The sequence below is a fragment of the Vulpes lagopus genome, chromosome 6 (assembly GCF_018345385.1).
Source record: "Vulpes lagopus strain Blue_001 chromosome 6, ASM1834538v1, whole genome shotgun sequence".
Taxonomy (NCBI): Eukaryota; Metazoa; Chordata; class Mammalia; order Carnivora; family Canidae; genus Vulpes; species Vulpes lagopus.
The window spans coordinates 29,294,438-29,358,447 of NC_054829.1; the positions used below are offsets into that span (position 1 = coordinate 29,294,438).

Sequence of the window (64,010 nt, forward strand, 5' to 3'; positions counted from 1 at the left end):
TCCTGATCGTAGGGGAAAGGCTCCCAGTGCTTCCCCATTGAGAATGATATTTGCCATGGGCTTTTCATAGATGGCTTTTAAGATGTTGAGGAATGTTCCCTCTATCCCTACACTCTGAAGAGTTTTGATCAAGAATGGATGCTGTATTGTGTCAAATGCTTTCTCTGCATCTAATGAGAGTATCATATGGTTCTTGGTTTTTCTCTTGCTGATATGATGAATCACATTGATGGTTTTACGAGTGTTGAACCAGCCTTGTGTCCCGGGGATAAATCCTACTTGGTCATGGTGAATAATTTTCTTAATGTATTTTTGGATCCTATTGGCTAGTATCTTGTTGAGAATTTTTGCATCCATGTTCATCAGGGATATTGGTCTATAATTCTTCTTTTTGGTGGGGTCTTTGTCTGGTTTTGGAATTAAGGTGATGCTGGCCTCATAGAACGAATTTGGAAGTACTCCATCTCTTTCTATCTTTCCGAACAGCTTTAGTAGAATAGGTATGTTTCTTCTTTAAACGTTTGATAGAATTCCCCTGGGAAGCCATCTGGACCTGGACTTTTGTGTCTTGGGAGGTTTTTGATGACTGCTTCAATTTCCTCCCTGGTTATTGGCCTGTTCCGGTTTTCTATTTCTTTCTGTTCCAGTTTTGGTAGTTTGTGGCATTCCAGGAATGCGTCCATTTCTTCTAGATTGCCTAATTTATTGGCATATAGCTGTTCATAATATGGTTTTTTTTTTCATAATATGTTTTTAAAATCGTTTGTATTTCCTTGGTGTTGGTAGTGATCTCTCCTTTCTCATTCATGATTTTATTAATTTGAGTCTTCTCTCTCTTCTTTTTAATAAGGCTGGCTAATGGTTTATCTATCTTATTAATTCTTTCAAAGAACCAACTCCTGGTTTTGTTGATCTGTTCCACAGCTCTTCTGGTCTCGATTTCGTTGAGTTCTGCTCAAATATTTATTAACTCTCTTCTTCTGCTGGGTGTAGGATCTATTTGCTGTTTTTTTTTTTTAATTTTTTTATTTATTTATTTATGATAGTCACACAGAGAGAGAGAGAGGCAGAGACACAGGTGGAGGGAGAAGCAGGCTCCATGCACCGGGAGCCCGATGTGGGATTCGATCCCGGGTCTCCAGGATCGCGCCCTGGACCAACGGCAGGCGCCAAACCGCTGCGCCACCCAGGGATCCCTATTTGCTGTTTTTTTTCTCCCTCCTTTAGGTGTAAGGTTAGCTTTTGTATTTGAGTTCTTTCCAGTTTTTGAATGGATGCTTGTATTGCGATGTATTTCCCCCTCAGGACTGCTTTTGCTGCATCCCAAAGATTTTGAACGGTTGTATCTTCATTCTCATTAGTTTCCATGAATCTTTTTAATTCTTCCTTAATTTCCTGGTTCACCCTTTCATCTTTTAGCAGGATGGTCCTTAACCTCCATGTGTTTGAGGTCCTTCCAAACTTCTTGTTGTGATTTAGTTCTAATTTCAAGGCATTATGGTCTGAAAATATGCAGGGGACGATCCCAATCTTTTGGTATCAATTCAGACCCGAATCGTGACCCAGTATGTGGTCTATTCTGGAGAAAGTTCCATGTGCACTTGAGAAGAATGTGTATTCAGTTGAGTTTGGATGTTGCTGCCAGGCCGCTCGCTCTCTTTAAATCTCAGGCCAAATTCGTGGATTTTCAGGATGATTTGAAGGTTATCTAGGTAATTTGGTGGGGACAGGTGACTTGGGGGACAGGGACAGATTAGGAAAGTTTTCTGTAGATATCTGTGAAATCCATCTGGTCCAGTGTATCATTTAAAGCTCTTGTTTCTTTGGAGATGTTGTGTTTAGAAGACCTATCAAGTGTAGAAAGCCCTAGATTGAAGTCACCAAGTGTAAGCGTATTATTATCTAACTATGTCTTGACTTTGGTTATTAATTGATTGATGTATTTGGCAGCTCCCACATTCGGGGCATATATATGGAGGATTGTTAAGTCCTCTTGTTGGATAGATCCTTTAAGTATGATATAGTGTCCCTCTTCATCTCTCACTACAGTCTTTGGGGTAAATTTTAGTTTATCTGATATAAGGATGGCTACCCCTGATTTCTTTTGAGGACCATTTGAATGGTAAATGGTTCTCCAACCTTTTATTTTCAGGCTGTAGGTGTCCTTCTGTCTAAAATGAGTCTCTTGTATGCAGCAAATAGATGGGTCCTGCTTTTTTATCCAGTCTGAAACCCTGCGCCTTTTGATGGGGTCCTTAAACCTGTTCACTTTCAGAGTTACTATTGAAAGATAGGAGTTTAGTGTCATCATGATATCTATTCAGTCCCTGTTTTTTGTGGATTGTTCCACTGGACTTCTTCTTAAAGGGGAATTTTAAGAGTCCCCCTTAAAATTTCTTGCAGAGCTGGTTTGGAGGTCACATATTCTTTCAGTTCCTGCCTGTCTTGGAAGCTCTTTATCTTTCCTTCCATTCTGAATGAGAGCCTTGCTGGATAAAGTAGTCTTGGTTGCATGTTCTTCTCATTTAGGACCCTGAATATATCCTGCCAGCCCTTTCTGGCCTGCCAGGTCTCTGTGGAGAGGTCTGCTGTTACCCTAATACTCCTCTCCATAAAAGTCAGGGATTTCTTGTCTCTTGCTGCTTTAAGGATCTTCTCTTTATCTTTGGAATTTGCAAGCTTCACTATTAAATGTCGAAGTGTTGAACGGTATTTATTTATTTTAGGGGGGATCTCTCTATTTCCTGGATCTGAATTCCTGTTTCCCCTTCCCAGATTAGGAAAGTTTTCAGCTATGATTTGTTCAAATACATATTCTGGACCTCTGTCCTTTTCAGTGCCCTCGGGAACCTCAATTAAACGTAGGTTTTTCTTCCTCAAGCTGTCATTTATTTCCCTTAATCTATCCTCATGGTCTTTTAATTGTTTGTCTCTTTTTTCCTCGGTTTCCCTCTTTGCCATCAAGTTGTCTTCTATGTCACTCACTCGTTCTTCCACCTCGTTAATCCTCATCGTTAGGACTTCTAGTTTGGATTGCATCTCATTCAATTGATTTTTAATTTCTGCCTGATTAGATCTAAATTCTGCAGTCATGAAGTCTCTTGAGTCCTTTATGCTTTTTTTCTAGAGCCACCAGTAGCTTTATAATAGTGCTTCTGAATTGGTTTTCTGACATTGAATTGTAATCCAAATTTTGTAAGTCTGTAGGAGAGAGGACTTTTTCTGATTCTTTCTTTTGAGGTGAGGTTTTCCTTCTAGTCATTTTGCTCAGTGCAGAGTGGCCAAAAACAAGTTGTATTGGGAAAAGGAGAAAAAGAGAGGAGAGAAAGAAGGAAAGAAAAGAGAAAAGGAAAAAAGGAAGAAAAAAAGAAAAAAGAGAGAAGAAAAAGGGAAGGAAAAAAAGGGCGGGGGAAGCAAACAGAAATCAAAAAGCAAAAAAACCAATACAAAACAAAACAACACGGGGGAGTATCTTCTGATTCTGTATACTTTGAGTCCCTTGACTTCCCCTGGAACTTGTCCGTCTAGTTGGTCTTCTGGGGGAGTAGCCGGTTGTGCTGATTTTCAGGTGTTAGCACTTGGGGGAGCTGCTCTGCCCCCTGCCTGGTGCAGGGCTCAGTGGGGGTTGTTTACCCCGTGAGGCCCCAGGAGGAACAACCCCAGTGGCAGCGGCCAGCTCTAGAGCCCTGGATTCAGCCCCCGCAGGAACTACAGAGCTCTTGGTCTGCAGGGGCCTTGAGGCTCCGGGGCGGGGCCGCTGATCTGCTCAGCTCGGGGCAGGAGCGTCCTTGCTGTCCTGGGCCCTCCTGGCCTCTGCCTGTCCCAGGGGGTGGCCGGATCCTGGGCTGTGTCCCGGCGGCGCCCAGTGCTCCGGGGCCTGCGCTGTTGGATTCGCGCTCCTGGCCGCGCAGCCCCCTCCGCGGAGCCTCCGCCCGAGCCCCTCCGAGCTACTCCCGGGTCCAGCCATGCGCGCTGCAGCCCTTTAGGGAGTTCGGCCGCGTGGTGTGGCGCACTCTCCCCCGGGGCGCAGGTGCCCTGTTAGTGCCCCCGGGAGCCTGAGGTCATCCCCGCCCCTCCTGGGATCCTGCTCCAACTCCCTGCTAGCGCCTTTCCCTCCAGGAAGGTTGGAGCAGCTCCTCCTTCTCAGGGCCGGGGCTCTCCTGCCCTGGGACACTCGCCCCGGCCTTAGCCCAGCTCCTCGCGGGGCCCCTCCCCCTTGGAGGCCTTTTGTTTCTTTATTTCTTCCCCTTGATAGAAGCACTTCTCACTGTAGCATTCCAGCTGTTCTCTCTTTAAATCTCAGGCCGAATTCGTAGATTTTCAGGATGATTTGAAGGTTATCTAGGTAATTTGGTGGGGACAGGTGACTTGGGGACCCTACTCTTTTGCCATCTTGCCCCTCCCTCACTTCTTTCATTTCTGATTTTATTTATTTTAGTCTTCTTTTCTTTCTTAATGAGTCTAGCTAAAGGTTTATCAGCTTCATTTATTTTCAAAAAAGTAACTTTTGTTTCATTATTTCTTTTATATTTTTTTAAGTTTCTCTTTCATTTATTTCCACTCTAATCTGTATTACTTTCATCCTTTTACTAACTCTGGGCTGTTTTTGTTATTCTAGTTATTTTAGGTGTAAAGTTAGATTGTCTATTTGAGATCTCTTATTTTTCTTGAGGTAGACTTATTTCACTATAAACTTTCATTTTAACTGCTTTTGCTGTGTCTCAAAGATTTTGAACCATTGTGTTTCCATTTTCATTTGACTCAAAGTATTATTAAAATTTCCTCTTTGATTTCATCCTTTACCCATTGGTTGTTTAGTCTCCACATGTTTGGGTTTTTTCTAGTTTTTTTGCTTGTAATTGATTCCTACTTTCGTATCATGGTCAGAAAAAATGCTTAATATGTCTTCTTAAATTTACTGAGATTTTTTTGTGTGTGTCCTAACATATGATCTATCCTGTAAAATGTACCATGCGCACTTTAAAAGAATGTGTACTCTGTTTTCGGATGCAATGTTCTGTATATATTTGTTAAATCCATCTGTTCTAACGTTTCATTCAATGCCACTCTTTCCTCATTGATTTTCTAACTGGATAATCTATCCATTGATGTAAGTGGGGTGCCCAAGTCCCCTATCATTATTTTATTACTGTCAATTTCTCCCTTTATATCTGTTCATTTTACTTTATATATTTAGGTGCTGCTATGTTGCATGCATTTGGATATTTACAATTATATCCTCTTGTTGGATTGATTCTTTTATCATTATGTAATGTCCTTCTTTGTCTATTATAGTCTTTGTTTTAAAGTCTATTTTGTCTGATCTAAGTATTGCTACCCCAGCTTTTTGTTTGCTTCCATTCACATGGATTATTCATTTCTATTCCCTCACTTTCATTCTGTATGTGACTTTGGGTCTGAAGTCAATCCCTTGTAGGCAGCAAAAGATGAGTCTCGATATTTTTCAATCCATTCAGTTACCCTATGTCTTCTGATTGGAGCATTTAGAACACCTAAATTTTAAAGGATTGCCATTTTGTTAATTACTTTCCAGTTTTGTTTTTGTTTTTTTTTTTTTTGTAGTTTTCCTCCCTTCCTTTCTTCTGTTACTCTCTTTCCTTGTGGTTGATGAACTTTTTAAAAAATTTTTTAATTGGAGTTCAATTTGCCAACATATAGCATAACACCCAGTACTCATCCCGCTAAGTGTCCCTCTCAGTGCCCATCTCTCAGTCACTCCAACCCCCTGCCCCTCCCCTTCCACTACCCCTTGTTCATTTCCTAGAGTTAGGTGTCTCATGTTTTGTCACCTTCACTGATATTTTCACTCATTTTTCTCTCCTTTCCCTTTATTCTCTTTCACTAATTTTTATATTCCCCAAATGAATGAGACCATATAATGTTTGTCCTTTTCCGATGGACTTATTTCACTCAGCATAATACCCTTCAGGTCCATCCATGTCAAAGCAAATGGTGGGTATTTGTCATTTCTAATGGAGTGAGATTCCATTGTATACATAGACCACATCTTCTTTTGATTGATGAACTTCTTTAGTGTTATGTTTGGATTCCTTTTTCTTTATTTTTTGTGAATCTATTATAGGTTTGTGGATAACATCCTAAGTATATAGCAATCCATATTAAGTTGATGGTCACTTAAGTTTGAACACATCCTAAAAGCACTACATTTACTTATTTCTTCAGTGTTTGACCTATATGATACCAAATTTTGCATCTTTTTATTTTGGAATCCCTTTACTGATTTTTTAGATACAATTGATTTTATTACTTTTTTCCTTTAACCTTCATACTAGCTTTATAAGTGACTGATCTGCTACCTTTACTATATGTTTGATTTTTTTTTTAAAGATTTTACTTATTTATTTGACAGAAAGAGAGCACAAGTGGGGGAGTGGCAGGCAGATGGGGAGAGAGAAGCAGGCTTCTTGCCAAGCAGAGAGACCTCTAGAACAGCATCAAGCAGAATAACATTTGCATTATAGAGGTTCCAGAAAGAGAGAGAGCATGAGGCAGAAAACGTCTTTGAAATAATGACTGAAACTTTGTCTAACCTAAGGAAGGAAAGAAACATCTAGGTCTGGGAATGCCATAGAGTCCCAGATTAGAAGAAGCCAAAATAAGCCCCATCAACACATTATAATTAAGATGTCAAAAGTTATATATAAAGAGAGAATGTTAAAAAGCAGCAAAAGCAAAATAAATTGTTACATACAAGAGAAACCATATAAGGTCATCAGCAAACTTCTTAGAAGAACCTTTGCAAGCCAGAGAGGGTGGCATGGCATATTCAAACTTCTTAAAGGAAAAATTACCAATGAAGTATATTCTACTTGTCAAAGTATATTTAGATTTGAAGGAGAGATAAAGAGTATTCCAGATAAGCAAAAGCTAAATGATTTCATTATAACTACATTAGCCTTAAAAGAAATATTACAGAAATTAAAAATTATTTAAGCTGAAGTGATATAACACTAATTAGTAGGAAAACATGAAAGTAAAAATCACGCTAGAAACTAAAAGGTAAATACATAGTAAAGGTAGTGAGTTAATCACTCATAATGATGCTAAGAAGGCTAAAAGACAAAGATAAGATTACAATAATCAATTAAGGGATATACAAAATAAAAAGGAGTAAAAAGTTACATGAAAAACAAAACACTTAGAGGAGAAGTCAAAATGTAGAGTTTTGAAATATGTTCTAATTTGAGTTTCTATCAACTTAAAATAGACTATTATCTATTGTTACCTCATGGTAACCAAGCAAAACTTTATAGTAAGAAAATTAGAAAGGAATCTAGACATAACATAAAGAAAGTCATCAAACCACAGGGAAGAGAGAGAAGAAAAAGAGACCAGAGTTAAACTAAAAACAATTAACAATATGTCAATACATATATACCTATCAATAATTACTTTCAATATAAGAAGACTAAATTCTCAAATTAAGAATCATAGAGTGGCTGTAAAGCCATCTATATTCTGACTGTAAAAGGCTCACTTCAGAAGTAAGGACACACACAGACTGAAAGTATAGGGATGGAAAAATATATTCCATGAAAATGGAAAAGAAAAGAAAGTTGGTATACCTATACTCAGACAAAATAGACTTTAAACACTGTAACAAAAGACAAAGAGGGACACTAAATAATGATAAAGTGATCAATCCAGCAAGAAGATATAACATTTATAAATATATATACAGCCAACATAGGAACACCAAAATATATAAAGAAGATATTAACAGACTTAAGTGGATAAATTGACAGAAATGCAATAATAGTGGGTGATTTTATCACTGCACTTACATCAATAGGTAGATCAGACACAGAATCAGTATGGAAACACTGATCTTCAATGACATAACAGGCCAGCTATGTACAGAAATTACATCCAAATGTAACAAGATACACATTCTGCTCAAGTGCACGTTGAACATTTTTCAGGATAAAACACATATTAGGCCAAAAGCCAAGTCTCAATAAATTCAAGAGGACTGAAATCATATAAAACATTTTTCCTGACCACAGTGGTATGAAACAGGAAATCAATTAGAAAAAGATAAAAATCATAATCATCTCAACAGATGCAGACAAAACATTTGACAAAATTCAATATCCACATTTATGATAAAAACTCCAATAAGCTGGATATAGAGGGAACATACCTCCACATAATAAAGGCTATATATGACAGACCCACAGCTAGTATCATACTCAGCAGTGAAAAACTGAAATCTTTTCCTTTAAGACCAGGAGCAAGAAAAGGATGCCTACTATCCCCACTTTTATTCAACATAGTTTAGAAATCCTAGCCACAGCAGTTAAGTAAGAAAAAGAAATAAAAGGCACACAAATTGGTAAGGGAGAAGTAAAATTCACTATTTTCAGATGACATACCACATATAGACAATCCTAAAGAATCCACTGTAAAGCTACTCAGCCACTAAATGAGCTCAATAAATTTGCAGGATACAAAATCATTATGGAAAAATCTGTTGCATTTTTATACACTAATCATCAAGTACCAGAAAGAGAGATCAAGAAAACAATCTCATTTATAATTGCATCAAAAAAAGAGAATACCAGAGAGAGAGAATGCCTAGGAATAAATTTAACTGAGGAGATGAAAGATCTGTATTCCTTTTTTTAAAGGATTTTATTTATTTATTTATTCATAAGATTCATAAGATACACAGGGAGAGAGAGAGAGATACAGAGAAGCAGAGACACAGGCAGAGGGAGAAGCAGGCTCCATACAGGGAGCCCAACATGGGACTCGATCCTGGGTCTCCAGGATCATGCTCTGGCTGAAGGCGGCGCTAAACCGCTGAGCCACCCAGGCTGCCCAAAGATGTATTCTTAAAACTATAAAATACTGATGAAAAAAACTGAAGAAGAAAGAAAGAAATAGAAAGTTATTGTGTGCCAGTGGATTAGAAGAATCAATAGTATTAAAAAGTCCATACTACCCAAAGCAATCTACAGATTCAATGCAATCCCTATAAAAATTTTAATGATGTTTTTCACATAACTTGAACAAACAATATCAAATTTCTGTGGAATCACAAAAGACCTCAAATAGCCAAAACAATCTTGAGAGAGATAGACAAAACCAAAGGAATCACTCCCACAAATTTCAACCCATTTACAAAGTTATAGTAATTAAAATAGTGTGGTATTGGCATAAAAATAGACACATAGATCAATGGAACACAATAGAGCCCAGAAGTAAACACACACATATATGGTGTTAATGTATGACAAAGGAGATAAGAATGTGCAATAGAGAAAGGACAATGGCTTCAATAAATGGTGTTGGGAAAACTGGATAGCTACATTCAAAAGCATGAAATTGGGCCACTATCTTACACTGTATATAAAAATCAACTCAAAAAAGGGGTACCTGGGTGGCTTAAGCGTTAATCATCCCACTCCTGATTTCAGCTCAGGTCATGATCTCAGGGTCATGAGACCGAGTCCTGTATTGGGTTCCAGGCTCAGCAGGGTGTCTGCTTGAAATTGTCTTTCTTCCTCTCCCTCTGCCCTTCCCTGCCTCATGGGCATGCATTCTCTCTCTCTCTCTAAAAAATAAATAAATAAATAAAATTTTAAAAGAAAAAGATTCCCTCTCTCCCTCTACTCCTCCGCCTCTCCCTGCTCAAGTTCTCTCTCTCTTAAAAAAATCAACTCAAAATAGACTTGAATGTAAGACCTGAAATCATAAACTGCTAGAAAAAGACATAAGTGGTAAGTTCTTTGACATTGGTCTTAGCAATTTTTTTTTATGTCTGTGGCTCCAATGGCAAGGGAAACAAAAGCAAAATTAAACATATGGAATATTTCTAATTAAACAGCTTCTGCACAGGAAAGAAGACCATCAACAAAATGAAAAAACAAACTACAGACTGGAAGGAAATATTTGCAAATATCTAATAAGGGGTTAAAATCCAAAATATAAACAGAACTCATATAATCTATTAACAAACAAAATAAACAATCATTAAAAATAGCCAAAGGGGGATCCCTGGGTGGCACAGCGGTTTGGCGCCTGCCTTTGGCCCAGGGCGCGATCCTGGAGACCCAGGATCGAATCCCACGTCGGGCTCTCGGTGCATGGAGCCTGCTCCTCCCTCTGCCTGTGTCTCTGCCTCTCTCTCTCTCTCTCTGTGACTATCATAAATAATAAAATAAAAATAAAATAAAATAAAATGGTGGAAATTTCCGTTTTAAAAAAAATAAATAAATAAATAAAATAAAAATAGCCAAAGGATGTGAATAGACATTTTTTAAAGACATGCAGGTGGCCTACAAGCACATGAAAAAATGCTCAACATTAATAATATCAGGAAAATTCATATCAAAACCACACTGAGATACACCTTACACCTGTAATAATGGCTATTATGAAAAAGATGAAAAACACGTGTTGACAAGGATGCGGAACTCTTGCATGCTGTACATGGAAACATAAATTAATACAGCTATTATGGAAAGCAGTATGGAGGTTCCTCAAAAATTAAAAATATTGGCACATCTGGGTGGCTCAGTCAGTTTACAGATTGAATCTTAGTTTCAGCTTGGGTCATGATCTGAGGATTTGAGCCTCACATCAGGCTCTGCAGTCAGCATGGAGTCTTCCGGAGATTCTCTTCCACTCCCTCTCCCTCCACTCGATTGAGCTTTCTCTCTCTTTCAAATAAAGAAATAGATAAATAGATAAAATCGTTTTAATAAATTAAAAACAGAGCAATCATATAACCAGAAATTCCACTTCTGGGTGTTTTAATCCAAAGAAAACAAAAACATACTTTGAAAAGATATGTGCACCCTTATGTTTGTTGCAGGATTATTTACAATAACCAAGATACAAAAACAACCTCAAAGTCCACCCATGGATGGAATGGATAAGGAAGATGTGGCACGTATATAAAATGGAATACTACTCAGCGATAAAAAACAATGAAATTTTGCAAAAGTATGGATAGACCTTGAGGCTGAGTAAGTCAGATGAGACAATTCTTCATGATTTCACTTACAAGTTGAATCTCAAAAACAAAACAAACAAACAAACAAAACAAAACAAAACACAGACTCCTAGATGCAGAGAAAAGATTAGTCCTTGCAAAAGGGGAGGGGTTGGGGGTAAGGCAAAATGAGTGAAGAGGATTAACAGCTACAAAGAAACATTATAAATAAATCACGGGGATGTAATGTACAACATGGGCAATATAGTCAATAATATTGAAATAAATTTGTACAGTGATAGATGCTAACAAGGCTTATTGTGGTGACAATACTGCAATGTATATTACGTTAAGTCACTATGTTGTATGCCTGAAACAAATAAAATGTTGTATGTTAATTATTCTTCAATGAAAAATATTAACTTTTTTTGAGGTATACATAGCATACAATAATATACCTAGATTTTAAGGTAGAGATTGATGACTTTTGATGTGTAAACACTATGAATTTAACTTCTTTTAGTCACTGTACCAAAATACCATAGACTGGCTGGCTTCTTTCTCACTGTTGTGGAAACAGGAAGGTCAAGATCAAGTCACCAGCTTGGCAGATTTATTTTCTAGTGAGAGCCGCTTCTTGCTTCAGAGATGGTACCTCTGGCTGAAAACCCACATGCAGGAGAGGCAAGAGATCTCTCTATGGCACCTTTTGTCAAGATAATAATCCCATTACTGAGGGCTCCACCCTCATGACACGATCACCTTGCACAGGCTCCACCTCCTGATACTACCAACCTGGGGCTTGGCATTTCAACCTCTGAATTTTGCAGGGCCACGAACATTCACTCCACAGCACACCCTCATCAATATACATAAATTTCCTGTCACTTTTCCTTCGGAAAGTTCCCTCCATTCCTCCACTGCCACATCGGGAAACTACAGATTTAAATTCTAGTCTCATAAACTAAGCCCATTCTAGACTATACCAGATTTCATCCAAATTAAAACCTACATTGGGTTCGTTTGGTCTAACTCGTTCTGTCATCACAATACCTTGGAGATAAATCCTTGTTCCTACATGATCAGAAGTTAGTTCTGATTTAGAAGGGATTATCTCACTGTGATTAAGCCAGTTTTGTTTACTCACTCATCTGTTAAATTCCGGCTGTTTATTCCCAGGTTGTGAAAGAAATTCATGAATTATACTGAACATTCATACACTAAGTATGCACGGGTAATTCCCTAGGGCAGGATCGCTGGATTGCAGGGCAGTATAACTTTATAAGAAACTTCTATTATACATGCTAACTTTTCTGCTCATGACCTCCATTTACAATTTCTTTCCATCAATCATCGCCAAGTGCACTCAAGTGTTGTAAAGTGTGAGCGAATCTAATTCTCTCCTCAGCATTATTTGAAGAAACTCCCACTGTCCTCTCCAACCTCCGTGTTAATTATGTGTCGATCGCTTATGCCATTTAGTTTGAGAAGAGAAGTCCTTCCCTCACTGAACTTCCACCAAGTGCACTGATTCTTCCCGTGTGCCTTCTCCAAGAGACCGTGGGACCTTTTGGCCCAGGGACACACACTACTATTCCCAGTGCCTCCCATCTTTTCTCTTCTCTAGGTCCCCTGTGCTCAGACACCCAGCTCACTGAGCACAGCCTCCCCTACTGAGCACATCATTATTATGTAACAGCTTCTCTGCCTCCCCCCCACCCCCCCCCACTCCCCCACCCCCCCCTGAGGAGACCTAGTCCCCAGTCCCTCTCTGCTCTCCTCAGGACTCCACCGCTAGAAAAGTTGCTGTTTCAGGGATCATCTTGCCTACCTCCCGCCTGATTACATCTTCTGTGGTCACAGGCTCCTTCACTTATGGGGCCTGCCTGGGCCCAGGCCCACTTGACAGGTAATCTCTGGCTGCCTCTGCTCTGGCTACTCCTGTCCCCAGGCTGCTGCTCCCGTGCCCTCCCAGGATGGCGCTTCACTTCCTCTGAAGTCGTGATCCCCAGGAAGGTGTCCCACAGGGTGGGTGGAATGGAGAGACAAGGCCACCTCTCCTATAAGATTCACTTCAGGGGGCAAAGACATGTGGTTCACATGAAAGTTAAGAAGAACCTGCTGCCCAGACATTTTCCTGTGATCACTGATAACGATCAGGGTGCCATGCAGGAGGACTACCCTTTTGTCCCCCGAGACTGCTACTACTACAGCTACCTGGAAGGGGTCCCTGGGTCCATGGGCACGCTGGACACCTGCAATGGGGGTCTGCGTGGCATGCTGCAGGTCGATGACTTCACGTATGAAATAAAACCGCTGGAGGCTTCTTCCACATTTGAGCACGTGGTTTCCCTGCTTGTGACAGAAGGAAGATCATCAGAGGCTCAAAAGTGTAAGATTGGAGAGCAAGATACAGATCAAGCATATGAGGAGGCAATACTTGCTGGAACTCCTAGAGCAGGCCCTGTGTACTTGTGGTGGCCACATAAGAAATACTTTAAAATCCATTACACATCTGCGAACTCATTAACTCTGATAAACAGAAATTTCACACGTATAGTAGAGAATGTAGTGATTTTGAACAACATATTACATACCATCTTTACACAAACTCTCCTGGATATCAACATACGTGTTTTGTGCATATGGGATGGAATGGATAGATTGTATTTTAATGAATATGGAAGTATTGAAAGACTCATGACTGATTTTGGTTTGTGGAAATACTGGGGTTTGTATAATGATATTCCTCATGACACTTCAGTGCTTCTTACAGGACAAAAACTGTGTGGGGCCTTATACTATGGCCAACACAATGGAGCATGCAACCCTAACTGGGGCGTGGCATATGTATATATAGCAAGATACCACTTATTTTTGGCTGCGACTATTGCAGCACATGCCCTATGTCATACTCTGGGAGTCATTCATGATAAACCTGGTTGTCATTGCTTTCGAAGAGAGTACTGTGTCATGGATCCTCAGCCTGATTTATTGGATATAATGAGCAACTGTACTTACGACCAACTGCAACACAAGTTCAATAGTTGGGATCCTTGTTTGAGCGTACCAAATGTACCATACACCAATTATCCTTACGTAGCTGCTCGTTGTGGTGACCTGGTCGTGGACAGGAGGGAAGAATGTGACTGTGGCTCCTTAAAACAGTGCTCTAAGAATAAGTGTTGCACCACCACTTGTGCCCTCTCCCTTGGCAGTGACTGCAATGGAGGTTCCTGCTGTGTTAACTGCAAATATGCTCAACCTGGACTGCTTTGCAGAGACATACTCGGAGTTTGTGATCTCCCAGAATACTGTGATGGGAGATCGCATAATTGCCCTAATGACGTTTACACCCAGGATGGAACCCCATGTTCAACGTTAGCTGTCTGTGTGAGAGGAAACTGTACTGATCGTGATATGCAGTGTCAATCCCTTTTTGGCTATGGAATAAAAGATGCTGCACCAGCATGCTATGAAAAACTGAACGTATTAGGTGATCGATTTGGGAACTGTGGGGTGAGGGTGGTACGAGGAGGAGGAAAACCTGTTAGATGTGAAGAAGATGATGTTCTTTGTGGAATGCTGCACTGTCGTGATGTTCAAGAAATTCCTGGTGGAGGTGACCACGTTACGTTTCGTCATATAATAGTACATGATGTTCAGAAAGAGTCATGCTTTGGATATGATGCACACCATGGAACAGAATTGCCACAAATGGGGCTAGTTGTGGATGGGGCAAACTGTGGCCCAGGAAAATACTGTTTGAATCAGAATTGTACTTTTTATCAAGACATGGGTTTTGACTGTGATGTCAGTACATGCAATTTCAGAGGGGTGTGTAACAGCAAGAAACACTGTCACTGTATGAGAGGTTGGAAACCCCCAACCTGTGAAGAGAAAGGAGCAGGTGGTAGTATAGATAGTGGCCCTCCACCTGACAGAGAATATGGTTTTCGAACCAGAATAATTTTTAGTATACACCAAACAATACTTCTACTGATATTTCGCTTAAGCCTTTTTCTGATTTCAGGCATCACTGGTGCCTCTCATCACTTAGAAGATATAAAAGAGGAGGATGAAGAACAAAAATGACCTAGACTCAAGTGAATACTAACTTGATGTGCCAGATGAAGAAAATCATATTGGTAGGACCAGGAAAAATGATCAAGAATCACTCTGATAATTACATAGTCCTTTAGCCACTCTTAGGTTGCCATCTTAAAATAAAACGAGTTGGCCATTTAACATGAGGTCGTCTCTTTTAATATATGTAACATTTGTTTTCTAGCCATACTCTTACTATTCCTACAGGGGATAGTAGAAGACTCTTCGATTCATTAGCAAGAGACCAGTAGTACTCTTGTTAAGAAGTGGAATCTAGTGTTTCAAAAAGTTTGGGTAGCAAACCTTGTTTGCATGGGTATGCACCAGCTTTAACAAGTTTTTGGACCATTTCCCAATTGGCCATATACTAGATTTCTGTTATTTGTTCATTCTACTGCTCCTGTTAAACAAATGGCACTTAAAGTGACAGTTGGAAGATATGGTAGGATGGTAAGAACTTTTCTGTCAAGGCACGTGGGTGCCAACAGATCTACCTACCGCCTGCCAAGTACGGGCTCTTGGACAAAGCCTCAGGCCGTGAGTTTCAAGGTCCATGTTACATTGGGAGATGCAATGCACTTTGCCAGGATTTTGTGGTGATCAGAGGAAAGCACCCAAGAAGGGCCTGGAACACGTTAGGCACTTAATAGATGCCATTATTCTCGCTATTCTCATTATTCCTCTTGGGCTATGCTAAACCTGAGGTATTCCAGCAGAATGAGTTTTGCATTGTATCTTTATCACTTTTCTTTGTTGGAGTCCGTTTATTGATTTGAGAGAGACAGTGAAGTGAAATAGAAAGAGAGAGAGAGAGAGAGAGAGACAGAGAGCACATGCACGAGTAGGGAGGGAGAGGGGCAGAGTGAGAGGGAAAGAAGCAGACTCACCTGCTGAGCAGGGAGTCTGACCCAGGGCTCCATCCCAGGATTCTGGAATCATGACCTGAGCTGAAGGCAGACACTTAACTGACTGAGCCCCCCATGTGCCCCCATTGCGTCTTGATTATAAAACCATCACAGGAGGAACTGTCCATCCCTGACTGATACATCACGGCTTAAGGCCCCTGGCTGTTGGAGCCGTAGGAACTCACATTTCATACCTTAGGAATTGCCTGAGCACAGGCTGTCTGTAAAGTACGAGGCAGAACTGACCGTCTGATACGTGTACGGACAAAACATTTACACAAAAGGGAACAGGAAGAGATCGCTTCAGAAATCGTGCAAGAGAAGAAGAGGGTCCCATAAGGGACATGTGGTACATTAGTGCTATGGAAATGCCTCAGGCCTCAGATCCAAGTTCTTGCTGAAAGTATGGAGTCCAGGTGAGAACAGCACGAAAGGGTCGAGGAAGGACACAGCAAGAGAGAATCAACAGGAGTGCCACTCTGAGCCATTGTGATCCGTCCGTGTTTTCTAGAGCTCTCTTACCTTCTCGTCCAGGTGGCTTACGTGGTAGAGTGGCCTGGATCTTCATCCACGACAGGTCTGAGCCCCTGTTGACTATGTCCTTGTCAAACATGTGTTTCTGCATTGGCACTTGGCACCAGGATCTACTGTCCGCCAATGAATAAATCACGGGAATAAAAGGCACAGCCTAGGGAATACAGTCAATGATGTTGCAACAGCATTGTGACAGATGGTAGCTTCATTTGTGGCGAGCAGAGCAGGACTTACTGGAAGAAATCGAATCAACTGTATTGTACACCTGAAAGTAATGTAACACTGTGTGTCAGCTATCTCAAATAAAGAAACATTTTAAACCACAGTAAGATGCCAGACACAGCCACTGGGGTGGCAAAAACAAATGTTAAGACTGACAATACCAAGGGCCAAGGAGGATATGAAGCAACCATAGTTCTCCTCTATTGCCGGGGGAGGGGGGGTCGGATGCAAAACTATAGAGGTCATTGGAAAACGGTTTGTCTGTTTCCTACCAAGGTCAGCACACACTGGACTACACACTCAGCGATCCTCCTTCTAAATGGCACGGAGAACATGGGTCCGTACAAAGAACTGCAGGCAGATGCTCACAACAGCTTTGTTCACAATAGCCCCAAAGTGAAAACAACCCAAATGTCCATCAGCGGCGAATGAATCAACCAAGAGTGGTATAGCCACACGATGGACTGCTTCTTGGCAATAAAGAGGAACCAGTTACTGACTCACGCAACAACATGGGGGTGGATCTCAAAATCGTGCTGAGTGAACAAAGTCAGATCCAGTAGACTGACTGCAGGACTGTGTGGCTCTATTTCCTATGACATCGGGGGAAAGGCAAAACTGTGGGGACAGAGAGCAGATTGGTGGTCGTCAGGGACTGGAGGGAGGGGGCTGACTGCAAAGGGGCACAGGGAAGGTCTTGGGGGCCAAGGGTAGGTGTTCCACATCTTGACTGGGGTAGCGACGTCATGACCCCGTACATTTGGCGGATTATACTCTATACCAGTTATACCTCAAGAAATCTCCCTTTAAAAATAACAACTACAACGAAGAGTCTTCCACCTGCAGTGTGACGATGAGAGCTGTTACTCCACATGCCAAGCACCCTGTGGGCATGTTGTTCTAACTGCCAAAGACACCAAGGCCAGTCATATACCTGGAGACTCGGGGAAGCGACCCCGGGCTTGGGCTGCAGACCACTGAACCCACTGTGGGCTGTGTATCAGCTAGGACTCCACTTATTGCCTGACATGGTACCTTTGTGCAGTGCCCCACCCCCACAAGGCTGAAGAAGCTGTTCATTCACTCTGCTCTTCCTTTCCTGGTAAGAGGGAATATTTCTAGCTGGGAAGTTCTGTCTCGGTGCTCAACAATGCTGGGCTGGGCATGGGATGATGCAGGCAAAATGAAGGCCTCCCTCTCTTCTGGTACGATTGACTGTTCTGGGTGATTTTGTTCCACCGTGTTGCTAAAACGCTCTAAGTGAACTCTAGACATCTGCCAGAGCTGTTTTTGTCTGTGGGTAGCAGTTTAACTGTTGCTCTTTGTGGGGGCATGGGAAGGCTGGGTTTGCTGGAGCCAATTCTTCTCCAGCTCTGAACTTGCCAACGTTTTAGAGCTTCAGACCCCCTTCAAACTATCGCAGACAATGAATGACACCCAGGACCCTGTCCAGGGTGATCCATTGCCATGGGAGTAAGGTCAAGGGCTGGGAGGGGCCGCTCTGGGGCTTACTCAGCCTCTCAAGAAACCCTAGGTTTTGGGAAACGTGATCTAAAGACGACGGTGAAAAAATCAATCCATCCACCCATCCACCCATCCACCCATCCACCCCATCCACCCATCCACCCATCCACCCATCCACCCATCCATCCATCCATCCATCCATTCATCCAATCACTGTGTCCCACGTATGGTGACAGATGGTAGCTGCACTTGTCAGAGAGGCATAGCTGTGGTGATGTTTACACTGGCCCACTCACTGTTGTGGACCAGAAACTATGTCACATGGATGTCAACTATACTCCAGGACAATAATATCGAGTCACTGAAGCCCAGCCTTGCAGAGTACCTCCTGGGGGGCTCACAGTGTCACAGGCTGGAGAGGGGGATCCTCAAGTACCGGGGTCTGGGCAGGTGCAGCTCTCCGGGCCACTGGGCTCTCGAGGCTGGTTCAGTCACCTGCCAGAGCCGGGGAGGGGGTCGGGGAGCCCTTGCTCTGGACAGAGCTGAAGGGGGTAGCCTAGACATTGCCCCCAAATCCTGTGTAGGTGTGTGAGTTCTGCCGCTGCTGGCTATGAGTTTTAGCAGGTCTCTGGGCCCCCTGGGCCTGACTCCTCACCACCTGGTCACTGTGAGGATAATGGAGTAAGGTGAGTTCACAAAGCGCCTGCCCCCTGGGCGCCTCAGTAAGGGTAGCTGCCACAAAGAAGGTGATGGTGATGGGGTACCATCTCCGTAGAACGGTCCAGGCCCACTGCTCCCCCAACCTGCCCCACCCTGCCCAGATAAGAGGGTGTGGCTGTGTCAGCATTGTTGACCCAAGAGGACGGTGACCAAGATAGGGCGCCCAGGCTCTGCCAAGCATCCCTGAAGTGCGCGCGGGCGCGCGCGTGTGTGGGCGGGGTATTCCTGCCACCTCTGAGAAGCCCTACCTGTCCCTTGCAGGATTCAGCCCACTCTCCCGCTCACTTCGTTACCACTGCACTGGGGGTTCCCGGCACGCCGGCCTCTGTGCCCTCGACCTGGGGGCTGTCCCCACCCTGCACTGCAGCTTCTTCTCAACCCCGAGTCTTGCTGAAATGTCCTCTCCTCAGGAGATCCTCCCTGACACCTGGCATCTTCTGTTGGCTGCTTTTCTCATTTGTCCTCTGTCCCCTCCACTGGACTGAGTTCTGTAGGAATCTCACCCACCCATCCTGCTCCCTGCTGCAACCCCAGCCCCAAGCCCGAGCCAATTTGCTCTCCACCCAGTGGAGCACCAGTCACCCGACTGCAGTCGTCTTCACATTCCCCCAAGACCCTGTCACAGCCCTCGGGCACCCTTTCCCTCACCTCGGCCCCATCCCCATGGGGGTAGCCATGCCTATTAACTCTGCATCAGGCAAGCCCAGAACTGTGTGTGGTCCTGCTGAAGGGGACTGTCTTGATGAGGGCTAGCCATATCTGTGGGCCTGAAACTCCACCATTAGCACTCATCCCTCTGGCTTGTCCCAAACGGTCACTGGGTATCTGCCTATCTGGGCTGGGACCCGGGCTGGGTGCTGGGAACACAGGGTTAATCTGACTTGGAAAACTCTCAGTCTGAGAACAGGGATGCACAAGGCAGGGGACACAGCCAATCACAGCAGGTGAGGCCTGCTATGATGGATGAGGCAAAGAAACAGGGGTTGGGGGACATGTGACCCCTGGCTCAGTGGCTCCCAGTCACACTTGGGTAGGGGAATTTGAGCAAGTGGTGGTGGCCAAAAGGCCAGCAGCCGCCTGCTCCTCCGACTCCCACCCAGCAGCCCTGCCAGGCCATCTCCATGTCCCTTCTCCTGGGCCGTGGGGCAAGAGCCACTTCCCACTCCTGGCATGGCTGCTCCCTCAGGCCCAGTCTGCTCCTCTCTATTCCAGGCTGTGTGTGTGTGAGGCAGTCAGAGCCCTCAGGGCACTTCCAAAACATGCACGTCTGCCACCGCCCCAGGTCTGGCATCTGTCTTGCCCTCTGAGGTTCACATGCTTCCTTCTCTGCCCGATGGGGGCTGGGGGCGCTGGAGATCCAGCATGGAGGATGCCCATCTTAGAGTCCCAGGCCTCTCTGAACTGAGAGTCAGAGACCTGGGTTCTGCTTGCCGTGTGACCTTGGCCAAGTCACTGTCCTTCTCTGGACCTCAGTGCCCTCATTTGTGGAGTGCGGGTGGATTCACACTAGGGGTTTATGCTTTCTGCACCCTGCACTTCAGTGACAGAGCCATATCGGACTTTAAGCACACAGGAAAAATTGCTCATTTGTTCATTCTACAAATTCATGCTCCATGTTTTTAAGGTGCCAGCCGAATGAATATGGTCATTTTACAGTGGTCATGCTTCAAAAATTAGAACAAAAGATTGATTCCAACACAAAGGTTTTCAGAAGTGTAGGAGATAGACAATTGATGGTTTGCAGCTTCAGTAGTTTAGTTACTGATGAAAATCCCACCAAAATCTCCAATTTGAGCCATTTACGGCTCTTGGTGAGTAAACATTTGTTTTGAGGTTATAAAACACTTTTTTTCTGGCTAGGCGGTAGATTGTTCATGTTCTTTGTTTCCTTTCTGGTACGAGGAGAAAAAGAGATCAGTACTCAAATGCTGTTTATTTTTGTAAATAAAAATTACAGGAGGGGGGGAAGCCTTTGAGTCCTTTAGGAGAGATTATCATCCCAGTAGTTTCCTAGGAGTATTCACTATGTCTCATTACAACATCCTTTCATATATAAGGTGACACGGTGCCAGACTATGAATTCTGTAAATTATTCAACAAAATACATTGCATAGCAACTTCTCTCTTTTCCTCTCTTGATTAGCTCAAAGGTGGAAAACAACTTTAGGGCGCCTGGGTGGCTCAGTCAGTTAAGCGTCTGCCTTCGGCTCGGGTTGTGATCTCGGGGTTCTGGGATGGAGCCCCTTGTCAGTCTCCCTGCTCACTGGGGAGTCTGCTTCTCCCTCCTCCTGCTCCCCGCTTGTGCTCTCTCTGTCTCTCAAATAGATAGATAGATAGATAGATAGATAGATAGATAGATAGATAGAAAAATGAATCAATAAGTAAGTAAGTAAAATCTTCAAAAATACTAATTGTGACTTTAAAGGTCAGTCCCATAGTTGTGGACAACAGGGTGACCCTGGTGCCGCTGGGACCATGGGCCCCCGTGAGCTGGGGAATCTGATGCAGACAGAGCATGTGGTCGCCTACAGCCTGACACCCTGTGGAGTAGCACACCTTCCTGTCCTACTTCAACAAAGGCATCCCCAGCATGCGGCACTGCACCTGGTGTCCATCCTCTGTGTGACACCACCATCTGTAGTGTATTGTGTACACCGTGGGGACCGAGGAGTTCTGAGTATTCCCAGAGGAAGACTCCAGCTGCCTATGAAAACAACAAATGAGCCAACTCACTGGGATAAAGATTCTCTGTCTCTGAGAGACCGTTCTCTGTCTACACTGCATCCTGAAGACACCATAAACTGTTTATGAGTCACACACACACACACACACACACACACACACACACACACACGTCTCTTTAAGCCTTCAGAATCCAGCAGTCTGCAGCCCCGAAGAGGGCTCCTCTCAGAACCGGACCAAGCTGGCATTCCTCTCTAGACTCCATCCCCTTCCAGAGCTTTAATCACTCTAGAGGTGAATGGTATGCTACTTGGACCCTAGGAGATCATGCCTGGAGCAAATGGGGAGAAAAGAGAGTGAAATGTGACATTGGCCACATGATGGCCCAGATGAATTCAGAGCACCTTCCGACCAAGCCTCACTCTGGATCTTTCAATAATACGTGGATATTTTCTGAATAAAAATAAATAAATAAATTCAAAAAGGGTGTTGCCTGTGTTCTCCTCTAGGATTTTGATGGATTTTTGTCTCACATTTAGATCCTTCATCCATTTTGAGTTTATCTTTGTGTCTGGTGTAAGAGAATGGTCTAGTTTCATTCTTCTGCACGTGGCTGTCCAATTTTCCCAGTACCATTTATTGAAGAGACTGTCCTTTTTCCAGTGGATAGTCTTTCCTGCTTTGTCGAATATTAGTTGACCACAGAGTTGAGGGCCCATTTCTGGGTTCTCTATTCTGTTCCATTGATCTTTGTGTCTGTTTTTGTGCCAGTGCCACACTGTCTTAATGATCACAGCTTTGTAGTATAACTTAAAGTCTGGCACTGTGATGCCCCCGGCTCTGGTTTTCTTTTTCAATATTCCCCTGGCTGTTCGGGGTCTTTTCTGATTCCACACAAATCTTAAGATGATTTGTTCCAACTCTCTGAAGAAAGTCCATGGTATTTTAATAGGGATTGCACTGAACGTGCAAATCGCCCTGGGTAGCATTGACATCTTCACAATACTAATTCTTCCAATCCATGAGCATGGAATATTTTTCCATCTCTTTGTGTCTTCCTCAATTTCTTTCAGAAGTGTTCTGTAGTTTTTAGGGTATAGATCCTTTACCTCTTTGGTTAGGTTTATTCCTAGATACTTATGCTTTTGGGTTCAATTGTAACACCCTTTCTGAACTTGGCCACTGCAACTTCTCGCAAGATGTATCTGTGAAGGTAGGGGAAACAAAAGCAAAAATGATCCATTGGGACTTGATCAAGATAAAAGGCTCCTGCACAACAAAACTAAAAGACAACCAACGGAACCGGAGAAGATATTTGCAAATGACGTATCAGATAAAGGGCTCGCATCCAAGGTCTATAAAAAACTTATTAAACTCAACGGCAAAGAAACAAACAATCCAATCATGAAATGGGCAAAAGACAGGAACGGAAATTTCACCAAAGAAGACATACACATGACCAATAAGCACATGAGAAAATGCTCCCCATCCCTTGCCATCAGGGAAATACAAATCAAAACCACATGAGATACCACCTCACCCCAGTGAGAATGGTGAAAATGAACAAGACAGGAAACAACAAATGTTGGAGGGGATGTGGAGAAAGGGGAACCCTCTTGCACCGTTGGTGGGCATGTGAACTGGTACAGCCACTCTGCAAAACAGTGTGGAGGTTCCTCAAAGAGCTAAAAAATAGAGCTACCCTACGACCCAGCAATTGCACTACTAGGGATTTACCCCAAAGATACAGATTCAGTGAAAAGCAGAGACACCTGCACCCCAATGTTTATAGCAGCAATGTCCCCAATAGCCAAACTGTGGAAGGAGCCTCGGTGTCCGTCGAAAGATGAATGGATAAAGAAGCTGTGGTCTATGTATACAATGGAATATTACCCAGTCATTAGCAACAACAAATACCCACCATTTGCTTCGACGTGGATGGAACTGGAGGTTTTATGCTGAGTGAAGTAAGTCAGTCGAGAAGGACAAACGTTATATGGTTTCACTCATATGGGGAATATAAAAAAATAGTGAAAGGGATTATAGGGGAAAGGAGAGACCATGAGTGGGAAAAATCAGAGAGGGTGACGGAACATGAGAGACTCCTACCTCTGGGAAACGAACAAGGGGTAGCAGAAGGGGGGAGGTGGGCAGGGGGATGGGGTGACTGGGTGACGGCCACTGAGGGGGGCACTTGACGGAATGGGCACTGGGTGTTATATGCTGGCAAATCGAACTCCAATTAAAAAAATACAAAAAATGTAAAATAAAATAAGTTAGATGCCTCCAAGATACAACAGCGGGACAGGCAAAGGATGGACACTGCCATTCCAAAAGGAAGAAATAGGGAAGAAAGGAGTGACAGATCCCAAGCAAGTCCAGAACCTTAAGGCAAGAGAGTAATCCTCTTTGGCTCCATGCTCGTCTCTCTGGGGATCCCATTCCACCTCCTGGACCCACTAGAGTGGAAGGCCTGCCTTCCAGATACACCGCGGTAGCGATCCTACCTCCGCAGCTTTGCCAGACAGGGGTGGGACACCCATACCACAGTTCTCCCTGTGCCTATGGCTGTTGTGGGCTGAAACAATGTATGAGTGGCTCTAAAAGTCTGGGGACTGACTTGTTTTATTATACACGCTAACTTTTCTGCTCATGACCTCCATTTACAATTTCTTTCCATCAATCATCGCCAAGTGCACTCAAGTGTTGTAAAGTGTGAGCGAATCTAATTCTCTCCTCAGCATTATTTGAAGAAACTCCCACTGTCCTCTCCAACCTCCGTGTTAATTATGTGTCGATCGCTTATGCCATTTAGTTTGAGAAAGAGAAGTCCTTCCCTCACTGAACTTCTACCAAGTGCACTGATTCTTCCCGTGTGCCTTCTCCAAGAGACCGTGGGACCTTTTGGCCCAGGGACACACACTACTATTCCCAGTGCCTCCCATCTTTTCTCTTCTCTAGGTCCCCTGTGCTCAGACACCCAGCTCACTGAGCACAGCCTCCCCTACTGAGCACATCATTATTATGTAACAGCTTCTCTGCCTCCCCCCCACCCCCCCACTCCCCCACCCCCCCCTGGGGAGGCCTAGTCCCCAGTCCCTCTCTGCTCTCCTCAGGACTCCACCGCTAGAAAAGTTGCTGTTTCAGGGATCATCTTGCCTACCTCCCGCCTGATTACATCTTCTGTGGTCACAGGCTCCTTCACTTATGGGGCCTGCCTGGGCCCAGGCCCACTTGACAGGTAATCTCTGGCTGCCTCTGCTCTGGCTACTCCTGTCCCCAGGCTGCTGCTCCCGTGCCCTCCCAGGATGGCGCTTCACTTCCTCTGAAGTCGTGATCCCCAGGAAGGTGTCCCACAGGGTGGGTGGAATGGAGAGACAAGGCCACCTCTCCTATAAGATTCACTTCAGGGGGCAAAGACATGTGGTTCACATGAAAGTTAAGAAGAACCTGCTGCCCAGACATTTTCCTGTGATCACTGATAACGATCAGGGTGCCATGCAGGAGGACTACCCTTTTGTCCCCCGAGACTGCTACTACTACAGCTACCTGGAAGGGGTCCCTGGGTCCATGGGCACGCTGGACACCTGCAATGGGGGTCTGCGTGGCATGCTGCAGGTCGATGACTTCACGTATGAAATAAAACCGCTGGAGGCTTCTTCCACATTTGAGCACGTGGTTTCCCTGCTTGTGACAGAAGGAAGATCATCAGAGGCTCAAAAGTGTAAGATTGGAGAGCAAGATACAGGTCAAGCGTATGAGGAGGCAATACTTGCTGGAACTCCTAGAGCAGGCCCTGTGTATTTGTGGTGGCCACATAAGAAATACTTTAAAATCCATTACACCACTACTCTCTCAGTATTTGTGATTGACAGAAATTACACTCGTATTGTAGAGGATGTAGTAATTTTGAACAACATAATACATACCATCTTCAAACCAGCCCTCCTGGATGTCTACTTACGTGTTTTGTGCATATGGGATAGAGCCGATAAGTGGGATCTGGAGAGCTTCTTGAACATTCAAGATCTCATGGCTGATTTTGGTGTGAATAAATACTGGGGATGGTTTTACGAAATTCCTCATGACACTTCACTGGTTCTTTCAGCAGAACCAATACTGCAGGCCTCCTATTATGGCCAACCCAATGGAGCATGCAATCCTAACTGGGGCGTGGCATACGTATATATAGCAAGATACCACTTATTTTTGGCTGCGACTATTTCAGCACATGTCCTAGGTCATACTTTAGGCGCCGTTCATGATACACCAGGTTGTATTTGCTTTCGAAGAAAGCACTGCGTCATGGCTCCTCAGCCTGATTTATTGGATATGATGAGCAATTGTACTTATGACAGGCTGCATAACAAGCTCAATATTTGGGATCCTTGTTTGAGCATACCAAATGTACCATACACCAATTATCCTTACGTAGCTGCTCGTTGTGGTGACCTGGTCGTGGACAGGAGGGAAGAATGTGACTGTGGCTCCTTAAAACAGTGCTCTAAGAATAAGTGTTGCACCACCACTTGTGCCCTCTCCCTTGGCAGTGACTGCAATGGAGGTTCCTGCTGTGTTAACTGCAAATATGCTCAACCTGGACTGCTTTGCAGAGACATACTCGGAGTTTGTGATCTCCCAGAATACTGTGATGGGAGATCGCATAATTGCCCTAATGACGTTTACACCCAGGATGGAACCCCATGTTCAACGTTAGCTGTCTGTGTGAGAGGAAACTGTACTGATCGTGATATGCAGTGTCAATCCCTTTTTGGCTATGGAATAAAAGATGCTGCACCAGCATGCTATGAAAAACTGAACGTATTAGGTGATCGATTTGGGAACTGTGGGGTGAGGGTGGTACGAGGAGGAGGAAAACCTGTTAGATGTGAAGAAGATGATGTTCTTTGTGGAATGCTGCACTGTCGTGATGTTCAAGAAATTCCTGGTGGAGGTGACCACGTTACGTTTCGTCATATAATAGTACATGATGTTCAGAAAGAGTCATGCTTTGGATATGATGCACACCATGGAACAGAATTGCCACAAATGGGGCTAGTTGTGGATGGGGCAAACTGTGGCCCAGGAAAATACTGTTTGAATCAGAATTGTACTTTTTATCAAGACATGGGTTTTGACTGTGATGTCAGTACATGCAATTTCAGAGGAGTGTGTAACAGCAAGAAACACTGTCACTGTATGAGAGGTTGGAAACCCCCAACATGTGAAGAGAAAGGAGCAGGTGGTAGTATAGATAGTGGCCCTCCACCTGACAGAGAATATAGATTCACACGCAAAATAATGTATAGCATAAACCAAGGATTATTTCTAATGACTTTTCGCTTAATTATTTTCCTGATTACAGGCATTATTGGGACCTTTTGCTATTTTGAAGACAGGGAATAAGAGGGTGAAAAAGAAAATTTACCTCCATAAGGGTAAATACTGACAGGAATGGACAGATGAAGAAAATCATACTGGCACACACTAGGAGAAATGATCAAGAATCACTCTGATAATTACATAGTCCTTAGGCCACTCTGAAGTTCTCATCCTAAAATAAAATGACTTGGCCATTAAACATGAGGTCGTCTCTTTTAATACATGTAACATTTCCTTTCTAGCCATACTCTTACTATTCCTACCGGGGATAGTAGAAGACTCTTCGATTCATTAGCAAGAGACCAGTAGTACTCTTGTTAAGATGTGGAATCCAGCGTTTTACAAATGTTTGGGTAGCAAACCTTGCTTGCATGGGTAAGCACCAGATTTAACAAGTTTTTGGACCATTTCCCAATTGGCCATATACTAGATTTCTGTTATTTGTTCATTCTACTGCTCCTGTTAAACAAATGGCACTTAAAGTGACAGTTGGAAGATATGATAGGATGGTAAGAACTTTTCTGTCAAGGCACGTGGGTGCCAACAGATCTACCTACCGCCTGCCAGGTATGGGCTCTTGGACAAAGCCTCAGGCCGTGAGTTTCAAGGTCCATGTTACATTGGGAGATGCAATGCACTTTGCCAGGATTTTGTGGTGATCAGAGGAAAGCACCCAAGAAGGGCCTGGAACACGTTAGGCACTTAATAGATGCCATTATTCTCGCTATTCTCATTATTCCTCTTGGGCTATGCTAAACCTGAGGTATTCCAGCAGAATGAGTTTTGCATTGTATCTTTATCACTTTTTTTTTTAGAGTTCGTTTATTGATTTGAGAGAGACAGTGAAGTGAAATAGAGAGAAAGAGAGAGAGAGAGAGAGAGACAGAGAGCACATGCACGAGTAGGGAGGGAGAGGGGCAGAGGGAGAGGGAAAGAAGCAGACTCACCTGCTGAGCAGGAAGTCTGACCCAGGGCTCCATCCCAGGATTCTGGAATCATGACCTGAGCTGAAGGCAGACACTTAACTGACTGAGCCCCCCATGTGCCCCCATTGCGTCTTGATTATAAAACCATCACAGGAGGAACTGTCCATCCCTGACTGATACATCACGGCTTAAGGCCCCTGGCTGTTGGAGCCGTAGGAACTCACATTTCATACCTTAGGAATTGCCTGAGCACAGGCTGTCTGTAAAGTACGAGGCAGAACTGACCGTCTGATACGTGTACGGACAAAACATTTACACAAAAGGGAACAGGAAGAGATCGCTTCAGAAATCATGCAAGAGAAGAAGAGGGTCCCATAAGGGACATGTGGTACATTAGTGCTATGGAAATGCCTCAGGCCTCAGATCCAAGTTCTTGCTGAAAGTATGGAGTCCAGGTGAGAACAGCACGAAAGGGTCGAGGAAGGACACAGGAAGAGAGAATCAACAGGAGTGCACTCTGAGCCATTGTGATCCGTCGTGTTTTCTAGAGCTCTCTTACCTTCTCGTCCAGGTGGCTTACGTGGTAGAGTGGCCTGGATCTTCATCCACGACAGGTCTGAGCCCCTGTTGACTATGTCCTTGTCAAACATGTGTTTCTGCATTGGCACTTGGCACCAGGATCTACTGTCCGCCAATGAATAAATCACGGGAATAAAAGGCACAGCCTAGGGAATACAGTCAATGATGTTGCAACAGCATTGTGACAGATGGTAGCTTCATTTGTGGCGAGCAGAGCAGGACTTACTGGAAGAAATCGAATCAACTGTATTGTACACCTGAAAGTAATGTAACACTGTGTGTCAGCTATCTCAAATAAAGAAACATTTTAAACCACAGTAAGATGCCAGACACAGCCACTGGGGTGGCAAAAACAAATGTTAAGACTGACAATACCAAGGGCCAAGGAGGATATGAAGCAACCATAGTTCTCCTCTATTGCCGGGGGAGGGGGGGTCGGATGCAAAACTATAGAGGTCATTGGAAAACGGTTTGTCTGTTTCCTACCAAGGTCAGCACACACTGGACTACACACTCAGCGATCCTCCTTCTAAATGGCACGGAGAACATGGGTCCGTACAAAGAACTGCAGGCAGATGCTCACAACAGCTTTGTTCACAATAGCCCCAAAGTGAAAACAACCCAAATGTCCATCAGCGGCGAATGAATCAACCAAGAGTGGTATAGCCACACGATGGACTGCTTCTTGGCAATAAAGAGGAACCAGTTACTGACTCACGCAACAACATGGGGGTGGATCTCAAAATCGTGCTGAGTGAACAAAGTCAGATCCAGTAGACTGACTGCAGGACTGTGTGGCTCTATTTCCTATGACATCGGGGGAAAGGCAAAACTGTGGGGACAGAGAGCAGATTGGTGGTCGTCAGGGACTGGAGGGAGGGGGCTGACTGCAAAGGGGCACAGGGAAGGTCTTGGGGGCCAAGGGTAGGTGTTCCACATCTTGACTGGGGTAGCGACGTCATGACCCCGTACATTTGGCGGATTATACTCTATACCAGTTATACCTCAAGAAATCTCCCTTTAAAAATAACAACTACAACGAAGAGTCTTCCACCTGCAGTGTGACGATGAGAGCTGTTACTCCACATGCCAAGCACCCTGTGGGCATGTTGTTCTAACTGCCAAAGACACCAAGGCCAGTCATATACCTGGAGACTCGGGGAAGCGACCCCGGGCTTGGGCTGCAGACCACTGAACCCACTGTGGGCTGTGTATCAGCTAGGACTCCACTTATTGCCTGACATGGTACCTTTGTGCAGTGCCCCACCCCCACAAGGCTGAAGAAGCTGTTCATTCACTCTGCTCTTCCTTTCCTGGTAAGAGGGAAAATTTCTAGCTGGGAAGTTCTGTCTCGGTGCTCAACAATGCTGGGCTGGGCATGGGATGATGCAGGCAAAATGAAGGCCTCCCTCTCTTCTGGTACGATTGACTGTTCTGGGTGATTTTGTTCCACCGTGTTGCTAAAACGCTCTAAGTGAACTCTAGACATCTGCCAGAGCTGTTTTTGTCTGTAGGTAGCAGTTTAACTGTTGCTCTTTGTGGGGGCATGGGAAGGCTGGGTTTGCTGGAGCCAATTCTTCTCCAGCTCTGAACTTGCCAACGTTTTAGAGCTTCAGACCCCCTTCAAACTATCGCAGACAATGAATGACACCCAGGACCCTGTCCAGGGTGATCCATTGCCATGGGAGTAAGGTCAAGGGCTGGGAGGGGCCGCTCTGGGGCTTACTCAGCCTCTCAAGAAACCCTAGGTTTTGGGAAACGTGATCTAAAGACGACGGTGAAAAAATCAATCCATCCACCCATCCACCCATCCACCCATCCACCCCATCCACCCATCCACCCATCCACCCATCCACCCATCCATCCATCCATCCATCCATTCATCCAATCACTGTGTCCCACGTATGGTGACAGATGGTAGCTGCACTTGTCAGAGAGGCATAGCTGTGGTGATGTTTACACTGGCCCACTCACTGTTGTGGACCAGAAACTATGTCACATGGATGTCAACTATACTCCAGGACAATAATATCGAGTCACTGAAGCCCAGCCTTGCAGAGTACCTCCTGGGGGGCTCACAGTGTCACAGGCTGGAGAGGGGGATCCTCAAGTACCGGGGTCTGGGCAGGTGCAGCTCTCCGGGCCACTGGGCTCTCGAGGCTGGTTCAGTCACCTGCCAGAGCCAGGGAGGGGGTCGGGGAGCCCTTGCTCTGGGCAGAGCTGAAGGGGGTAGCCTAGACATTGCCCCCAAATCCTGTGTAGGTGTGTGAGTTCTGCCGCTGCCGGCTATGAGTTTTAGCAGGTCTCTGGGCCCCCTGGGCCTGACTCCTCACCACCTGGTCACTGTGAGGATAATGGAGTAAGGTGAGTTCACAAAGCACCTGCCCCCTGGGCGCCTCAGTAAGGGTAGCTGCCACAAAGAAGGTGATGGTGATGGGGTACCATCTCCGTAGAACGGTCCAGGCCCACTGCTCCCCCAACCTGCCCCACCCTGCCCAGATAAGAGGGTGTGGCTGTGTCAGCATTGTTGACCCAAGAGGACGGTGACCAAGATAGGGCGCCCAGGCTCTGCCAAGCATCCCTGAAGTGCGCGCGGGCGCGCGCGTGTGTGGGCGGGGTATTCCTGCCACCTCTGAGAAGCCCTACCTGTCCCTTGCAGGATTCAGCCCACTCTCACACTCACTTCGTTACCACTGCACTGGGGGTTCCCGGCACGCCGGCCTCTGTGCCCTCGACCTGGGGGCTGTCCCCACCCTGCACTGCAGCTTCTTCTCAACCCCGAGTCTTGCTGAAATGTCCTCTCCTCAGGAGATCCTCCCTGACACCTGGCATCTTCTGTTGGCTGCTTTTCTCATTTGTCCTCTGTCCCCTCCACTGGACTGAGTTCTGTAGGAATCTCACCCACCCATCCTGCTCCCTGCTGCAACCCCAGCCCCAAGCCCAAGCCAATTTGCTCTCCACCCAGTGGAGCACCAGTCACCCGACTGCAGTCGTCTTCACATTCCCCCAAGACCCTGTCACAGCCCTCGGGCACCCTTTCCCTCACCTCGGCCCCATCCCCATGGGGGTAGCCATGCCTATTAACTCTGCATCAGGCAAGCCCAGAACTGTGTGTGGTCCTGCTGAAGGGGACTGTCTTGATGAGGGCTAGCCATATCTGTGGGCCTGAAACTCCACCATTAGCACTCATCCCTCTGGCTTGTCCCAAACGGTCACTGGGTATCTGCCTATCTGGGCTGGGACCCGGGCTGGGCGCTGGGAACACAGGGTTAATCTGACTTGGAAAACTCTCAGTCTGAGAACAGGGATGCACAAGGCAGGGGACACAGCCAATCACAGCAGGTGAGGCCTGCTATGATGGATGAGGCAAAGAAACAGGGGTTGGGGGACATGTGACCCCTGGCTCAGTGGCTCCCAGTCACACTTGGGTAGGGGAATTTGAGCAAGTGGTGGTGGCCAAAAGGCCAGCAGCCGCCTGCTCCTCCGACTCCCACCCAGCAGCCCTGCCAGGCCATCTCCATGTCCCTTCTCCTGGGCCGTGGGGCAAGAGCCACTTCCCACTCCTGGCATGGCTGCTCCCTCAGGCCCAGTCTGCTCCTCTCTATTCCAGGCTGTGTGTGTGTGAGGCAGTCAGAGCCCTCAGGGCACTTCCAAAACATGCACGTCTGCCACCGCCCCAGGTCTGGTATCTGTCTTGCCCTCTGAGGTTCACATGCTTCCTTCTCTGCCCGATGGGGGCTGGGGGCGCTGGAGATCCAGCATGGAGGATGCCCATCTTAGAGTCCCAGGCCTCTCTGAACTGAGAGTCAGAGACCTGGGTTCTGCTTGCCGTGTGACCTTGGCCAAGTCACTGTCCTTCTCTGGACCTCAGTGCCCTCATTTGTGGAGTGCGGGTGGATTCACACTAGGGGTTTATGCTTTCTGCACCCTGCACTTCAGTGACAGAGCCATATCGGACTTTAAGCACACAGGAAAAATTGCTCATTTGTTCATTCTACAAATTCATGCTCCATGTTTTTAAGGTGCCAGCCGAATGAATATGGTCATTTTACAGTGGTCATGCTTCAAAAATTAGAACAAAAGATTGATTCCAACACAAAGGTTTTCAGAAGTGTAGGAGATAGACAATTGATGGTTTGCAGCTTCAGTAGTTTAGTTACTGATGAAAATCCCACCAAAATCTCCAATTTGAGCCATTTACGGCTCTTGGTGAGTAAACATTTGTTTTGAGGTTATAAAACACTTTTTTTCTGGCTAGGCGGTAGATTGTTCATGTTCTTTGTTTCCTTTCTGGTACGAGGAGAAAAAGAGATCAGTACTCAAATGCTGTTTATTTTTGTAAATAAAAATTACAGGAGGGGGGGAAGCCTTTGAGTCCTTTAGGAGAGATTATCATCCCAGTAGTTTCCTAGGAGTATTCACTATGTCTCATTACAACATCCTTTCATATATAAGGTGACACGGTGCCAGACTATGAATTCTGTAAATTATTCAACAAAATACATTGCATAGCAACTTCTCTCTTTTCCTCTCTTGATTAGCTCAAAGGTGGAAAAGAAGATATGTCATAACAACTTTAGGGCGCCTGGGTGGCTCAGTCAGTTAAGCGTCTGCCTTCGGCTCGGGTTGTGATCTCGGGGTTCTGGGATGGAGCCCCTTGTCAGTCTCCCTGCTCACTGGGGAGTCTGCTTCTCCCTCCTCCTGCTCCCCGCTTGTGCTCTCTCTGTCTCTCAAATAGATAGATAGATAGATAGATAGATAGATAGATAGATAGATAGAAAAATGAATCAATAAGTAAGTAAGTAAAATCTTCAAAAATACTAATTGTGACTTTAAAGGTCAGTCCCATAGTTGTGGACAACAGGGTGACCCTGGTGCCGCTGGGACCATGGGCCCCCGTGAGCTGGGGAATCTGATGCAGACAGAGCATGTGGTCGCCTACAGCCTGACACCCTGTGGAGTAGCACACCTTCCTGTCCTACTTCAACAAAGGCATCCCCAGCATGCGGCACTGCACCTGGTGTCCATCCTCTGTGTGACACCACCATCTGTAGTGTATTGTGTACACCGTGGGGACCGAGGAGTTCTGAGTATTCCCAGAGGAAGACTCCAGCTGCCTATGAAAACAACAAATGAGCCAACTCACTGGGATAAAGATTCTCTGTCTCTGAGAGACCGTTCTCTGTCTACACTGCATCCTGAAGACACCATAAACTGTTTATGAGTCACACACACACACACACACACACACACACACACACACACACGTCTCTTTAAGCCTTCAGAATCCAGCAGTCTGCAGCCCCGAAGAGGGCTCCTCTCAGAACCGGACCAAGCTGGCATTCCTCTCTAGACTCCATCCCCTTCCAGAGCTTTAATCACTCTAGAGGTGAATGGTATGCTACTTGGACCCTAGGAGATCATGCCTGGAGCAAATGGGGAGAAAAGAGAGTGAAATGTGACATTGGCCACATGATGGCCCAGATGAATTCAGAGCACCTTCCGACCAAGCCTCACTCTGGATCTTTCAATAATACGTGGATATTTTCTGAATAAAAATAAATAAATAAATTCAAAAAGGGTGTTGCCTGTGTTCTCCTCTAGGATTTTGATGGATTTTTGTCTCACATTTAGATCCTTCATCCATTTTGAGTTTATCTTTGTGTCTGGTGTAAGAGAATGGTCTAGTTTCATTCTTCTGCACGTGGCTGTCCAATTTTCCCAGTACCATTTATTGAAGAGACTGTCCTTTTTCCAGTGGATAGTCTTTCCTGCTTTGTCGAATATTAGTTGACCACAGAGTTGAGGGCCCATTTCTGGGTTCTCTATTCTGTTCCATTGATCTTTGTGTCTGTTTTTGTGCCAGTGCCACACTGTCTTAATGATCACAGCTTTGTAGTATAACTTAAAGTCTGGCACTGTGATGCCCCCGGCTCTGGTTTTCTTTTTCAATATTCCCCTGGCTGTTCGGGGTCTTTTCTGATTCCACACAAATCTTAAGATGATTTGTTCCAACTCTCTGAAGAAAGTCCATGGTATTTTAATAGGGATTGCACTGAACGTGCAAATCGCCCTGGGTAGCATTGACATCTTCACAATACTAATTCTTCCAATCCATGAGCATGGAATATTTTTCCATCTCTTTGTGTCTTCCTCAATTTCTTTCAGAAGTGTTCTGTAGTTTTTAGGGTATAGATCCTTTACCTCTTTGGTTAGGTTTATTCCTAGATACTTATGCTTTTGGGTTCAATTGTAACACCCTTTCTGAACTTGGCCACTGCAACTTCTCGCAAGATGTATCTGTGAAGGCAGGGGAAACAAAAGCAAAAATGATCCATTGGGACTTGATCAAGATAAAAGGCTCCTGCACAACAAAACTAAAAGACAACCAACGGAACCGGAGAAGATATTTGCAAATGACGTATCAGATAAAGGGCTCGCATCCAAGGTCTATAAAAAACTTATTAAACTCAACGGCAAAGAAACAAACAATCCAATCATGAAATGGGCAAAAGACAGGAACGGAAATTTCACCAAAGAAGACATACACATGACCAATAAGCACATGAGAAAATGCTCCCCATCCCTTGCCATCAGGGAAATACAAATCAAAACCACATGAGATACCACCTCACCCCAGTGAGAATGGTGAAAATGAACAAGACAGGAAACAACAAATGTTGGAGGGGATGTGGAGAAAGGGGAACCCTCTTGCACCGTTGGTGGGCATGTGAACTGGTACAGCCACTCTGCAAAACAGTGTGGAGGTTCCTCAAAGAGCTAAAAAATAGAGCTACCCTACGACCCAGCAATTGCACTACTAGGGATTTACCCCAAAGATACAGATTCAGTGAAAAGCAGAGACACCTGCACCCCAATGTTTATAGCAGCAATGTCCCCAATAGCCAAACTGTGGAAGGAGCCTCGGTGTCCGTCGAAAGATGAATGGATAAAGAAGCTGTGGTCTATGTATACAATGGAATATTACCCAGTCATTAGCAACAACAAATACCCACCATTTGCTTCGACGTGGATGGAACTGGAGGTTTTATGCTGAGTGAAGTAAGTCAATCGAGAAGGACAAACGTTATATGGTTTCACTCATATGGGGAATATAAAAAAATAGTGAAAGGGATTATAGGGGAAAGGAGAGACCATGAGTGGGAAAAATCAGAGAGGGTGACGGAACATGAGAGACTCCTACCTCTGGGAAACGAACAAGGGGTAGCAGAAGGGGGGAGGTGGGCAGGGGGATGGGGTGACTGGGTGACGGCCACTGAGGGGGGCACTTGACGGAATGGGCACTGGGTGTTATATGCTGGCAAATCGAACTCCAATTAAAAAAATACAAAAAATGTAAAATAAAATAAGTTAGATGCCTCCAAGATACAACAGCGGGACAGGCAAAGGATGGACACTGCCATTCCAAAAGGAAGAAATAGGGAAGAAAGGAGTGACAGATCCCAAGCAAGTCCAGAACCTTAAGGCAAGAGAGTAATCCTCTTTGGCTCCATGCTCGTCTCTCTGGGGATCCCATTCCACCTCCTGGACCCACTAGAGTGGAAGGCCTGCCTTCCAGATACACCGCGGTAGCGATCCTACCTCCGCAGCTTTGCCAGACAGGGGTGGGACACCCATACCACAGTTCTCCCTGTGCCTATGGCTGTTGTGGGCTGAAACAATGTATGAGTGGCTCTAAAAGTCTGGGGACTGACTTGTTTTATTATACACGCTAACTTTTCTGCTCATGACCTCCATTTACAATTTCTTTCCATCAATCATCGCCAAGTGCACTCAAGTGTTGTAAAGTGTGAGCGAATCTAATTCTCTCCTCAGCATTATTTGAAGAAACTCCCACTGTCCTCTCCAACCTCCGTGTTAATTATGTGTCGATCGCTTATGCCATTTAGTTTGAGAAAGAGAAGTCCTTCCCTCACTGAACTTCTACCAAGTGCACTGATTCTTCCCGTGTGCCTTCTCCAAGAGACCGTGGGACCTTTTGGCCCAGGGACACACACTACTATTCCCAGTGCCTCCCATCTTTTCTCTTCTCTAGGTCCCCTGTGCTCAGACACCCAGCTCACTGAGCACAGCCTCCCCTACTGAGCACATCATTATTATGTAACAGCTTCTCTGCCTCCCCCCCACCCCCCCACTCCCCCACCCCCCCCTGGGGAGGCCTAGTCCCCAGTCCCTCTCTGCTCTCCTCAGGACTCCACCGCTAGAAAAGTTGCTGTTTCAGGGATCATCTTGCCTACCTCCCGCCTGATTACATCTTCTGTGGTCACAGGCTCCTTCACTTATGGGGCCTGCCTGGGCCCAGGCCCACTTGACAGGTAATCTCTGGCTGCCTCTGCTCTGGCTACTCCTGTCCCCAGGCTGCTGCTCCCGTGCCCTCCCAGGATGGCGCTTCACTTCCTCTGAAGTCGTGATCCCCAGGAAGGTGTCCCACAGGGTGGGTGGAATGGAGAGACAAGGCCACCTCTCCTATAAGATTCACTTCAGGGGGCAAAGACATGTGGTTCACATGAAAGTTAAGAAGAACCTGCTGCCCAGACATTTTCCTGTGATCACTGATAACGATCAGGGTGCCATGCAGGAGGACTACCCTTTTGTCCCCCGAGACTGCTACTACTACAGCTACCTGGAAGGGGTCCCTGGGTCCATGGGCACGCTGGACACCTGCAATGGGGGTCTGCGTGGCATGCTGCAGGTCGATGACTTCACGTATGAAATAAAACCGCTGGAGGCTTCTTCCACATTTGAGCACGTGGTTTCCCTGCTTGTGACAGAAGGAAGATCATCAGAGGCTCAAAAGTGTAAGATTGGAGAGCAAGATACAGATCAAGCGTATGAGGAGGCAATACTTGCTGGAACTCCTAGAGCAGGCCCTGTGTATTTGTGGTGGCCACATAGGAAATACTTAAAAATTCACTATACAATTTCTCACTCTTTATATTTGATGAGGCCTAATATCACACAGGCAATAGAGGGTGTGGTAATGATAAACAGCATACTTCACACAATTTACCAACAATCTCTTATAAATGTCTATGTACGTCTTTTGTGCATATGGAATGATCGGGATCATGTAGAAATAACAAATAAAAAATCAGCATATTCTGCTGTAGAAGACTTTGGCTTGTGGAAATATTATGGATTTTTCTATAAGATTGTACATGATACTTCCCTACTTCTTACAGGACATAAGATTGTAGGAAGTATATACTTTGCCCACCACGGTGGAACATGCAACCCCAACTGGGGAGCAATGTTTGTGTATGTAGCAAATTATCACATATTCTTGGCTGGGGGTATTTCAGCACACACCTTAGGTCACAGTTTAAACCTTGTCCATGATGTATTTGGTTGTAAATGTTTTAGAAGAAGCCACTGTGTCATGACTGAACAGCCTGGTTTAATGGATATGTTGAGTAATTGTTCTTATGACAACCTGCACCGTCGGGTTAGTGGATGGGATCCTTGTATGAGCATACCAAATGTACCATACACCAATTTTCCTTATGTAGCTCCTCGTTGTGGTGACAAGATTAGAAATCAGTTGGAAGAATGTGACTGTGGCTCCCTTAAAGACTGCAATGACAATAAATGTTGTGAGACCAATTGTGCCCTTTCCCTTGGGAGTGAATGCAGTGAAGGATCCTGTTGCGTTAACTGCAAATATGCTCAACCTGGACTGCTTTGCAGAGACATACTCGGAGTTTGTGATCTCCCAGAATACTGTGATGGGAGATCGCATAATTGCCCTAATGACGTTTACACCCAGGATGGAACCCCATGTTCAACGTTAGCTGTCTGTGTGAGAGGAAACTGTACTGATCGTGATATGCAGTGTCAATCCCTTTTTGGCTATGGAATAAAAGATGCTGCACCAGCATGCTATGAAAAACTGAACGTATTAGGTGATCGATTTGGGAACTGTGGGGTGAGGTTGGTACGAGGAGGAGGAAAAACTGTTAGATGTGAAGAAGATGATGTTCTTTGTGGAATGCTGCACTGTCGTGATGTTCAAGAAATTCCTGGTGGAGGTGACCATGTTACATTTCGTCACATAGTAGTAACAGATATTAATCAAGAAAAATGCTTTGGATATGATGCACACCATGGAACAGAATTGCCACAAATGGGGCTTGTCGTGGATGGGGCAACATGTGGCCCAGGAAAATACTGCTTGAATCAGAATTGTACTTTTTATCAAGATTTGGGTTTTGACTGTGATGTCAGTACATGCAATTTCAGAGGGGTGTGTAACAGCAAGAAACACTGTCACTGTATGAGAGGTTGGAACCCCCCAACATGTGAAGAGAAAGGAGCAGGTGGTAGTATAGATAGCGGCCCTCCACCGGACAGAGAATATGTTCTAAGAGGCAAAGTAACTGTTAGTGTAAACATGGCACTAGCTTTAATATTGATTCGTACATTACTTTTCCTGACTGGGTTAATCATTGGACTCTTTTTCCAATTAAAAAAAAGGTACTGAGGAGCACAAAACATAAACCTTCGAAGCATCAATATTTCAGTTAGTTAATACCAGTGATATGCACAAAATGGACAAAATATCATTGACCGCGGGAAAAATGATCAATAATCACTCTTATAATTATACATTCCCGTATTTATCCTGAGCTTGTCATCTTCAAATAAAGTGTCCTGGCAAAAAAAAAAAAAAAAAAAAAGTAACCTGTGTGTTTGTTAAGTGTGGAATCCAGCGTTTTACAAATGATTGGGTAAGCAAACCTTGTTGGCATGGGTAAGCACCAGATTTAACAAGTTTTTGGACCATTTCCCAATTGGCCATATACTAGATTTCTGTTATTTGTTCATTTTACTGCTCCTGTTAAACAAATGGCACTTAAAGTGACAGTTGGAAGATATGGTAGGATGGTAAGAACTTTTCTGTCAAGGCACGTGGGTGCCAACAGATCTACCTACCGCCTGCCAGGTATGGGCTCTTGGACAAAGCCTCAGGCCGTGAGTTTCAAGGTCCATGTTACATTGGGAGATGCAATGCACTTTGCCAGGATTTTGTGGTGATCAGAGGAAAGCACCCAAGAAGGGCCTGGAACACGTTAGGCACTTAATAGATGCCATTATTCTCGCTATTCTCATTATTCCTCTTGGGCTATGCTAAACCTGAGGTATTCCAGCAGAATGAGTTTTGCATTGTATCTTTATCACTTTTTTTTTTAGAGTTCGTTTATTGATTTGAGAGAGACAGTGAAGTGAAATAGAGAGAAAGAGAGAGAGAGAGAGAGAGAGAGAGAGAGAGAGAGAGAGGGTGCACATGCACGAGTAGGGAGGGAGAGGGGCAGAGGGAGAGGGAAAGAAGCAGACTTACCTGATGAGCAGGGAGTCTGACCCAGGGCTCCATCCCAGGATTCTGGAATCATGACCTGAGCTGAAGGCAGACACTTAACTGACTGAGCCCCCCATGTGCCCCCATTGCGTCTTGATTATAAAACCATCACAGGAGGAACTGTCCATCCCTGACTGATACATCACGGCTTAAGGCCCCTGGCTGTTGGAGCCGTAGGAACTCACATTTCATACCTTAGGAATTGCCTGAGCACAGGCTGTCTGTAAAGTACGAGGCAGAACTTACCGTCTGATACGTGTACGGACAAAACATTTACACAAAAGGGAACAGGAAGAGATCGCTTCAGAAATCGTGCAAGAGAAGAAGAGGGTCCCATAAGGGACATGTGGTACATTAGTGCTATGGAAATGCCTCAGGCCTCAGATCCAAGTTCTTGCTGAAAGTATGGAGTCCAGGTGAGAACAGCACGAAAGGGTCGAGGAAGGACACAGCAAGAGAGAATCAACAGGAGTGCCACTCTGAGCCATTGTGATCCGTCGTGTTTTCTAGAGCTCTCTTACCTTCTCGTCCAGGTGGCTTACGTGGTAGAGTGGCCTGGATCTTCATCCACGACAGGTCTGAGCCCCTGTTGACTATGTCCTTGTCAAACATGTGTTTCTGCATTGGCACTTGGCACCAGGATCTACTGTCCGCCAATGAATAAATCACGGGAATAAAAGGCACAGCCTAGGGAATACAGTCAATGATGTTGCAACAGCATTGTGACAGATGGTAGCTTCATTTGTGGCGAGCAGAGCAGGACTTACTGGAAGAAATCGAATCAACTGTATTGTACACCTGAAAGTAATGTAACACTGTGTGTCAGCTATCTCAAATAAAGAAACATTTTAAACCACAGTAAGATGCCAGACACAGCCACTGGGGTGGCAAAAACAAATGTTAAGACTGACAATACCAAGGGCCAAGGAGGATATGAAGCAACCATAGTTCTCCTCTATTGCCGGGGGAGGGGGGGTCGGATGCAAAACTATAGAGGTCATTGGAAAACGGTTTGTCTGTTTCCTACCAAGGTCAGCACACACTGGACTACACACTCAGCGATCCTCCTTCTAAATGGCACGGAGAACATGGGTCCGTACAAAGAACTGCAGGCAGATGCTCACAACAGCTTTGTTCACAATAGCCCCAAAGTGAAAACAACCCAAATGTCCATCAGCGGCGAATGAATCAACCAAGAGTGGTATAGCCACACGATGGACTGCTTCTTGGCAATAAAGAGGAACCAGTTACTGACTCACGCAACAACATGGGGGTGGATCTCAAAATCGTGCTGAGTGAACAAAGTCAGATCCAGTAGACTGACTGCAGGACTGTGTGGCTCTATTTCCTATGACATCGGGGGAAAGGCAAAACTGTGGGGACAGAGAGCAGATTGGTGGTCGTCAGGGACTGGAGGGAGGGGGCTGACTGCAAAGGGGCACAGGGAAGGTCTTGGGGGCCAAGGGTAGGTGTTCCACGTCTTGACTGGGTTAGCGGCGTCATGACCCCATACATTTGGCGGATTATACTCTATACCAGTTATACCTCAAGAAATCTCCCTTTAAAAATAACGACTACAACGAAGAGTCTTCCACCTGCAGTGTGACGATGAGAGCTGTTACTCCACATGCCAAGCACCCTGTGGGCATGTTGTTCTAACTGCCAAAGACACCAAGGCCAGTCATATACCTGGAGACTTGGGGAAGCGACCCCGGGCTTGGGCTGCATACCACTGAACTCACTGTGGGCTGTGTATCAGCTAGGACTCCACTTACTGCCTGATGCCCGTAAGCTTCCACCTTAACATGGTCTATGATGATGCTTTGGAGTTCTGAGTATTAATGTCAATGCAGAGACAGTGTCTAAGAATCCGAAGTATTTCTCTATTCCTAGTGTACAGGCTCTCAGGGTAATGGCCATCAAGCTAGTGTAGGCGTGGGACTGGGAGAATTGATAGGTTACCTTGTGTCCCATTATGTTGATTGGTCCTTCCTCCTAGGGACACAGTCATCTGTCTGTTCAGTTCATAGGTGTCTGCCTTTGCAAATCATCTTTGCTCTAGGAACTGCACAAGCATCATGATTTTTTATCGTTGCAACCATTCTCAGCCTCCTCCTCTGCCAGTTTTGCCTTCTTCCATTGTAGATGTTACGAAGCGCTCTGTTTGCCACTGGAGATCTTGTGCTTTTGACCACCACAAAAGTCCCTATAGGTGAATCCTCTTCGCTACCTCTCCAATCTTGACCAGTTTTAGGGTCATCGTGGGTCCCTGGCTGTGGCTACCTGGCCTCTGTTACTTAGAGAGACCTCATTATTGCCATAGGTGCTAAAAAACAGGGTTCCGTGCCAATCTGTCTTATCATCAGACTGGCCTGTAGAGGAGAGACACAATTGAACTCCTAAGAGGTGATATTTCTCCTTGCACCAGCAGTTTGGTTGTTTTCCTTTCATTGAGGTATAATTGACCTGTAGCATATTGACCTGTAGCATCATATCCGTTTCAAGTTGGCAGTGTAATTGTTCAACGTGTGTACATATGGCAATCGACACAGCCATAAGTCTAGTTAGCATCTGTCACCATACATTGTTACAGGAAAGCTTTTTCTTGCCATGAGAACTTTGAAGATCTACTCTCTCAATAACTTTCAAATACAGAATGCAGTATTATTAACGATGGTCACCATGCTGTACACTACCTCCCCAGGGCTTACTGATGACACGACTGGAAATTTGTGCCTTTTGACACCCCCCGCCCCCCACTCCTATATTGCTCACCCCTCTGCCTCTTCCTCTGGCAACCACTGGTCTGTTCTGGGTCTTTACCAAGTACATTCCGATGGGTCCTCTGGGCTCACATCATATATGCAGGGTAGCATGCCTATCTCTCTCAGCCTTGTTCTGCCAGCAAGCATGGTAAATGAAGCATTTCGACTTTGCCCAGGACAGGCTATTGTTTTCTACCTGCTTCTAAGAGTTCCCCTAGAAGTGCATGGGCCGGGATCCCTGGGTGGCGCAGCGGTTTGGCGCCTGCCTTTGGCCCAGGGCGCGATCCTGGAGACCCGGGATCGAATCCCACGTCGGGCTCCCAGTGCATGGAGCCTGCTTCTCCCTCTGCCTGTGTCTCTGCGCCTCTCTCTCTCTCTCTCTCTCTCTCTCTCTCTCTCTGTGACTATCATAAATAAATTAAAAAAAAAAAAAAAGAAGTGCATGGGCCTCATTCCCTGGGACCATTGTCCTTGCCTCACATGGATTCTTGCATCTACTTTGGTGTGATCCTATTCTTCTCAGAGTGGGGCTTGGGACTTATCCAGCCAGGTTATGCTAGGTATGGCACAGCAGCCCCCATGTGAGGGAGGGCAGCCAGGAGGAGTGGGGACGGTTCCTTGTGGGAAGACAAGCTCTGAGAATTCATATGGTCCTGTGGAGCCCATATTTTCAGGGATATATACCCAGAGGTCACAATCTCCTGTTTAAAACACCTGGTTTCCCTAGCATAATTACATACTTGCTCTGGAGGACTATGGAAAAGTCCCTGCAGCTCTTGGGCCCTCTGATACTGAGATTGCTCCTCAGCTATGATTTCTCTTCCATGCCAGGAGATAAGGGCCCTTTGGTAAGCAACTAAAGAAGCTTTCTGGCATTCATATAAGGCCTTTACTGTTTAGTAACCTAGGAGAGTCCCCCAGTTCCCTTTTTTCTCATTACCTTTGACAGGGCCTCAACACAACTTGGTCATAACCCACCAAATCTGCCATCCTTGGAGACATTACAGCTTGCATGTGGTTCAAATGCCTAATTCATTGCACATGAGAGAGTGTTGCCTTGTCAGGACTTTTCCCTGGGTCACCGCTGGTAAATTCCTCAGCATTAGGCTAACTACCACCTTGTGCCAGGGATTGCCTTTTCTTCACATTCTTCTTGGGAGAGAGTCCTCCTTGACAGCTGAGTGTTGACTGAGCATGGCCCTAAGTTCATCTTGCTCTTTTGGCAGATCACTATCAGCACCACTGTCTTTGGAGAAGTGGATGTCAAGATAGGATTAGACCTTCGGGAGGTTCATGGAAGGAAAGTTTGTAAGGATAAAGGGGGAGGAGTTAAGAGTAGACTGAGCGAGCCTTTAAGCCACCATACCTCTCATGCTAAAGGAGAGAGGAAAGATACGATCATATTATAAGAGCCTCAGACAACAGAGTAGGTGTGAATCTGGTTTACCCAGGCCAGTGGGGAGCCCTGGAGCCACAGCGACCTTTTACAGCCTCCTACTTTGGGCAGCAGTGTGGCCCTGGTTTAGTGCCACCATGCTCAAACATGGGCTGGAGCTTCCCAAAAGAAACATGGCCTGGGGTGAATTTCTTACAGCCACAAAGGTAAGATAACTGGAGGGTGTCGATGAGCCTTGCTCCCCGTCTCAGATGATTCCCCTGAAGGGTGACCCGAGGTCACAGAACAAGCAACTGCCATAGTAAGGAAGGATTTTTCAGGGGCCCACAAAGGGATCTCAACTGGGAAGAAACGTGGCCCACCATTCTTAAGTCCTTTGGGTAAACATTACTTCTGTTCCTACCTTAGTTGTGTATTGCTCCTGTGTTGGTGGAGAAGGCAGTTGAGAGGGGCTTTTGACGGAAGGCAGTTAGGAGTAGCCTTGGCTACTGTAGTGACTCCGTCTCCCTCTGTCAGGGAACCGGTGAGAGGATTCCGCCAGCTGCTTAGTTGATCTGTTGATTCTTCAGCCAAGGGCCAGGAAGAGGACACCATGCATGGCATAAGTCACGAGGAGGACGTGTGCCAGCAATGTTTGTTACCTTGCCTCTGTCTGTCCCCGCGCTAATGGATGATCACCATCACATTATCTGCTCTGTTATCAATGGCAGCTCAGCAGACCCTGTATCAGAGAACTGCTGCTAATATTGGAGTACTTCCCTTTCTTCAGGATCTCAGTATCATGTGAGGAAGGAGTGAGGGAATGGGTTCTATGAATACATGTATGATTGCCTTCAGAGTCTTTGCTTGAGGTGATCTTACTTCCACTTCAGTCAGTGAGTCTGGGTCTGAGAACTGGTCCTGGTCTGGACACTGGGGTGAGAGGGTCACAATTTCCCATTGCAGCCACTAACATTGTTCTTGACAGCTTTTTTGCTTGTACAAATCGTGCTTGCCCTCAGACACTCATCTGTCTCTCTCATAGCAACATGTTCTAGAGACATCTTCTTCCCCTGTGGCTGAAAGGTTACTGGGTGGACATTCCAATTTGAGCAATGTCACATTAATTACAGACACTTTGCCTCCGATGGCTCAATGCTGCCTTGTGGACCCTGCCATTCTGGAATCCTGTCATGTCCAGTGAGAGATGGAGTCCAGGTCTGTGGCAGAATCAACCCAGATCTGCTAGAAGACAGCCATGACAGAGCTGCTCAGGGGTATCAGTGTCCCTTTCACCAGCCGTTCCTTACCAATTCAGTAGAGTACCTCTGGGCCATCCTAGGAAACATATCCAGCTGGTGGGTTTTATCTTCCAGTGCTTTGGTGGTGTCCTTACTCACTTTATTTTTTTTTAATTTTTAAAAAGATTTTATTTATTCATGAGAGAGAGAGAGAGAGAGAGGCAGAGACACAGGCAGAGGGAGAAGCAGGCTCCATGCAGGGAGCCCGATGTGGGACTCAATCCTGGGTCTCCAGGATCAGGCCCTGGGCTGAAGGTGGTGCTAAACTGCTGAGCCACCCGGGCTGCCCAGTCATTGCTCACTTTAGCTAAAAGTTGGAACAAATTTCTCAGCATTGTATAGAAGCTGCCTTTAATATGTGCAGTAATGAGTCAGTTATCTCTCTGGTAATCTTTCCTCATTTTGGGGAAAGCTCTGCAGTCATTTGAAGGCTACCTGGTCTACTGGTCATGTATCCTTAAACACTTGGAGACCCCTTATGAGTATTCCTAAGATGAACGTGTTTTCAGGTGACAGGACAGTTATGCCTGGTATTCACAAAAATTATGCCAGGAAGGTACACAAAATGCCCCCAAAATGTTGCATTGTGTAAAAGGACCATTGAGGTACTTCAATCAATCATAGCGTGTAGGTTGAGAGTAGCTCCAGTATGATTTTCTAAAAGCTGATAGCCTTGTGTTTCTGCATTCCATTCAAATAAAATAATATAGCCCTTGTACTTACAGGGATCAAAGACAGCTCTCTGATTTGTCATATTTGTCTACCCCATCAGTCAGGTGGTATTCGTCCACCTCCAAGAATGAGGGCTAGCTATAGAATGCGGATGACAAAGGCACCTGAAGGTTTCTTCAGTGTTTTGCATGGTGCAGGAACTGGGGCCACTCCTATTTTTTTTTCTAATTACTTCACAGTAAGGTTAAGTAAGATAGTCAAATCATGGCCAGAGCTGTCTGATAGAGGACGCCAGACTCAATAGTTGGTTAAATTTTAGATGCCTGCAGGAGTTTGGCAATGCTGCATCAGGGCAATGACCTTCATGAGGAAGGTTCCAGTGAAGTTCTGAAAGATAAAAAAAATCTTTAATGTCCCTCTTTCCCCCAGGTCTGAGGTATTCCCTCCTCCAGTTCCAGGGTTTTCTCTTTCTGCTGCCACAAAATTGTTATTTGTCATCCCTGTAGATAAAAAATTTCATTTAAAAATGTTTCTTTGTTTAAAAAAAAAAGATTTGAGAGAGAGAGAGAGAACGAGCAGTGGGGAGGCATAGAGGGAGAGGGAGAAGCAGACTCCCTGCTGAGCAGAAAGCCTGATACAGGACTGGATTCCAGGACCCTGGGATCATGACCTAAGCCAAAGGTAGACATTTAACCAACTGAGCCACCTAGGCACCATAACATGTTTCTTTTTTTAATTAAGTAGGCTCTATGGCCTACATGGGGTCAAACTCATGACTCTGATACCAAGAGTCATATGATCTACCATCTAAGACTTCTAGGTACCCCTAAAATCTTTCTAAAATCTCCTACTCATAACTAGCCCTTGGCTCTGGAAGGGACTGGTACGGGTGATTCCATGGCACTTTCATAAAATTCAGTAAGAATTCGATTTAAGGGGGGCGCCTGGGTGGCCCAGCAGTTGAGCATCTGCTTTCAGCCCAGGGCCTGATCCTGGAGACCCAGGATTGAGTCCTACGCCCGGCTCCTTGCATGGAGCCTGCTTCTCCCTCTGCCGGTGTGTCTGCCTCTCTCTGTGTCTCACATGAATAAATAAAATATATTTTTAAAAATTTTTAAAAAGATTTTGGTTTAAATTCCCTAAACCTCCTTCTAGTCAGGCTGCCTTCCAGAGGATGTACTGCCATGGTGATATATATACCAGGGGAATAAAGGATGCATCATGCCTAGGAATGGTCACAGCAGAATCCAGAACTTTTAAAATAGTGCTATATTACTTCCCACCCCTTGTGTCCTTATCATTACCAAGGAAAGAAATAGCCAAGATGGTGCTGTGAAGACTAGGGAGACCCCGAGGCCCTAAGGCCTCCTCTGGCCAACCAGTCCCCAGTGTTGCTGGAGGCTCTTTGTCTTGTGGAAAAAAGGATGATGATAGACTAAACAAGCAATGCAAGTGAAGCATTTTTTTAAAGTGGGAGTACACTCCAGAGATGTGAGACATGTTCTCTCAAGGGCAAGTTGCATACCCCCGGGTGTGGGTTTCTATCTTTTGTTGATAGTTGTTAACTATGGGGTGGAATAGTTATTACTTGGAGAGGAGAGCTTTTCGAGAGCAGGGTTTTGTCCCTTGCCTTCGGCCTGCCTGTTTAACAGTCCAGCTTCTTGTAGCTTTGTCTTTGGGAGTGCTGCCAGCACTTGACTTTCCCAATAGCGGGCCAGGGCTCCCCGCCCCCTTGGCTGGCCTCCAGGTGTCCTGTTAAAGTCTAATTAACTGCCAACTCTAACAAAAAGGCAATGATCCCTTTTTAGAAATAGCTTCATTGAGTGATGAAATCATCTTACACTGTGTGCAAGTCAATAGGTGAGGGAGGCAGAAGCATCCATCTTTTTGAGTTGAATTCTTGGAGATGCTTCCAAAACTTGAATACTACCATGGCTGTGGATGTTGAAGGTTTGTGGACTACCTTTACTGTCAGCTAATCGTTGAGTGGTTTTAGGGATAAAATGTGTGCTTTGTGTAGATCTTGGTCTGTCCCTATTGATACTATTAGCTAGGAATGCCTGGGGGCACTCACCTGCACGTGTACCACTTCTGGTGACTTTACATTTCCCCCACCAGAGCCAATGTGGTGGTTCTTATTATGACCACAAGACACACCTTAGCAACAAGCATCAGGAAACGTTGAAAAAGCAAGGTTTATTACTCACAAGTCCTACAGGGGTACGTTGCACAACTGGGACCACATAGCCAGGTTAGGATTGAGGGACAGTGCATGTATCTCGGGTTCTATCTTTATTGGGGTTGAGGGTGTCCTGTTTACTCTTTATTGGTGAATTTAAAACAAAAGAGTGGGAATTAAAGTGCAGGAAAGGAAAAGCATTCAAGGGATCAGTTATCTAGATTACCCAGGGCTTTCCAAAAGGGGAACATGATGGGTAGAGTGGCCTGGCTCTTTATCTATTTGTGTAGCTAAGAATATGTTTATTTGAGATGGATATCTTTGAAGTGAGTGGCTCAGCAATCAAAAGTTTACTGTCAGGCACTTAAACTACAATGTGTACTATTGTCAGGCTACAAATGGTTCAGAAAGCTGAACACATGACCCATATTAGTTTCAAAGGCCCCAACTGTGCGGCTGAGGTTGGTTGATCAGATTAAAACAGCAATACTGTAGCTTCAGAAAGTGTCAACAGTGGCAAAGTACCACTGGTGGCCCCCAAAAAGGATCAAAGTTCTGATGTCAGTTGGCCAGGAGCTTGCAGAGGCAGCACCCATGCAACCTGGGCTCTCTTACCTTGAAACATAAGCTTTTGGCAGGAATCACAAACCTAGCAGGCAGTGGCAGGCTCTGCATCAGAAAGTCTTATTTTCTGCCTCATATAGTAGAATTTTTTTTTTACGGTAGTTAATTTTATTTGTTCAAGGCTCATATTGCAAGCATTAAACCAAGCATGGGCTTTGATTCTGTGAGCCCAGATTCACATATTTAGGAAGATAAAAGCAAACTGTGATCCATGTATATGGATGAAAAACTAAAGGCTCACAGTTAATCACATCATGGTTTTAAATTTCTACAGCCTAGAAGTCAGAAGTCACAGATCTTTTAGGTCTTTCTGGATATCTCACAAAGTATCTGCACTTTTCTTGAGCTGGGCAACCTCATCATTTTCAGCTTCTGATTGATCACAGTGGTTAAGCCCCGAGCGTTCAGGATACACGGAAGACTCAGGAAGACTTCGTTCTCAATACCATACATGCCCTTCACCATTGTTGACACTGGATGAATCCTGGAGATTTTTCAACATGGATTCAATGAGATCAGCCACACTTAATCCAATAGCCCAGTTCGTATATCCTTTTAGCTTGATGACTTCATAGGCACTTTCAACCACCATCTTATGCACTTCCTTCCAATTTTCACTGTCGTTGTCTGTTCCCATTTCTGGATTCAGTTCCCGAAGAGAAACACCTGCCACATTCACTCCACTCCACACAGCCACACTTGAGTCACCATGTTCTCCCAAAATCCATCCATGGCAGCTGCTGGGATGAATGCCAAGTTTTTCAGCTATAAGATAGCAAAATCTAGCAGAATCCAGATTACACCCACTTCCAATCACACGGTGCTTGGGTAGTCCACTTAGTTTCCAGGTAACATATATAAGAATATCCACTGGGTTGGAAACCACAATTATGATACAATCAGGACTGTACTTGACTATCTGAGGAATAATGAATTTGAAGACATTAACTTTCCTTTGCACCAGATTGAGGCAAATTGAGGCAAACAGGTGGGATCCTCCTGTTGGCGGACTCCTGCAGTCACCACCACAATCTTAGAATTGGCAGTCACAGAGTAATCTTTATCTGCCACAATTTTAGGTGTCTGTTGAAATAAGCTCCCATGCTGTAGATCCATCATTTCTCCTTTGAGTTTATCTTCTAAAACATCCACAAGGGCAAGTTCATCAGCCACAGACTTTCCCAGAATGCTGATGGCACATGCCATACCAACTTGTCCAACACCCACTACAGTGATCTTATTGTTTGGGATTGCAGCCTCTTCTGCAACTGGTGCAATCAGTTTTTCCTTAAGAGTTGCCATTGTGCCCCGAGACCAGCGGCTGTAAGGGTTGCGTGAAGGAGACCGGGTTAGCTGCGCGCGTCTCCTCCGGCGCAGGATCCGCAAGGAGAGAGGAAGAGGCGGGTCATATAGTAGAAATTGATGCTATATGCTTGTAATTCCTGAACCATAAATTTGTGCTCAATATATGATGGTACAGGTTTTGCCACGATAGTAGTACAAAGTTTTCCATCAGTTTTATTCCTGTTGGTCTCATTAGAAAACCAATCTTTACCAAGGACATCTACATGAGTGACCTGGATGGTTCAGTCCCTACAATTCGTTTCCAGGGTTCATGGCCCCAAAGGGGTGTCATTAATGTGCCAGTCTGTTGTGTTTCTAAGTAGCAAACAGCCAGGCCATTGGCGATAGGGAAGAATCAAGAGAAGAATAGCCAAGGCACAGAGGTGTAAGAGCACCAGCTCTGGCGAAGAAGGTGGGGGGAAAGGGGGAGCAATCCCAAACAAACTAGGTTCAGCCACTTTCTGCTGATGAAATCCAAAGGCAGAGAGACAAATGATGGTGAAACAAGAAAGTAGTTTATTTCAGTGAGGCCAAAACTAGGAAGACAGCGGCCTAGCATCTCAAAGACAGTTTCCCAAGTACTGAAAATACTTAGGTTTATACAAGGAAAATGTGGGATAGGGGTCAGTGGGTACATGCAGGTGGGCAGTGCAGATCATCATTGTCATGGGTGGGGTCTTGCTGGCTCAGGGCAGCCCTTACTACTTGAGGGCATAGTTGTGACACTTTGCCCACAAGTCTTTTGCCAGATTTAAGAGATAAGCTGGAAAGAACTTGATCAGTTAGAAAGGTTGAGGTCAGAGTGGAGGTAGTTGAAGTCCTCTTTCAAAACTACACCAGAGGATAGAGGCACCTGCGCTAAATAAACCCTGACCACTCTGCTTAAGGCTCAACCAAATTAGCTTCTAATATTCTTGGCCACTCAATTTCTAAATCTTCATTGTGGACATCATTTTTTTCTGCTTTAAGGATGCCTTGACTCAGCAGCTACAGCCGTACTGCATTTTGGCTAAGGCTGCAGGGATTTCCGCCTTTTGTTATAATGACATCCTTTCCCCATCCCACTTTGGAGAATGAACAATCGAAGGAGCATTTGATTGACTTACTTAATCCTAACTCATTGCCCAGCCTCTAAGCATCTATTGACAATAGGGCAGAGAAGAACCCTTACCCCCTTCTTGCCCACTATTTGATCAAGAGCAGAGCACTCAGTAGTGGATCCTGGGGAGTCCTCTTTTATCCTTTAATCTGGCCTGTGTAGACCTTCATTCTCCATTTACAAAAAGCATGTTTTTGTTACCATCACCTCTTTGTCACCAAAAATGGTCAAGAAATGTGATCAGTCTAAGATTTTACCCTATGTGCAAGCTAACAAGTGAGCATGCCACAGTTTTGTAGGACACTTGATTGGATGGGTGGGCCACCAAATGTGAGGTGTCCCAATTGGGTGGGATCCAGTAGGGGGGGATGGTGAAAGATTCACCCAAGGCAAAATAGGAGATAGAATTTTACTGAATATACTGTAAGGGAGCTGTAGGCAGAACAGCAAAGGAGACTGGGACAAGGCAACAGTGAGGGGCCACAGGTAGGAGGCAGAGTGAGGAGGTATGGGAACATGTGCAATTTCCCTTTTTTTATTAATCTTAGGAACTGTGCCTGGTCAGTTAGGGCCTATTGCTATTTCAGCATGGATTATTTAACAAGCCGGTTTGCACTGCCTATTTGCATTCAGCTTGGTGGCCACTGTGGGCCCTTTTACCTTAAAGGTTTCCATTGCTCAGGCTTGTTGCCTAAAAGTGGCCTAAGTTTCATGGATAGTAGCAGAAGATGAGATGCCTGGTTCAGAGACAAAGGACTTTATTTCTCATGGCAGGGCAAAGAGCATGCTCTTGTCAATTTAATGTATTCCAAAGTCTCATGGGGGCAATGTAGAGAAGTCCTGAGGATACTGCACATATAATGATTTTACAACATAGCTAAGGAACTGTGAGCTTTGGGAAACCACACCTTTTATGATATGTTGCTCACGAATCTGCCCAATTTCTGCCCTGGAGGAAGACATTACCTTTATTAAACTGGACAGTAAACAAACCAGGTTTTCCAGGGCAGGTTTTCCAAATTGGTCCACTATACAAACACCCTTGAAAAGATAACTCTGGAATAATATCTGTCAGTACTTCTGCATGTAAGATATATACAAATGTAATAAGCAATCCATGGAGAATTGTCTCCCAAGAGATAAAGATATAGAAACGTCCATATAATAGATAAATGTATTCTCTGATTCAGTCTTCTGAGAGGGACTAGGAGCAATTATACCCCAGTAATAATGAGCACACTTAGTCCTCAGATCTTGTCTCATAAATACCACTGTCTGCTCAAAAACACCAGAGATCCTTGGAGAAAATGGTAATTCCAGGACTGGCACCAGTGAAATACAAGAGAAGCCTAAAACATTTTGTGGCAAAAAATAATGCAGTGCTCGAGGAATGATAGAGATAGGTTGAAAGGACACAGATGCAAGCTTAAAGGTGCTCCCATGGGTCAAATCTAAGACAATTTAGCTTTAAAATAAATAAATGAGAGGGACACCTGGGTGGCTCAGTGGCTAAGCACCTGCCTTTGGCTCAGGGTGTGATCCTGCAGTCCCAGGATCAAGTCCCACATTGGGCTTCCCACAAGAAGCCTGCTTCTCCCTCTGCCTCTCATGAATAAATAAATTTAAAAATCTTTTAAAAAATCTTTTAAAAAATAAATAATAGATTATAAACCATTTAATTATATAGTTTTTTTTAATTTTTTTTATTATTTATTTATGATAGTCATACAGAGAGAGAGAGAGAGAGAGAGGCAGAGACATAGGCAGAGGGAGAAGCAGGCTCCATGCACCGGGAGCCTGACGTGGGATTCGATCCTGGGTCTCCAGGATCGCGCCCTGGGCCAAAGGCAGGCGCCAAACCGCTGCGCCACCCAGGGATGCCTAAACCATTTAATTATATTGAAATTCAGGAATCCATACTGATGATAATAAATGAAATAAGGGAAAGGGGAAAGCTGTTCTTTATAACAGAATGCCAAATAATACATGTAGATGGAATAATGGGTAAAAAAAGATCATTTGACAGACTTTACAGTTAACTGTTTCAGTGGAGGGTAATCAATGAATGCTGAAACAACTGGGTAAAAATTTGATGGAGGAAAGAATAATTTACATGATCTTAAAAGTAATTCTCCATAAACTTCCTATTAATTATAAAAAGAAATACAGTCACTTTTCAGTAGAGCCATCTACTGGACAGCATTATAACTAAGTGTTCAAAGGTAACATAACCAGTAATAGGACTGACCAACATTTTGTGCCTGATAATATGGACTGAGAAAGACATAACATCACTTTTATAGTGCTGCTTCTAAAGCTAAACTACAATTGGGACACCTGGCTCAACAGTTAAACATCTGCCTTCAGCCCAGGACGTGATCCTGGAGTCCTGGGACTGGGTCCCACATCGGGCTCCCTGCATGGAGCCTGCTTCTCTCTCCGCCTATGTCTCTGCCTGTCTCTCATGAATAAATAAAACCTTTTAAAAAAAATTAAAGTACAACTGATGGGATTTCTACAAGATGATTGTTCTATATTCTTGTCATGAGAGACAGACTTAAGGAGCTGATCCAGCTTAAAGGAGATTAAAGATATGGCAACTAAAGTGAGTCTGACTCTTGGACTTTGGACAGGGAAATATAAGATGTAAAGGCCATTTAGGGAACAGTTGATGAATATAGTCTGTGAAATAGATAGTAGTATTGTATCAGTATTAAAATCCTGATTTTAGGGCAGCCCAGGTGGCTCAGCGGTTTAGTGCCACCTTTGGCCCAGGGCCTGATCCTGGAGATCTGGGATCAAGTCCCACGTTGGGCTCCCTGCATGGAGCCTGCTTCTCCCTCTGCCTGTGTCTCTGCCTCTCTATCTCTCATGAATAAATAAAATCTTAAAAAAAATTCCTGATTTTAATAAATATACTGTACTTATGTACTAGAAATGCCTTTTCTTTTCTTTTCTTTTTTTTTTTTTTTACAATTTTATTTATTCATGAAAGACAGAGAGAGAGAGAGAGAGAGAGAGGCAGAGACACAGGCAGAGGGAGAAGCAGGCTCCATGCAGGGAGCCCAATGTAGGACTTGATTCCAGAACTCCAGAAACACGATCACACCCTGAGCCAAAGGCAGATGCTCAACTGTTGAGCCACCCAGGCATCCCATAGAATGCCTTTTCATGTATATATCTGTCCTTATTTTTCTTCCTCCATTCCTTGCTTTCCTTTCTTTCCTGCCTTCTTCTATTAATCTATGTACACTCTATATATGTATGTACCTATACATATGTGTGTACTGTCGTGCATATTTTTTCTTTCATATACCAAGAAAGTACCCAAGAGTGGGAGGAGAAAGTAGAGCAGGGTAAATTATAAGAAACTGGAGAAGTGGGTAAAAGGTATACGGAAGTTTTGTAAAGTCTTCTTGCAGCTTCTAAGACTAAATATTTCCTATATGAAAAAAGAAAAACATTCCAATAGAAAAATGGACAAAGAGCAAGAGTTTTCAGATAAATAAAAAAGGGTAATGATTAAACAGAGCCATAAATATATGAAAATAATCTTTTTAAAAAAGATTTTATTTTTTTATTCCTGAGACAAGGGGAGAGCTCTCAGAGGCAGAGACATAGGCAGAGGCAGGAGAAGCAGACTCCATGCAGAAGCCCAATGTAGGACTCAACCCCGGAACTCCAGGATCATGTCTTAAGCCGAAGGCAGATGCTCAACCACTGAGCCACCCTCAACAGCATTCATAAGTGAAAAATTCAAATTAAAATATTATTTTCCACTTATCATTTTGACTAAGATGTAAAGCTGTGATGCTAATTCCAGTATGGAAAATAGCATTCTCACATAATGCTCACAGAAGGATGACTGGTACAAGCACTTTGAAATAAAATTTAGGGGGCACCTGGGTGGCTCAGGCCATGATCCCAGGGTACTGGGATCAAATCTCACGTCAGGCACCCCACTCAGCAAGGAGTCTGCCTCTCCTCCCTCTGCCTGCAGTTCCCCATTTATGCTCTCTGTCATCAAATCTTTAAAAAAAAAAATAAAGAAGTAAAATTCAGTAATGTTTTCCATAAATTAGTACATACCTACCCTTTGACCTGGAAGATCTCCTTCTAGAAATTTTATTTTCCTAAGACACACAGATTCTGAATTTTCACTTAGAATTGTTTGTTGTAGGAATAAAACTAAAAATAACCCAAATGCCTATCAGTAGAAACTAAAATCTTATGAAATATCTCTAATATGAATCCTATACTCTGGATAGTATATGGATCAAAATAGCAGCAGTAGACTGCTAAATAAACAAATCAAGTTGCACATAATTATAGAGTGGGAAGTAACACTCTGATACTTCCCACCACGTATGCCTCTTGATCTACAGAAAACTCCAATTCTCTAAAGCCTACAACCACCTGCTTAACAAACATAACTATCTAATGGGTCAGGGATTGACCCTCTTAGAATCAACTTTATAGGCCAATGCATTGCCAGCCAAGGCTCCCTAGCTGTTCTCAGCCCCCCTCTGCCCATGCTCCCAGAAGCAGGTCATTGCCCCCATTCATGCAGCAACAGTGCTAGCCACTCATCTCCGAAACCTGCAGGGTACTTACTAAAGTATACATTTTACACTTCTCATCTTTAGCTGAGATTATAAACTGTATTTTCTGACACAGCTTTATGAGAAGCACTAATGTTGGGGGCTTAGGGTACTTGTTCAAATTAACAAAATCAGGGACGCCTTGGGTGGCTCAGCGGTTGGGTGTCTGCCTTCAGCTCAGGGATGATCCCAAGACTGGGGATCAAGTCCCACATCAGGCTTCCTGTAAGGAGCCTGCTTCTCCCTCTGCCTGTATCTCTGCCCCTCTCTCTGTGTCTCTCATGAATAAATAAAATCTTAAAAAAAAAAAAAGAACAAAATTGGTACCAGTTTGTGATATACCTAATAATGAGAGAGAGGGAGCAGAGACACAAGCAGAGGGAGAAGCAGGCTCCCCGCAGGAAGCCCAATGCAGGACTTAATCCTGGAACACTGGCATCACACGGTGAGCCAAAGACAGACACTCAACCACTGAGCCACCCAGGCGTCCCCGTAATGATCATTTTATGTTTTCTCTACTAAAAAGAAACCAGGAAAAAAAAAATAAAAAAAATAAAAATAAAAATAAAAAGAAACCAGGAGAAAAAGGTGTGCTAGTGTTATTTGGGTCACCTACCATTTACAATGTGACGCATTAAAAAAGACAAGTGTTTAGTTGTGTGAATGTATGTTTGTGTATGTTTTGCTAGTTATTGACTGGTATCACAGCAGCAGGCCTATCCTTCTCTAGTATTCTTTAGCGCTGGAGCTAGGACTGCAAACTACATTTCCCATATTCCCTTGATGCCTGTGTTCTGCATAGGTTTTGCCAACCTGGAAACATTGGCAACATTTTAGATTTGACTACAAAATTGGTCATGTAAGAAACTGTTGATGTGAGTCATGGAATCCTCCCGTAAAAACTGTTGATGTGAGTCATGGAATCCTCCTGTAATAAAGATGTTCTAGAGAACCACTAGGAAAATAGGAAACATTTAGAGTAAAATTTCTCTCCTCTACTTATTTTATTAGGTTCTTTTCTTGGATTTAAATGTAACTCACTGAAACCCACGGTGTGAGTGGCTCTTCTCTCATATAAAATCTATTAGATTTTTGAGTAAAGGAAAGCTGAGGAGAAAAATGGGTGGAAAGCAGCATTTAATAGGTACCTACTAAGTGCTAGGTAATTAATATTCACTCTATAACTTACTGATCACAAAATAGTGATTATCACTTCCACTGCAAAACATGATCAAAGCTTAGAATAGTTAAAAACACACTGCTCAAAGGCCTGCAAACATCCAAATACTCTTTACAAAGAACAAAGCTGGAGAATCACATTACTTGATTTCAAGACCTATAAAAAAACAATAGTAATCAAGATAATGTGGTGTAAATGGTTTCAGAACTGACACACCCATCAAGAACAGAGTCGAGTCCAGAAACAGGTCCACACTTTACACCACTTGTTTTGTGACCAAACACAAAGATAATCCAATGGCAAGAGGGAAAATTATACATTATGTACTGTTTTGTAACTGATTTTTTTCTGAACATGGCATTCTTGAAATTCATCAATTTTACTATGCTGATCAAATGTTTGATTCTTTTATTGCTGAGCAGTATATCCTTTGTAAAAGTAGATAACATGTATACACTTACCAGTCTCCTTTTTTTTTTTTTTTATTCAGTCTCCCTTTGATAGATATTTGCGTTGTTTACAATTTGGAGCTGTTAGGAAAAAGTAGTTAAAAACATTCTGGCAAGAAGAGAAGAGAAGAGAAGAGAAGAGAAGAGAAGAGAAGAGAAGAGAAGAGAAAAGAGAGAAGAGAGAAGAAAGAAAAGAGATTGACAAGAGTTTGCAAGCTGGGAAAAGGGATTTCCTTCCTGTTTGTAACCTGTATCAGCCTTTCTCTAGAAGCAAAATGCAGCTCTGGCTCCAACCTCCACCTCGTCTTGGTGACTTCACTGCCAGCAGCTCTGTCCCACCTGAGAAGTACCACCATTAGCTACCTGTGAGCCCCAGATAGGTAATTCCCTTTATAGGCACACCTAGAGATACTGCAGGTTTGGTTCCAGACCACTGCCATAAAGTAAATATTGCCATAAAATGAGTTAAGAGAGTTTTTTTGCTTCCCCATGCACATAATAGTTATTTTTACACTACAATGTAGTCTAAATGCACATTATGTCTAAAAAGGAAACATTGTACATATCTTCAAAGTATTTTATTGCAAAAAATAAAGTACCTTATTGCTAAATTGCTAAATAACAGGAACCATCATCTGCAGTTTCAGTGGGTTGCAATTTTTCTGCTGGTGGAGGGTCTTACCTGGATGTTGGTGGTTGCTGACTGATCTGGGTGGTGGCTTGCTAAAGGTTCCCGTGGCTATAGCAATTTCTTAAAATAAGACAATGAATTTATCTTAAAGTTGTCATGTTTTATTGTGCACATTTAAATTTCACGATTAATACTGAGCCTAAATATATGCTGGCTTTATGTCAAGATTTTTGAAATAAAAAAGAAAATGGACAGCTCTTAGGATATAGAATATATTAAATAATTAGAGAATCTACAGGATGGTAAATTCTATCTATAAAACATTTACACATTCAGTGGTACAAAAACAAACTAGAGGGACTAGAAGACATGTAAAACTTTGGGTTGCAATGAGATAAAAAACAAATCAGGACTAAAGGGAGAGAGGTACTTGGTTGCTGACAAGAATCTCCCCTTGATTTCAGACTTCAAATTAAGGAGTCAGCATACAAAATCCACCAAATTGTACAAAATCCCCATTATTCAGAAGAAACAGTAGCAACATGATAGATGGAGGAACTAGCCTGTGCCAGTTAGGGTTGTGGGGGCTGGCCAGGCTGCACTGAGCAGGGATGGCTGGGCTGGAAGTTGGAAATCCAGTTGGAGGCTGCAGCTCAAGGTCAGGATCTACAATAGAGTGAAATGGCAGGCTGGAAACGGTCTATAGAGGCAGAGTGGTTACTGCATTTTTTAAAAGTCCTTATTTTCCAAACAGGGTCCTAGGATGCTTTCCTCAAACAGGGAATACAACAATAAAGTTTGGTGGATGAGCAAAGAAAGCAGTTTCTTAAGATGTGATTTATTCCTGGTGAAGATTGCTAAAATGATAACAAAAGATTTGGAGTATTACATAAATTTAGTTGCCCTGTTCATGCTCTCCTCTCTCTCAAATGAATAATTTTTTTAAATAAAGCACAAGCAGAATAGATTTAGCTTAATTCTTAAGGGCCCTAGGATTTTCAGAATGATCCATGAGCATTGGCTTCAACCTAAAGTCACCTTGTGTGTTAGCTTCCACCAAGAGAGTCAGCCTAGACTCTGAAGCTTTGAAGCCAGGCATTGACTTCTTTCTAGCCATGAAGGTCCCAGATGGCATCTTCTTCCAATAAAAGGCTATATCATTGTATTATACAGATGAGGGTTTCTGTGATTTGTCCTGCATAACTGACAACCCTGACCTGTAGGCAGGCAGGCTAAAGATTTTGCTCGTGAGACTTGTGCAGCTTAAGTGACCTCAGGAGCCTGATTATTTGACACTAGCTGGCCTCCAGGTCAGAACTGGCCCTTCTGGTCTGGATGCCAAAAGATATAAATTTTGCCTTGCATCCCCTCCTGCTCCAGTCTAGGCTGGCCCTCCAGAATGGAATCCAGGAGGGGAAATGAAAACACCTAGCCCAGACCCCTTGGATATGTAAAGACATGATGATGCAGCTAACTCCAAACTGCAAGTAGGCAAACAAATGTTTAACTTCAGACCCCATCATTTGCCCTATACATGCAACACTTACGGAGATGGTTAGTTGGAAGTCTCCCCGAGGGCAGGACTCCTGGCTGTCTCCACAGGGCTTCCCCAAGTAATGAGGTTGGATGTTGTATCAGCTTTGATGTAACATTGTCTTATTCTCCTTTACTGCTTACTATTATTGCCCTCATCTATGCACAGATTTCTCTTTTCTTCTATTTCTATTAGATTTTTTTTAATATCAATAAAGTGGTGTTTTCCCCTTTGAAACTGAGTACAGCTGCTGTGAATCATTTCTTCAGAACGCTCATTCACATTGAAAATCTCATTTAGTGCAACCACTTGGTTAATTATCTTGCAGCAGCTTCTACATCAGAACTTGTTGCTGCTTCACCTTGCACTCTGATGTTATGAAGATGGCTTCTTTCCTTAAACTTCATGACCCAACCTCTGCTAGCTTCAGACTTTGCTTCACCTATCTCAGCCTTCATAGAATTTGAAGAGTTGGGGCTCTCCTCTGGATTAAGTTTTGGCTTAAAGGAATGTTGTGGTTGGTTTGATCTTCTATCCAGACCATTAACCTTTCTCTGTAACAGCAATAAGACTTTCACTTTCTTACATGCGTGTGTTCACTGGAGTAGCACTTTTAATTTCCATCAATAACTTTTTCCTTGCATTCACAACTTGGCTGTTTGGAATAATGTGGGGAACCAGCTGCGGGGCTTATCTGAGAACTGAATCTCGTAGTCCTCAGCATGCTGGGGATACATGAGGTTCTGAGTCCCACACTGACTCTTTTTTTTTTTATATATAAACTTATTTTTTATTGGTGTTCAATTTGCCAACATATAGAATAACACCCAGTGCTCATCCCATCAAGTGCTACCTACCCTCAGTGCCCGTCACCCACTCACCCCCACCCCCCGCCCACTTCCCTTTCTACCACCCCTTGTTCATTTCCCAGTTAGGAGTCTCTCTAGTTGTCTCCCTTTCTTTTTTTTTTTTTTTTTTTAGTTGTCTCCCTTTCTAATATTTCCCACTCATTTTTTCTCCTATCCACTTGATTCCCTTTCACTATTTTTTATATTCCCCAAATGAATGAGACCATATAATGTTTGTCCTTCTCCGACTGACTTATTCACTCAGCATAATACTCTCAGTGTCCATCGAAAGATGAATGGATAAAGAAGATGTGGTATATGTATACCATGGAATATTACTCAGCTATTACCCACACTGACTCTTGATCACATTGTTCTCCAAATACAGCTCCTCTGTTCCCCCCTCCTCGAGTCAATCACCTATTCTTTTACCCTCAGAGGTAAACATTTTTCTCTGCTTCCCAAAGTTAATCATTCCTATAGCCAATCTGCTAGCTCTCTTAATAAAAGCTGGAGGAGACAAAGCCTCGAAGTGAGTCTGAATCCAAGTCTTGGTCCCCTTTCCCTCAGATTAAAATTCAGTGAAACTCCAAATCTTTCTTCACATCATTGCCTCCAAGTATCCTGGCTCCAAGGCAGGACAAGTGTAACTTTTGGCTTATCTCAGCTTTCTCCACGCCTTCCTTCCTAAGCTTAATCATTTCTAGCTTCTGATTTAAAATAGGAACACGTGACTCTTCCTTTCACTTGACCACTCAGAGGCCGTTGTAGGGTTATTAGGCTAAATTCAATATTGTTGTGTCTCAGGGAGTAGGGAGACCTGATGAGAGAGAAAGAGATGGCAGGATGGCTGGTGAGTGGAGCAGTCAGAACACACCCATTTATCCACTGAGTTTGCTCTCTTATGTGGGTGCTCTCTTATGTGGGTGCAGTTTGTGGTACCCAAACAATGACAACAGTGACATCAAACATCACTGACATTACAGATCACAGTAATAATGAAAAAGTTGTAAATACTGCAAAAATTATCAAAATGTGACAGAGACATGAAGTGAGCAAATGTTGTTGGAAAAATGGCGCCGAAAGACTTGCTTAATGCATGGTTGCCATAAACCTTCAATTTGTAAAAAGCACAGTATCTGCAACGTGCAATAAAGGGAAATGCAACAAAACAAAGTATGCCTGTATAAAGTAAATCCACTTAGCCTAAATATTAGTATATTTTCATGACTAGATCTTGAAACATATTTATATATACTGAGAATTTTTAGACACTTACATAAAAATTACTCAACAATGGTTCCCTTTAAAGAGTGGAACTGATAAAGCTGGAGGAAAGAGGAACTTTTACTTTTCATTTTTTTCCTTCTGAATTTTGTTTTATATCAGCTACAAACTATTTTATTCCTACCATAAGTTTTGTTATGCTATCTGTAACCTATTTCACAATAGCACAATAGAATATATGCTTAGTTGCTTTAAATAGAAGTACCAACTTCAGTGATGACTACTTAGGACTGAATCAAAAACCTGTACTCCAGATATGATTACTACCAGTCTTTTAGCTATTTTTACTCTAATCAATACCAGAGATTTTATTAATTAGCCTAGCAGATTTTAGGTGTAGGTTTTTGTTGTTCTACTGAATGAGGAATAATTAGAAGATTTTTTGAACTTTTGACAAACTCATGGCCAAAAATTGGTATCTCATTTTAGTATGTGAGTCTGGTATCTTTTCATATGATTTTTGTCTTTTTTTTCACTTTTAGCTATTTATAGAAAAACTTTTTTGAATAAATGCCTTTTTGTTGTATTATCAGGACAAAACCAACCAAATAAGCAAAAAAAGTCTATGTGTAGTAGAATTCCGCTTTTTTGGTGAAGAAAAAAATCTAGATATTGATACAGATAGGTAGATAGATAAACACATTTATATTTGTACCAGGACCTTGAGCTAAACATTTAAAAGTCTGACCTCATCATTTTCTTTCTCCAAGATCTCTAGTACACATAAAGCAACTAACCAGCCCCACATTCCTTAAATGCTTTGACTAATATGTCCTATGGCATCAGATATTTGACTCCAGCATCAGATATTTGACTCCAATTATTTGATGATAATTTAAGTAACCATTTTGAATGAATGCTATGAAGAACCAATTCCATATTCCCACTTTCGGTTCTATTCTACACCAATAACTCTATGATTCAGGACTCAGTCAGGGATGCAGAATCACTATCAGTGTTTTAGGATATGTGATCCACATTAAAAACTAGACCTTAGGGAACCCCGGGTGGCACAGCGGTTTGGCGCCTGCCTTTGGCCCAGGGCGCGATCCTGGAGACCCGGGATCGAATCCCACATCGGGCTCCCGGTGCATGGAGCCTGCTTCTCCCTCTGCCTGGGTCTGCCTCTCTCTCTCTCTCTCTCTCTCTCTGACTATCATAAATAAATAAAAATTTAAAAAAAAATAAAAAAATAAAAATAAAAACTAGACCTTACATAACTGGAGAAGTTGAAAGTAAAGGTCCAAAAGGGGGTCCTGCTGAATCAGAGAAGGGTTTGCCAACCAATCAACCTGAAAAGCCACCTATCCACATCCAACTTCTTAAGTAAGAACTGGAAAGGCAGCTGTTGCCTCTGTGTTCTTACGTCATGTATGTGTCCACACTCAAGTTTCCAGTGATAGACCTGGGTCTACTCTTGATCATCTTGGACAAGTTTTAGGAAGAAGAGTTATAAATGGAACAGAGGGAAAAAAGGATAAGCTAGAACTCACCCGGCATATGTTCATCGTACACAACTACAAAAAGAATTCCAAAAACTAATTCACTCTGCCTTCCAAACTAAGTACATGTTTTTATCTTTTGTCAAAGTCTGCATTAGAGTCACATAGTTAAACTTAGTTTGAGAACTCAGTTTCTAAGTTGACACAGCACAACTCATCACAGGAACCACGAACCACTACTATTACTACTATTTTGCTCTATTATTATTATTAATTATTATTACTACTACTACTAATTTGCTAATTTCACCTACCCTATGAAAAAACAGATGTGAAATTCAGAATATGGTTTTTAATGTAATCAATCAGAGACCTATCTACATGCTAATCTTATGAAGTCTGAATAATTAAAGTAGGCTACTAGGAATCCTAATTATGTAAGTCTCTGGGTTCTTTGGGAAAGGGAGGTGTATTAGAAAGACCATCAATACCTGGGCCCTAAATTCAAACCCTGATAATGCTTCTTTCTAGCCATGCATTCCTGGGCAAGTTAAAATTTTTCCTTGATCTTTAGCTTCCTCATCTACCAAACAGACTTAACTATAATTATTCTGAAGGTTACTATGAAGGCTAAATCAAGTAACATACTGAAACAAATCTACCTTGTCCCCACCATTAAATGATAAAGTGCACTTTAAGACTGTCACTAGAATTGTTATACAGCAGATAAAATCTGCACTATCAGGGAAGTAGGCATGAGGGGAGAGCTGGTTTAGAAGGAATAAGGTATTCTGAGA

General features: G+C 43.9%; 1 protein-coding gene, 1 long non-coding RNA gene and 1 pseudogene across 2 annotated transcripts; 1 reads left to right on the plus strand and 2 right to left on the minus strand.

Moving 5' to 3' along the window:
* Positions 1–22,631: 22,631 nt before the first annotated feature.
* LOC121493638 lies at positions 22,632–28,758 on the minus strand. The gene is made up of 3 exons (XR_005988517.1): positions 28,486–28,758; positions 25,168–25,302; positions 22,632–22,823 (listed from the first exon to the last, which is right to left on the minus strand). It is a non-coding gene; the product is annotated as an uncharacterized LOC121493638 (long non-coding RNA).
* An 8,049-nt stretch (positions 28,759–36,807) lies between these two features.
* Positions 36,808–41,541, plus strand: LOC121492517 (disintegrin and metalloproteinase domain-containing protein 21-like). The gene is made up of 2 exons (XM_041757787.1): positions 36,808–38,898; positions 41,422–41,541. Exons 1-2 carry the CDS (start codon positions 36,808–36,810, stop codon positions 41,539–41,541), a joined length of 2,211 nt encoding a protein of 736 aa, XP_041613721.1.
* Positions 41,542–48,883: 7,342 nt separating this feature from the next.
* LOC121493839 lies at positions 48,884–52,777 on the minus strand (annotated as a pseudogene).
* Positions 52,778–64,010: the final 11,233 nt, after the last annotated feature.

Excerpts from the sequence above, each read along its gene's own strand:
- LOC121492517 (XM_041757787.1), top strand. The coding sequence starts at position 36,808 with ATGGGGCCTGCCTGGGCCCAGGCCCACTTGACAGGTAATCTCTGGCTG. Across the intron at positions 38,899-41,421 it reads AATATGTTCTAAGAGGCAAA|TTATACCTCAAGAAATCTCC; the intron begins GTAACTGTTAGT and ends ACTCTATACCAG.